At 43.9% G+C, this 72,089-nt stretch overlaps 2 protein-coding genes across 5 annotated transcripts in view; both read right to left on the bottom strand.

Moving 5' to 3' along the window:
- Positions 1 to 8,186, bottom strand: part of shisa4 (shisa family member 4) — an 18,404-nt gene extending 10,218 nt beyond the window's left edge. Inside the window, exons 1-2 of one of the 2 annotated variants that reach the window (XM_078420781.1) lie at positions 7,992 to 8,186; positions 4,495 to 4,672 (exon numbers count right to left, since the gene is read on the bottom strand). In XM_078420781.1, the coding sequence (XP_078276907.1) occupies positions 4,495 to 4,672; positions 7,992 to 8,049 (236 nt within the window). In that variant the 5' untranslated portion in view covers positions 8,050 to 8,186. Of the gene's footprint in view, positions 1 to 4,494; positions 4,673 to 7,957 lie in introns of both variants that reach the window. The other variant, XM_078420783.1, reaches the window with a different exon arrangement.
- A 19,976-nt stretch (positions 8,187 to 28,162) lies between these two features.
- On the bottom strand, positions 28,163 to 52,776 carry LOC144605475 (potassium voltage-gated channel subfamily A member 2-like). Of its 3 annotated transcripts, none has more exons than XM_078420778.1 (3): positions 52,381 to 52,776; positions 46,109 to 46,477; positions 28,163 to 31,686 (listed from the first exon to the last, which is right to left on the bottom strand). In XM_078420778.1, exon 3 carries the CDS (start codon positions 30,452 to 30,454, stop codon positions 28,949 to 28,951), a length of 1,506 nt encoding a protein of 501 aa, XP_078276904.1. In that variant the 5' UTR covers positions 30,455 to 31,686; positions 46,109 to 46,477; positions 52,381 to 52,776; the 3' UTR covers positions 28,163 to 28,948. The 3 variants fall into 3 exon arrangements, with proteins under 3 accessions (XP_078276904.1, XP_078276906.1, XP_078276905.1); XM_078420780.1 differs by having other exon boundaries at positions 46,109 to 46,170; XM_078420779.1 differs by having other exon boundaries at positions 52,361 to 52,407.
- Positions 52,777 to 72,089: the final 19,313 nt, after the last annotated feature.

The following is a 72,089-nucleotide window of genomic DNA, read 5'->3' as shown; positions in this document are numbered from 1 at the left end:
TAGCTTCCAATGTTTGTAGATAGCCCAGGTATGGCAAGACAAATCCATACACTTCATGCAAAACATCTTGTACAAGGAGAATGTGATGAGTAGCACATTGGTACCTGAAAGAACATAAATAGCCCATGTGGCCATTGGTGTTGCAGAATCGATACGCAGCCAGTGCAATCTACAGTGGACAAAGAGCCCACTAAAAGTCAGGCAATGTTGCTGCTTCACAGCTCTAGTGAACAGAATTAAAACTCAACCTTCTTGTGCTGTCTGTGTGGAGTTTGAGTATTCTCCCTGTGACCACAAAGGGAGAACTGTTTTCATGGGCACTTCAGTTTCTTCCCACACCACATAGAAATGTTGACTGGGGAATCAAACGGTTACTCTAAACAACCCCTAGTCCAACAGAGGATTGGTTTTGAAGGCATCACATTGAAAGATAGTGAGGATTAAATTAATGGCAAAGGACTTGGTGTGCATACCTCATATTGTAACTGTGTGGAGGATTGTGTGGTTGATATCTGGGATGGGCTGTTAAACATTTTCCAGGGTGGTCTGGGAATACAGATCCTCCCAACTTATGAACATCCAATTTCTGTACAGACCATACGTACAAACTAACATTTGGGAGATAAGCAGCAAGGATTTATTGATTGCTGCGGGGCTACAGCCTTGCATCACAGTTTATTTGTGATAGCTTTGTTCAAGAAGATATTTTGTGGTGCACACCCTTTAGGCCACAAGGTCATCGGCCAACATGATACCAAGTTAAAATAATCTCCTGCCTGCATGTGATCCATATCCCCCCATTCTTTGCATGTATCTGTCTTAAAACAACTTAAATATCACAATCGTATTTGCCTTCACCACCAGCCCTGGAAGCACGTTCTAGGCACTAATCACTCGTTATTAAAAAAAAATCCCTGCACATCTCCTTTAAACTTTGCCCCTCTCACCTTAAAGCAATGTCCTCTTGTTTTTGAAATTTCCACCCTGGGACAAACTTCTACAGATGTGCTATAAAAGGTGTTCTGATGGTATGGCAACAGCTCTGATCTTGACAACCTGAACCTGCATGCACAGAATGATGAACACAGCCCAGTCGATTGAGGGCTTGAAATTCTCCATGCGTGAATCAGAAGGCTGGAACTAATGTCAAGGATAACTGAATGAGGTAGAGTTAAGAGTAAGAGTTCATGGCAGCACCTCTGGGAATGGGGTGTGAAAGTGTTCAGGAAGTAGATAGCATTGGTGGAGAAGTTATTTTTAAGCTAAATGTCTGAGCTTCCAGCTCCTGGAAGTTTAAAATTTCAAGTAGCAAGAAGGGGGATGGGAATGTAAAATAGTGAGATCATGGGCCAAGAGATAAATGTGATAAAGGTGCACTGAGCGAGTGGACTGACAGTTTAATGAAGCAAAAGGAGCAAGTGTTTAAACCAGTGAGAGAGAATGGCTGAAACACTGATTGAGAAAATTATGTTTTCAGTTTAAAACCTCAAGAGAGTGAGCTGTTAACTGTTGGTGACAAGAATTTCGGTGAAGTAATTAATGCAAAGACACAATGGGGCTACGTCAAAAGCTGCAAGAGAGCAAGAGAGAGCAGGCTCAGAATTCTACAAAGCAAGAGCACGGGCGAAGTGTGGGTTGATATTTTGTTATTCGGGGCCTGGAATTTAAAACAGTGGGAACATGGTCTGAGATTTCAACACAAAGCAGACGAGCAGCAAAACAATTGGAATCAGCAGCGAGAAAGTGGGCAGAGAGCTGAAAGTAGTAAGGGAGTGGTCCAAGAGCTCAAAACAGTGAGAGCAGAAGCTAAGGGCACAACAAAGCAGATTATGACTAAATATTAAAAACAGCCAAAAACATTGAGAATTTTAATCAGATTGTACCCATGAATCCAAGACATCAAGAGAATCGGCTGAAAAAATACTATGAAATAGTTATAGAGAAGGCCGAGAATAAGAAAAGATGAGGGTGTGGGCCAATTACTTAAACCCTTTTGAGTGGACTATTAACTTAAAATAGAGGGGACAATAGTTTAGGAAACCCGAGAAAAATCCAAGAGAAAAAAAAAGCAAATGAGACACATAATGCAAGATTAAAGCAGCAAGACAATGGACTGAAAATTAAACCCTGCGAACAGGTTCACTGAGAATTTACAGCAAAACAAACCACCCAAAGAGCAAGTTTAAAGCAGCTGGAAAGCAGGTGTTGACTTAAAACTAAGAGAACATAAATTAGAGTTTAAAGCACACAGGACAAAATCAAGTGTTGAATGTAGCTCGACGGCAAATGCAAGAGTGGATGATTAATTTAATGAGTGATTAAGAGTTTGACATAGCAAGATAATGGGTATAGTATTTAAAGCATTGATAAAGCAAGACTGTGCCCAAGCAGCCTGGACTTTAGAGTAGCAAAACAAAAGTTAAGAGAAAGGATGAAAACGGCAAAAGAAATAGTGGAGAGCACAGAATAGCAATGCAGGAGTGCTGATAGTTTAATGCATCAAGAGAAAGAGAGAGGGCAAAAGTGAGAGATACAAACAAACAGACAGAAAACTGGGCTGTCTGTGGGCAAGTTGTTTTAGCCATGAGAGAGTTGTGGCTGACATCAAAGCAGACAGGGTGGGGTGGGGGGGGGGGGGTGCAAGAGAGTGTAATCCAAGAATGTAATACAGCTAATGTGGAAGGAACGGTATAATCACTCAAAAAAGTAATGAAGGATCAGACCACTTTTAGAGAATAAGGAAATTAGTTTAAAAAAAAATCATCTGACAAGAGATTTTGCAGCATTGGAAGATAAGTCAGGAATTTAACATTGCAGAAATTATGTGAGTAATTAGACCAAGAAAGCAAAAGGATTAGATCTCTCTAATTTCAAGGAACCCTTGCCCTCTCTGCCCCCACCCTAGTTGGCCTACTAGTTTCACTCAACCTGTTTAGTTTCACTGTTTATAACTGCTCGTTATCACCTTTTCCACAACCAACAATGGACCATTGAGGCTCCACCTTTCCTTGATCATCATTACTGGCTTTGTTTTACTCTTTTCATACCTTTCATTCATTTGTTCTTTGTACCTTTTCATACTTCAAGTTTCCCTTTCCCCTGACGCTCAGTCTGGAGAAGGGTGTTGACTCAAAACATAATTGATTCCTTTTCTCCAGAGATGCTGCCTGATCCACTGAGTTACTCCAACATTTTGTGTCCACCTATCAGTAGCCACTTTGTCCAGCCCCTACTGCTCTTTTAGGTTTCTACCCTGCTACAATCAGTCTGAAGAAGGGTCCCATCCAGATACAGCACCTATCCATGTTCTCCAGAGATCACCACCGTCGTTGCCACCACTGCCGAGTCTTACCTGCACTCCGGTTACCTGCAGGTCACGACCAATGGCTGCGTGGATCCTCACCATTCTCCCGACCATCAGCTCACTTGGATTCCAGGTCCAATTCCGGACCAAGAATCTGAAGAAAGGTCTGGACTTGAGACATCACCTATGGTGTGGAGAGAGTGTCCAGCTTCAAGTTTCTGGGCACTCACATTTCGGAGGATCTAACATGGTCCAATAACACTGCTGCGCTGGTCAAGAAGGCACAACAAAGACTGTTCTACTTAAGAACACTGAAAAAGTCTGGTCTACCCCAACAGCTGCTGACGACCTTCTACCGCTGCACCATAGAGAGCATCCTAACGCATGGAATCCCTGTGTGGTACCTCAGCTGCACGGAGGCAGAAAGGAAAGCTCTACAGCGGGTAGTCCATAGAGCTCAGAGGGCCATCGGAACACAGCTACCAGACTTGGAGGGCATCTACAACACACGATGCCTCAGAAAAGCCACCAGCATCCACAAAGACTCTTCACACCCCTGCAACAGTCTGTTCGAACTCCTTCCATCGGGCAGACGATACAAGGCCTTCTATGCCCGCACCTCCAGACTCAGGAACAGCTTCATCCCCAGGGCCATAGCTGCTATGAACCGGTCCTGCTGAGCCGGATGGCCACAACGCATAGATCAACTTGCACTTTACCCTGTCCAAAACTGTTACAACTGTTCGTTTCGTTGGGTTGCTGCTGTCTAAATTACCTAAATTATTGCATCGTATGGGAGGCGCATTCCCAATCTCGTTGTACCCCTGGGTACAATGACAATAAAGATATATTGTATTGTATTGTATTCATGTTCTTCAGAGATGCTGCCTGACCCACTGAGCTACTCCAGCGCCTTGTATCCTTTTGTGTGTTAACCAGCAACTGCAGTAGTTTGTTTCTATTTATAAAACACTAATCCCTTACTTGGTTATAGTGGACAATCGACAATAACGGACACCACCTCCCCCACCCCCATTGTCCATTATAATGAGCGTTTACTGTGTTTGCAAATTATTACAGCTAAAGCCAAAACATAGTTACTTATGACCATCTTCTATTAGCTGCAGCCAAACTTTCCAGGCACATGTTTCTTCGATATTAACAGGAATATAAAGAGCACATTGACTAACCTGAGGTTTGTGGTTGCACAATACTTTTGCTGCCTTTCAGTGATTCGGAGCATATGAACCTGGCAGCAATAACGGTATGTGCAGTTTCCACAGCAGAACTGGAAGAACGAGCAGTCAAAACCATAATGCCAGTTTCCTTCTATATCAGTGTACCACATGCAATCATTGTCTGCAGACACTGTTTAAAAAAGGACAGTATAAAGGAGATGGAAAGGGAAAGTATCAAATATATGCGTAGTCCTCATAACAGAGAATATTTGGGAATAGATACAAGGGTATTTCAAAAAATAATCAAAGCTTTTTTCAAAGAGTTGATTTTTATCTATTAATGAAAACAAATGTCTACTGATTCTTATGATATGGTTAATTCCCTCACAGATAAATATTGAACAAAATAACCACTCCGCTTTCAGTATAGATTGTTACCTCGTAGGAGACAGTGCACATTGAAGTCGATTAACGTTATACTTCATTCACATAACTGTTTTTTTAAATATTTGAGATGTGGGGGAAGTTATTGCAAGTGGAATCATTAAATCACAAAAAGAAAGGAGTAAACAAATAAAGGATGTTCAAAGAAATTTACCAACCGCAGAAAGCATTCTATCCAGATATATCAGACAGTGCCCTCCACAATGTTTGGGACAAAGACCCATCATTTATTTATTTGCCTCTGTATGCCACAATTTGAGATTTGTAATAGAAAAAGATCACATGTGGTTAAAGTGCACATTATCAGATTTTAATAAAGGCCATTTTTATACATTTTGGTTCCACCATGTAGAAATTACAGCAGTGCTTATACATAGTCCTCCTATTTCAGGGCATCATAATGTTTGGGACACAGCAATGTCATTTAAATGAAAATAGTCAAGTTTAGGATTTTATTGCATATCCTTTACATGCAATGACTGCTTGAAGTCTGCGATTCATGGACATCATCAGTTGCTGGGTGTCTTCTCTGGTGATGCTCTACCAAGCCTGTATTGCAGCCATCTTTAGCTTATGCTTGATTTGGGGGCTAGTCCTCCAGGTTTCTCTTCAGCATATAAAAGGCATGCTCAATTAGGTTCAGATTGGATGATTGACTTGGTCACTCAAGAATTGACCATTTTTAGCTTTGAAAAACTCTTTTGTTGCTTTAGCAGAATGTTTGGGATCATTGTCTTGCTACAGAATTGCCGTCCAATGAGTTTTGAGGTATTTCTTTGAACTTGAGCAGATAGGATGTGTCCATACACATTAGAATTAATTATGCTACTACCATCAGCAGTTGTATCATCAATGAAGATAAGTGAGCCAATACGTTCAGCAGTCATACATGCCCAGGCCATAACACCCCCACCACCGTGTTTCACAGATGAGGTGGTATGCTTTGGATCTTGGGCAGTTCCATCTCTCCTCCATACTTTCCTCTTGCCATCACTCTGATATATGTTGATCTTTGTCTCATCTGTCCACAAGATCTTTTTCCAGAACTGTGGTTGCTCTTTAAAGTACTTCTTGGTAAACTGTAACCTGGCCATCCTAATTTTGCAGCTAACCATTGGTTTGCACCTTGCAGTGTAGCAAGGTGCAAACCAGTGTTGTGAAGGTAGACGGGGTTGTGCATTGTTGCACAAGGTTATTTTCAGGAGATGTGTTGTGTGCTAAAGAAAATTAGAATGTAGGGAGGAAATGTGTTCTTTAGGGGGTGGGTAATGTTTGGAAAGCATAGTTATTGAGGGGAAGGATTTGGATTGAGTTGCGAGTAATTCCATATTGGGGGGAAAGCATTTGTACTATAGTGAGTTAATGAGGGGTTATAGTTTGGGCAAGAAGGTGAGGGAGGGGATGGGGTTCAGTGTAGGAAGGATGGTATTATGAGTTGATAGCATCTAGGGAATGTGGCATTACGAGGAATTAGCGAAGGAAAAAATAAAGGGGAGGCCATTTCAAACCGAGGTGAGAAGAAACTTTTTCACCCAGAGAGTTGTGAATTTGTGGAATTCTCTGCTACAGAAGGCAGTGGAGGCCAATTCACTGGATGGGTTTAAACGAGTTAGAGAGAGCTCTAGGGGCTAATGGAATCAAGGGATATGGGGAGAAAGCAGGCACAAGTTAGTGATTGTGGATGATCAGCCATGACCACATTGAATGGCAGTGCTGGCTCGAAGGGCCAAATGGCCTCCTCCTGCACCTATTTTCTATGTTTCTAGGATGGGGTTACAGTATAAGAAGGTGTGTTGTGTGAGAATGGGGTTACAGTGTACGGAGGAGATTCGTTGTGTGGAGATGGGGTTACAGTGCACGGAGGTGTAGTGAAAATAATGCTGTAGGGAATGGTATCACAAAAAGCTGGAGTAACTCAGCGGGTCAGGCAGCATCTCAGGAGAGAAGGAATGGGTGATGTTTTGCGTCGAGACCGTTCTTCAGACTGATGTCAGGGGAGGGACAAAGATAGGATGTAGTGGGAGACAGGAAGACAGTGGGAGAACTGGGAAGGGGGAAGGGAAAGGGAGGTTACAGAGGAACTATCTGAAGTTGGAGAAATCAACATTCATACCGCTGAGGTGTCAGCTGCCCAAGCGAAATATTAGATGCTGTTCCTCCAATTTGCAGTGGGCCTCACTATGACAATGGAGGAGGCCCATGACAAAAAGGTCAGACTGGGAGTGGGAGTTGAAGTGCTGAGCCATCGGGAGATCAGGTTGGTTAAGGCGGACTGAGCGATGGTATTGAGCGAAACGATCGCCGAGCCTGCGTTTGGTCTCACCGATGTAGAGAAGTTGACACCTGGAACAGCGGATACAATAGATGAGGTTGGAGGAGGTGCAGGTGCCTCACCTGGAAAGACTGTTTGGGTCCTTGGATGGAATCGAGGGTGGAGGCAAAGGACAGGTGTTGCATCTCCTGCAGTTTCAGGGGAAAGTATCTGGGGAGAGGGTGGTTTGGGTGGGAAGGGACGAGTGGACCAGGGAGTTACAGAGGGAACGGTCTCTGGGCAAAGCAGAAAGGGGAGGAGATGGGAAGACGTGGCCAGTAGTGAGATCCCATTGGAGGTGACGGAAATGTTGGAGGATAGTTTGTTGTATATGCTGGCTGATGTGGTGGAAGGTGAGGACAAGGGGGACTATGCTTGTTACGAATGGGGAGAGGGGGAACAAGAGCGGAGCTGAAGTATATAGAGGAGGCCCTCGTGAGAGCATCATCCATAATGGATGAGGGGAACCCCCGATTCCTAAAGAATTGGGAACTCCGTTTCCTAGGGAATGGTGGAGATGTGGGGATGGCGTTACGGTGCAGGGTGCAGTTATCCTATAATGAGGAATGTGTTGTTTTTTTTGAGGTGGGCTATTGATGTACGGAAACGTTGTTATGTGGGGGAGATGTTATAACTTATGGTATAGGGAGGGTTTACATAGGGCGAGGTGAGGGTTTGTTTACACTGTGGGTGGTGTTGTGTTGAGTGTTTTCAGATTACCTGCGATCCCTGGGCCTCTGCGGTCTTTCCTTACCTGTTCCGGCGACGAAGAGAACCGCTAGTAGCGGCCCGCCGCCCCGGACCAGCCCCATTGCTCAAGGAAGACGGAGATAGTAGGCGCGGGCAACAGAAACCGCGCCTCAAATCCAGGAGCGCGCGGCTGCGATCGTCGCGGTAGCCGCAGTCAGCGCGTGCCCAGCACAACAGCGCGTGCCCAGCACAGCCAGCGCGAGCCCAGCACAGCAGAGGGGCGTGCCCAGCACAGCAGAGGGCGTGCCCAGCACAGCAGAGGGGCGTGCCCAGCACAGCAGAGGGGCGTGCCCAGCACAGCAGAGGGCGTGCTGCCCGAGGACGGGCACTAGTTGAGCAGATGAGTGAAGTTGTGTGATTAAGTATGTTCTCTTGTAACCAAAGATAATAGAGCGGAGCAAAATGGACCACTCCGTGGAAATCTCGCATACTGAAGTGTGCGTAACGGAGCGGAACGTCCGCCATTTTAGTTAGCAAAACCCCGCCGTTTGTTGTGTAATTAGTGTTGTGGGGTAACAGTATGTGTGATGATACTATTAAAATACATAATATATCTCGTCTATCAATTCACAATTTTTTTTCTTTTAAAATGTTTCCCCCCTACTTAATTTCTCTGATTTTATTCTTTCTTACTGTTTCTGCCCATTTCCCTCCCATCCTTCTTCCACAGCCCCCTCTTTTGTGCAGTTTCCCTTGTATTGCTCTAACATTCATATACATATGAATACGTGTGTGTTTGTGAGAGGCAAGATAGAGATAAATAAATCTCAAAGTTCCTTCTCATGGTCATGGATCAGAAGTAACTTTCATTTAAAGCAACGCTCTATTCTCTCTTCATCTTATTTTTCACATGATGTACATAAAGCATACAGGCGATTCGACCTTTATGGTTTATGTATATGCATATATGTGTGATATATGTATGTGTGTACATGTGTATATAATCAGTCTTGCACACACTTCTCAGCACATGGTTCTCCCTATCATGACCACTGTTCTCTCACATACATTTCATTAGGGCCTACCAGACACATTTGCAATCAGTGACAACAAACTTATTTCCAGAAATCCTAATATTGTGAATAAAATAACTATGAACACATGTCAAGATATGTTTTCATTCTATATTAGTGTAATAAAATGTAATGCATACATACCTACACTGATACAGAAGTGCTAGCTTTAGACATGAATAATGTACATTGCTACCATAGTTTAGTTTTGAATTTAATATATAATTGAGGGGGTCGGTGCAATATAGTGCTCACCCTCACTTTTGTGAAAAATGAGTTACATGCATTAGCATGATCCTTACCCACTACCCTACAACCTGTAAAAATTTCACATTTAAATTCAACTGATAAGTTGGTCAAATAACATAGGCATTTTCTTGTTTTTTTTGTGATGTATGGATTATTCAAATATGAATATCTCATAACAACGTATTTGTGTGTTAGCAGCATATTGCACTAACCCCCTCAATTTTAAATAATTCAAAAATGAACTTCATAAACAACGATAACACTTTTTATTTCTGTCATTCATGGTAAGATTTACATCATTTTGTGTGCGAGATATACAGGGTTGCACTGTTTCACTTATCAACTAACCATTGAAAAGATCAGGTCCTAATTAATACCAGCTCTTCACCTTCCCCCCTTGTCTGAAGAAGGGTCCCAACCGGAAACATCACCCATCCTTTTTCTCCAGAAATGCTGCCTGACCCAGTGATTTACTCCATGACTGTGTCTATTTGAATTGGATTCATGCTTCTGTACCACGTCAGGCAGCATTGGTCATTTGAGTGGCTGTCAAGGGTTTTTAACTAATCAATTCACCAATTCAAATTTTTTTGGCTCAAAGTATAAAGTTAAATGTCTTTTCAATTATATTGTGGATACAGTAGAGTTCTATTGTTTGCAAATGCCTAATCTCTGCTTCCATGACTTTTTAAAATAAAACAAAAGGAGATACAGGTTGTGGAGGTGAAATTAAAATTAACAGAGAAAGCAAAGAACAGTTCTTTAAATATGATCAATTGGCCTGATACAGACAGTGGATCTCTAGTGCAAATATTCAGTCAGTAATATCCAAAGTTCAAAGATCACGAAGTAGCAACTCTTCAAGAAATAGTTATAAATGTCAACTGTCAACGTGTCCAAGAAGTTGAACAAAAGTAATTGTTTGCAAACATTTTATATACGAAGAAATCGCAGAGAGTTGTGAACATTGCCCAGTCTAACACACAGAATCTGCTTACTAAAATGGCGCTGAAATTTACCCATGACCACCTACGGTTTTTAGGGTCAGGCCGTCTATCTTGCTCCTCTACTATCTTTGCTTGTAACATAGGCGGAAGCGGTTCGGCCCATCAAGCTTATTGGTGCATTGGTCCAATTTTCCCTGCTCAATCCTCCTTTCCCCATTGGCCATTTTTTTTCCTCGGAGGCCCATCAAACTTGATGGGCCAATCATCTCCTGTTACCCACCTGCAGTAGAAGCAATTTACAGTGGTCATGTAACCTGTCTGCACGTATTTGAGATTTGCAAGGAAAATAAATCATTGGGTGGTGAGAGCTACTGTGTGTCTGGGGATAAACTTGGATGTGAGTCACTGACACCCGGTGAGCCTCGATTACTATACCAGATGACAATTGGCAAGAGATGCTAGGTGACACTGAATCGACATGCTGACTGACACTAGGTGAAAGTGGGTGACCTACTGGAACTGTCTGGGTGAATGATATTGGTGTCCCTGACCAGGTAAGATAAACTGTGGTACTAGGGAGTTGGGATGAGAGGTGCTGGGTGAAATTGCACTGAACTGGGTGCAAGATGCTCAATGGCACAGAGCGAGCCTGAGTAAGACACACTGGGTAATACTAGGTGAGATATCCTGGTTGTGTAGGGGAGAGAAGATGGTAAAATTAGGTGAGATTCTGGCTGAGAATAGGTGATTAAGGAACACTGTTGTCCCTTCATCTACATGTGACAACTTGATTATATGGGATCAGTTGTACCATGACAAAATGCTGGTGGGATTAGTTATATCATAACAAAATGCTTTCTTTTTTACTGTTGTCTAGGGGGCTTTCATTGGTGTTAAAGCAACAATATACCACAGTTTGAATATCAACATCAAAGCACCATTTTAGTTAATAATGAACCATCTAAACAATAACTACTACAAAAAAGAGATTCCTGCTTGATGATAAATTGTGCCCTCAACTCCAAATCAATGGAGCGCTTAATACCAAATCACCAATTAGTTTATGATGAAACTAGTCAAGGAAGCATTTTACTCTTTGTGTGACAGGAAGGAGCTTAGCAACTGTCTTATCACGAACTTCTTTGTTTGAGGGGAAATTCTTTCAGGCATTGATAATATTTTTTGACTGAAGTGGTTGGAATCATCACAATAACTGAAACTACGACATACCAAATTCACATTCAGAGCGACATCTGCATTGAGAAGGTTCCTCAAATTAAACAGTATCAGTGTTCACAAATCCATGTAGTGCAAAAACTACTTGTAGATTGGTTTCATGAAAGCAAATTAATATAAAGAAGAAATTCATTCTTGTTGACGTTTGATACTACTTTCATTGTCACAAAAAACTGCTGTGTTTTCTAAAGATCGGGACTAAAAAACAAAATCTTAAATTATAATGGATTGTTAAAGAGATGCAGTCATTATCTAATTTGAAAGGAAGCAGTTTAGAAATCCTGGCATCACAATCTGTTTCATTTTGGGAAAATGGATGAATAAATCGTGAATAAGCATTGATGTTGATAGTACAGACTCTATTCGTGTCCAACAAATAAAATAAACTATTTTTAACCAGCAAAATGATCAAGGCAATGTTTGACATTGTAATAACACATCTTGGATGAAGCGTGAGAATCAATCTAACCATTTCACAAATCTTCATTTGACTAATGGCTTTTATCTGATGTAAGAGTAATACCAAGGAGAAGTAATGATGAAACTTGAAAATTAATGCAGCATTGCTCTTTTTAAGAAAAGGAAATATGTTAGAAATCCCAAATTTCATGTTATGCAGCTGGTAGAGCTCCTGCCTTGCAGTGCCAGAGCCCGGGTTCGTTCCTGACTTCGGGTGCTGTCTGTGTGGGTTCTCCCTATGATAACGGGGTTTCCTTCAGGTGCTCTGGTTTCGTCCCACATCCCAAAGATGTGCAGGTTTGTTGTTAATTTGCCTCTGTATATTGCACCTAATGTGCAGGGAGTGGATGAGAAAGTAGGATAACAGAATTATTGTGTATGTGTGATCAATGGTTGATGTGGACCGAAGGGCCTGTTTGCATGCTGCATCTCTAAACTAAACTAAAGCAAAGTAATATAACTGCTTTAGTTGAGGGATATTCCACCTACCATTGAGAAAGACCTTTGGTGGTAATAGCGATCCTTTTATTCCACACCAATTAAGTTAGACTCCTGCATCCTAGATTTGAAATGACAACCAAAGGAGCACTTGGATTTTGACAAGGTCTATTAAACAAAGCAACAGTACTCTACAAATGAATCGAGTAGTTCACAGCACGATGTAGCACAAATTGATTTAATGGCAAGTAGGTGAAACAATGAGGAATTATTCTGTTCTTTATCAAAGCCACATTTGTGGATTATAATATCACTTCCAAGAGATGCAGTATTACTCTGTACTTAGAGAAAAAACTCCTGAGAACCCTTCATGTTGTAAACTGTTTCCTTGGAGGGAAATTCCATCAAATTGAGAACTGGTGACAGATATACCTTTATACACACCAAATATATCATATTATAATATGGTTTAGAGGAAGCTGTCTACGCCTATGTCTTTACTAGGAATGGGCTATTTTCTAAATAGGGAGATAATCCACAAATCCGAGGTGCTCAGGGACTTGGGAGTGTTGATGCAGGATTCTCAAAAAGTTAACTTGCAAGTCGAATCTGTAGTAAAGAAGGCAAACGCAATGCAAACATTTATTTCAAGCAGACTAGAATACAAAAACAAGGATGCAATGCTGAAGCTCTAAGATGCTGGTCAGGCTGCATTTGGTGTATTGTGAGCAATTTTGGGCCCTATATCCGAGGAAAGATGTGCTGGCATTGGAGAGGGTCCAGAGGAGGATTACTAGAATGATCCGAGGAATGAGTGGTTTAACATATGATGAGCGTTTGATGGCACTGGGCCTCTACTCGCTGGAGTTTAGAAGGATGAGAGGGGACCCCATTGAAATTTACCGACCAGTGAAAGGCCTGGATAGAATGGATGTGGAGAGGATATTTCCACTAAAGGGCGAGTCTAAGACCAGAGGTCATAGCTTCAGAATTAAAGGACATTCCTTTAGGAAGGAGATGAGGAGGAATTTCTTTAGTCAGAGGTTGGTGAATCTGTGGAATTCATAATTTAGAGATACAGCATGGAAACAGCATCTCTGGAGAGAAGGAATGGGTGACTTTTCGGGTCGAGACCCTTCTTCAGACTGGTGACTGAAGTCTGAAGAAGAATCTCGATCCGATCTATCGAAGAGGTCTATAAGAGGTGCTGCCACAGAAAGACAGCCAGCATCATCAACAACCCACACCACCTTGGCCACATTCACTGTAACATCCAAGTTCAAGAACGGCTTTTCCCCAATGTCCATCAGGGTATTGAAAACTACAAGCTCCAAACTACAACTGACTTGGTTGCACTAGGGACTTCAGACTTTGTTTTGTTGTTTGCACTTTTTTTTGTAGTAAATGCTTTGTAATGCTGTTCATTATACTCTCTATTGAGTATGGTGTTCAAGCGTTTACACGCTTGTGGTGCTGCAAGTAAGAATTTATTTGTTCTCTTTTGGTACATATAACAAAGAACTCTTAATTCTTGACTTTCCTTAAATTAACTGATGCTTAATGCAGTATTCTTTACTTGAAGATAAATGCTTATTATTATTAAAAGATTCACTCGATGGAAATTACACCTCACATTGAAGATGAGCTTTCCATTTGGTTGCTTCAGTTCCAGTTATGATTCAGTGCTTTATTTGCATCATTTGAGTAAACTGTTCTTATTTATGCAGTACAAAGCGAATTCGATTAAAATGTTTCTCGTAACAAATTGATTTGTTTGGTTATTACTGCTTCAGATATTGTGAATGTGATTTTTCTGATGATATTAAATTCCTCCTGGATCCAGTTCAGAGGAGTTTTCGGTGAAGTAAACAGACGTTTCCATTAAGGATAAACCCAGCCAACAGAACTTTGATCTCTTCTTAAATGTAGGTAGATTAGAATGCTTGCTATAATAATTTGATTTGCATGACGGAGCTTACTTCATACATTGGAAACATGATTAGCCAACCAAATTTAATTGGACCCAACCAAATAAAATAGGTTATTTCATGATATTGAGATTAACTTTTCTAATTGACACTATTTTGAGTGTTCCCCAAAGAGATTGAAATTAGAATACTTTGTATAGCAAATCAATTCACTTGATGGAAGTTACTTGAGAGAGAGAGCTTTGCTATACTAATATTGCCCCCTGCTGGACTAGTTGTGAACTGATCTACATTGTGAGAATTGCCACATCTACATTGTGAGAAACAGTTTAATGCCCTGGATTTGAGGGATATTACTTAATAATATTTGGAATATGTGTTGCCCTTGGTAGAAAAGATGACATTAGTTCCTGCTGAATTACTGGAACTTTAATATATCCAATTTGGATTGGTGATCAAAGCAACATCTTAGATTTTTTTTTCAAACCAATTTGTTTTCTAAAGTAGATGAATCTGAGGAGCTTGCGCATCTAAAACATACAAAATTAATTCGGGGGCAAATAAATAACATCCACGAATTAGATCTGGTCATCGATCACAGATTACACTTTCACCATGTTGAAATTGATGGTATGTTTTGTTCCACATTTTAAATGTCTTGACCTGAGCAATGTGGTAGATTATGATGAAACTTGTAAAAAGTGTAATATTGCACTTTGTGTAGAAGAAAGAGCGAAAACGCTTTCAAATTATAAATCGCATCATTGTAGAATTCCTTCAGACATTGAGGATAATGTTTGCATTTGGTGATAGTCCCTGTTAAATCATATCAAACAAATTAGACTCTAACATATCTGAAGAAGTCTGAAGAAAATCCTAAGCTGAAATGTTGTTTGTCCATTGCCTCTACTGCATGGCCTGCTGAGTTCCTCCAGCACTTTGATTTTTACTTGAGATTCCAACATCTGCAGTTTTTTGTGTCCACCACAGCAGTTTTGAAAAGTTGATCTAAGATGAATTTTGCATTGTGATAAGCTTTGTCAAACGAAGGACTATTAAGGTGCACAAGAACCAAAGTACCTCACAAACCCACAGATGACAAATTAACTGATTTGATGGAAACCAAGTGACACCTTGACAAAATCCTTTCTGGTTGATGTGTAAGAAGGATGCTGGTTTAAACCGAAGTTAGACACAAAAAGCTGGAGTAACTCAGTGGGACAGGCAACATCTCTGGAAAGAAGGAATGGGTGACGTTTCGGGTCGAGATCCTTCTTCAAATTAGACAATAGACAATTGGTGAGGTATAAGGGAAACAAGAGATATAGAACAAAGATATTGAGGAACAAGATAGACCACTCCACCCGATAAACCTTAGTAGATCATGGGTAAATTTCAGTGCCATTTTAGTAAGCAGATTCTAGACTGGGCATTGTTCACAACTCTCTGCGATTTCTTCGTATATAAAATGTTTGCAAACAGTTATTTTTGATCAACTTCTTGGATAAGTTGACAGTTGACATTTATAACTATTTCTTAAAAGGTTGCTGCTTCGTGATCTTTAAACTTTGGATGTTACTGACTGAATAGTTGCACTAGAGATCCACTCTGTATCAGGCCAATTGATCATATTTAATGAACTGTTCTTTGCTTTCTCTGTTAATTTTAATTTCACCTCCACAAGCTATATCTCTTTTTGTTTTATTTTAAAAAGTCATGGAAGCAGAGATTAGGCATTTGCAAACAATAGAACTCTATTGTATCCATAATATAATTGAAAAGACATTTAACTTTATACTTTGAGCCAAGAACATTTGAATTGGTGAATTGATTAGTTAAAAACCCTTGACAGCCACTGAAATGACCAATGCTCCCTGACATGGTACAGAAGCATGAATCCAATTCAAATGGACACAGTGGTGGAGTAAATCACTGGGTCAGGCAGCATCTCTGGAGAAAAAGGATGGGTGATGTTTCAGGTTGGGACCCTTCTTCAGACAAGTGGGGGAAGGTGAAGAGCTGGTATAAATCAGGATCTGATCTTTACATTGGTTAGCTGATATGCGAAACAGTGCAACCCTGTATATCTCGCACACAAAATGATGTAAATCTTACCATGAATAACAGAAATAAAAAGTGTTATCCTTGTTTATGAAGTTCATTTTTGAATGATTTAAACTTGAGGGGGTTGGTGCAATGTACTGCTAACCCACAAATGTGTTGTTACGAGATATTCATATTTGAATAATCCATAAATCACAAAAAAACAAGAAGGTGCCTATGTTATTTGACCAACTTATCAGTTGAATTTAAATATGAAATTTTTACAGGTTGTAGGTTAGTGGGTAAGATCGTGTTAATGCATGTAACTCATTTTTCACAAAAGTGAAGGTTAGCACTATATTGCACCGACCCCCTCAATTATATGTTAAATTCAAAATTAAACTATGGCAGCAATGTACATTATTCATGTCTAAAGCTAGCAGTTCTGTATTAGAGTAGGTCTGTATGCATTACATTTTATTACACTAGTATAGAATGAAAAAATATCTTGACATGTGTTCATAGTTATTTTATTCACAATATTAGGATTTCTGGAAATAAGTTTGATGTCACTGATTGCGAATGTGTGTGGGTAGGTCATAATGAAATGTATGTGAGAGAAAAGTGATCATGATAGGGAGAACCATGTGCTGAGAAGTGTGAGCATGATAGAGAGAGAGAGGGAATGCCGGGGCTACCTGAAGTGAGAGAATTCAAAACTCATACCACTGCCCAAGCGAAATATGAGATACTGTTCCTCCAATTTGTGTTTAGCCTCTGATAATGGAGGAGACCGAGGACAGAAAGGCTGTGTAGGAATGGGAAGGAGAATTAAAGTGTCCAGTAACCGTGTGATCAGGTGGTTCAGTCGGGCTGAGCGAAGGTGTTCCGCGAAACAATCGCCCAGTCTGCGTTGGTCTTGCCGATGTAAAAGAGTCCACATCTTGAACAATGGATAGTGTAGAGGAGGTTGGAGGAGGTGCAAGTGAATCTCTGCCTAACCTGAAAGGACTGTCCTGGTCCCCGGACAGAGTCGAGGGAGGCGGTATAGCGACAGGTGTACTGTCGGAGTCCCTGGACAGTTGGGAGAGGACTTATAGCGACAGGTGCACTGTCGGAATCCCTGGACAGGGTAAAGGGAGGAGGTATAACGACAGGTGTACTGTCGGGATCCCTGGACAGAGTCACTGTTGGGGTCCCTGGACAGAGTCATCCGAGATGTCCTCATTGTTTAGGGAACAGGGGTTCCCATCTCCCATCATAGATGAGGCCCCCACTTGTGTCTCCTCGGTACCCCGCAGCTCCGCCCTTGCTCCCCCACCCCCTAGTTGCAACCGAGACAGATTGCTCCTAATCCTTACCATCCATCCCATCAGCTGTTGCATACAATATACAATCCTCCAAAATTTCCGCCATCTCCAACGGGATCCCACCACTAGCCACATTTTTCCATCTCCACCCCTTTCCGGCTTCCGTTCCCTTCGCAGAGACCGTTCCCTCCGCAATTCCCTGGTTAACTCATTCCTTCCCACCCTAACCACCCCCTCCTCAAGTACCTTCTCCTGCAACCGCGGAAGATGCAACACCTGTTGCAATACCTCCTCCCTCGACTTTTTCCAAGGACCCCGACAGACTTTTCAGGTTAGGCAGAGGTTCACTTCCACCTCCTCCAACCTCAAAGAGTCCTAGGAAAACAGTGTGGAAACAGGTCCTTCAGCCCAACTCGCCCACACCGGCCAACAATGTCCCAGCTACACTCGTCCCACTTGCCTGCGTTTGGTCCATATCCCTTCAAACCATGCCACTGTCTAATTGTTTCTTAAATGATGGGATAGTCCCAGCCTCAACTACCTCCTCTGGCAACTTGTTCCATACACCCACCATTCTTTGTGTGAAAAAGTTATCCCTCGGATTCGTATTAAATCTTTTCCCCTTCACTTTGAACTGATGTCCTCTGGTTCTCGACACCCCTATTCTGGGCAAAAGATTGTACATCTACCCAATCTATTCCACTCATAACCTCGTATACCTCTATAACATCTCTCCTCATCCTCCTGTGCTCCATGGAATTGAGACACAGCCTACTCAATGTTTACACCCTCTAGAATGGGCAACATCGTCGTAAATCTTTTCTGAATCCTTTGAAGCTTGACAATATTTTTCCTATAACATGGTGCCCAGAACTGAACACAATATTATAAATGCGATCTCACCAACGTCTTATACAACTGCAACATGACCTCCCAACTTCTATACTCAATACTCTGAATGATGAAGGCCAAAGTGCCAAAAACGTTTTTGACCACCTTAAATACCTGCGACTCGACCTTCAAGGAACCATGCCCCATATACTCCTAGAACCCTCTGCTCTAAAACAATACCCAGGGGCCTGTGTAAGTCCTGCCCTTGTTCTAGCAACACCTCACACTTTTCTGTATTACATTCCATCAACCATTCCTCTGCCCACCTGTCCATTCTATCCAGATCCTGCTGCAATCTTTCAGAACCATCTGCATTATCTGCAAAACCACTAACTTTTGTATCATCTGCTAATCTTGCTTTGTATGTTCTCATCCAAATCATTGATGTAGATGACAAACAGTAACAGGCCCAGCACTGAACCCTGAGGCACACCATTAGTCACAGGCCTCCAGTCTGAGGAGCAACCTTCCACCACCACCATTTTTTCATATGAAGAAAGACTGGATAGACGCGGCTTGTACTCGCTGGAATTTAGAAGATTGAGGGGGGGGATCTTATAGAAACTTACAAAATTCTTAAGGGGTTGGACAGGCTAGATGCAGGAAGATTGTTCCCGATGTTGGGGAAGTCCAGAACAGTTTAAGGATAAGGGGGAAGTCTTTTAGGACCGAGGTGAGAACGTTTTTTTTTTCACACAGAGAGTGGTGAATCTGTGGAATTCTCTGCCACAGAAGATAGTTGAGGCCAGTTCATTGGCTATATTTAAGAGGGAGTTAGATGTGGCCCTTGTGGCTAAAGGGATCGGGGGTATGGAGAGAAGGCAGGTACGGGATACTGAGTTGGATGATCAGCCATGATCATATTGAATGGCAGTGCAGGCTCGAAGGGCCGAATGGCCTACTCCTGCACCCATTTTCTATGTTTCTATGTTTCTATCACCCTTTGCTTCCTTCCATGGAGCCAATTTCCTGTCTACTGAATCCGTTGTTCAAGATGTGGACTCTTGTACTTCGGCGAGTCCAAACACAGACTGGGCGATTGTTTGGCGGAACACCTTCGCTCAGCCCGCCTGAACCAACCTGAACTCCCGGTTGCCGAACACTTTATTTTTCCTTCCCATTCCTACACAGACCCCTTTCTGGCCTCGGTCTCCTCCATGGTCAGAGTGAGGCTAAATGCAAATTGGAAGAACAGCATCTCACTTGGACAGCTTGCATGTGATTTTTCTCACTTCAGGAAGCCCTGGCATTCCCCCTCTCTCTATCCCTCCCCCACCCAAGTTGCACTAGCTTCTCATTTTCACCCTACCAACAGCTTAAAATGGCCGTTTTCCTTCATCACGTTACTTTTTTGCATATCTTTCATTCATTTTTCTTTATCTCTCCACATCACCGTCTATATCTCTTGTTTCCCTTATCCCTAACCAGTCTGAAGAAGGGTCTCAACCCGAAACATCACCCATTCCTTCTTTCCAGAGATGCTGCCTGTCCCGCTGTGTGACTCTAGCTTTTTGTGTCTATCCTTTCTGGTTGATGGTATTCTATGTTTTATTTATGGCTAAAACTATGCAGCAATAATGTTGTGGGAGAACATTGCTAGTTATCAGGGAAAAATATCAATTGTTCCCTTGAAGCAATATAGCATCTCCACTGTCTTCTGGGAGCAATGACACTGAAAGTGGAAAAAGAGCACTAAAGGTAGTCTTGAGAACCTCAAGGTCATGAACTAGGGGGTGAGGTTTTGGGGCTGGACCTTTCTTCAGACTGATTGTAGTAGGAGGTGAGGGGGAAAAAAGTGGAAGCGAAAAGAGGCAGGACAAATCACAGCCGCCACAGATGACCTTAGGCAAGGGGGTTCCTCGATAGACTGATTGTTGAACAAATGCTGGAGATAGAAAAAGGTGGAAGCTACCTAAAATTGGAGAATTCAATGTTCATTCCATTGGATTGGAAGCTACCCAATCGGTATGAGGTGCCATTCCTCCAGTTTGCATGTTGCCTCACTCTGGCAATGGAGGAAGTCCGGGACAGAAAGCTCAGTATGGGAACGGAAAGGGAGTTAAAGCGGTTAGCAACCGGAAAATCCAGTCGGGTTTGGTGAACCGAGCAAGTGTTCGGCTAATCAGTTACCGAGTCTTTGACGAGTCCACATCGGGAACACCATATGCATGTAAATCCCTGTCCCACCTGGATGGAGTCGAGGGACCCTGGTAGATGCTCGGGTCCCTGGATGGAGTCGATGGACGAGGTAGAAGGACAGGTGTTGCATTTTCTATGGTTGCAGGGGACAGTATCTGAGGAGGGGGTGGTTCAGGTGGGAAGGAATGAGTGTCAAACGGAGCAGTCTCTGCAGAAGGCAGAAAGGGGTGGAGTTCGGATGATGTGATTTGTGCTGAGATCGCAGTGGAGGTGATGAAAATCAGTTGTTTAGTTCAATTTAGAAATAAAGCATGGAAAATGACCCTTCGGCCCACCGTTTGGGTCGACCAACGATCACCTATACACTAGTTCTATCCTACGTGCAAGGAACAATTTACAGAAGCCAATTAACCGACAAACCCGCGTGGCTTGGAATGTGGGAGGAAACCGGAGCAACCGGATAAAACCCATGAGGTCACAGGGAGAACGTACAAACTCCATACAGTCAGCACGCATAGTCAGGATGCGAATCTGGGTCTCTGGCACTGTAAGGCAGCAGCTCTACCACTAAACCACTTATTTGCACAGAGAAAAACTCTGTGATTCTTACCCTGTCTCAGTTATTTAGCTGCAGTCAACAGAGGCTGTTGGAGTTAATCTAGTGTGTGTTTGGGGATGCAGTGGGAAGGTGTTTACAAAATCATGAATTACGTCTCTCATCTGGGAGTGGGCCTCATTGAGACAAGTATTTTACTGGATCATGCTTAAGAGCATCTTGATTTTGGTCTTGTTCAATTCGTTGAGATGTCACACCAGAGATATGGTTAATATAAGGCGTGTCTGATGGCATGTTTTTTTTAATTTCAAAATTAAACTTTATTCTGAAGAGAACCGAGAAAATTTCCTCATACATTTTCAGTATCGATACATACAATAGTGCAATAGACGTCTTCGCATCTGTCTTAAACAAAACCGCCTTGGTACTCATGTGGCCCCCTCCGGTGATAACCCTCTCCTTGTTTGAGGGGTGGAATCGAAATCAGCGGGAGGTTGGCTGGACGCTTGTGTTGAATCAAAATGGCGGTCTGACATAGTGTTAGTTAATTCAACCAACGTTGTGTGTGTTCGTGGTGGTATTTAACGTCGGGAATTGAGGGGTGGCAGTGTGATTAACAGAGTGCTCGATCCAGGGGCTGTCTGACGGGTGTCCGGGTCGATCAGTCACACAATGATAAAAGTTAGCTCATTGATCATTTCTTTGTGATGACGGTTGATTGAGGACGAGTGCGACGTGCGGATGATCATGGCGATGTCTAAGTGGTTGTCTGCTGATTGAGGTGCAGAACCTCCGGGTGGGTGGGTTGATCGGAGGGGTGTTTAATCAAGTGTTGCCTAACTGTCGACCGCAGGATATTTGGGTCGTAGTGGCGTGGAACATGTCATTTAATGTATTGTTTTTTAAAATTATATATTGATTGTGTTTCCGTTGATATTCTTATAAAAACAATAGCAAGTTAAAAAAAATCGATGTTTCCTTCCCAGTGGATATGACAATTAAACAATCTTGGGTTTTAATGTGTCTGACCCCGAACTTTGTTGGAAACGTCACCCATTCCTTCTCTCCAGAGATGCTGCCTGTCCCGCTGAGTTACTCCAGCTCTTTGTGAGTTTGGTTTAGGAAGCAGTCCCGTCAGATTCTAAATGTAATTTCTGGGCGTGTCATATTGCCGGGAATTTTATTGTCAGTGTATCCCAGTTATCTGCCACATTCCCAGATTAAACACTCCCGTTATCAGACTGAATTAAAAAAAAGATGATCAAACAAGACTGGTGATGAATGGTGCTGCGCAGCAGGAGGGATGTTTCGTGTAGGGCGCCGTCTGATCGTGAGTGTGGTTAATGTGTTGAGTCTGTGCAGCAAAGGTAATAGAGCGGCAAAAATACTATCTTTGCTGTGCAGTGATGTTGTATTTAAACTAGGTCTGAGCGTTGGTGTTTCACGAAGGGACGTACGTGCCTGGTTGGAGTTTGGGGGAGAGGTGGGTGAGATCGAAGGGAGTGTCAGTCCATGGGAGTTTTTAGCGGCTGTCTGATAGTGGGCGTGTTTAACCAAGAGCGGTGTCTGTCCGGTCTTGACTAATGGCGTTGACGCTAGCAGATGGCTTGTCCTCGATTGTGTCTGTCAATGGGTTGCCTGGATGTGGACGTGGTCTTACCACGTGTGCATTTAATGGAGGGTGTGCGCCTCGGGGAGTTTAACCTCGGGCAGTCTGACCATGTGCACGTTCACCAGATGTTCCTTTGATAAGATCATAAGTGATAGGAAAGAATTAGGCCATTCGGCCCATCAAGGCTACACCGCCATTCAATCATGGCTGATCTATCCCACCTCACTCCGTTCTCCTGCCTTCTCCCCATAACCTCTGACACCCATAACTCAGCGGGAACGTTGCCAGTTCTAGCACCTAGACAACTCTACCCTCCATATATCGAAAGGTAATAAAAATAGATGCTGGAAAACTGAGGTAAAAACAGAAAATACTGGACACATTCAGCAGATCAAGCAGAATTAATGGGAGACGTATAGGAGTTTCTTTCTTCTGCCTCTTGTGTTCAAAACTGCATCTCACAGACTGGTACTGGACATAACTTAAAGGTTATAAGATAGATCTTCGCAATGAATTATTTAAAATGCTAGACTGGAAGAATTACCAGGTTGCACGTTAGTGAAGAACCAAGTCACCTGACAGATCTGGTGTAGTGTTATTAAACAGTCCTAATAGACAATAGGTGCAGGAGGAGGCCATTCGGCCCTTTGAGCCAGCACCACCATTCAATGTGATCATGGCTGATCATTCTCAATCAGTACCCCTTTCCTGCCTTCTCCCCATATCCCCTGACTCCGCTATCTTGAAGAAACATAGAAAATAGGTGCAGGAGTAGGCCATTCGGCCCTTCGAACCTGCACCGCCATTCAATATGATCATGGCTGATCATCCAACTCAGTATCCTGTACCTGCCTTCTCTCCATACCCCCTGATCCCTTTAGCCACAAGGGCCACATCTAACTCCCTCTTAAATATAGCCAATGAACTGGCCTCAACTACCCTCTGTGGCAGAGAATTCCACAGATTCACCACTCTGTGTGAAAAAAAAGTTCTTATCTCGGTCCTAAAAGACTTCCCCCTTATCCTTAAACTGTGACCCCTTGTTCTGGACTTCCCCAACATCGGGAACAATCATCCTGCATCTAGCCTGTCCAACCCCTTAAGAATTTTGTAAGTTCCTATAAGATCCCCCCTCAATCTTCTAAATCCCAGCGAGTACAAGCCGAGTCTATCCAGTCTTTCTTCAAATGAAAGTCCTGCCATCCCAGGAATCAATCTGGTGAACCTCCTCTGTACTCCCTCTATGGCAAGAATGTCTTTCCTCAGATTAGGAGACCAAAACTGTACACAAGCTCTATCTTGAATGCATTCAGAGAATTGGCCTCCACTGCCTTCTGAGGCAGAGAATTCCACAGATTCACAACTGTCTGACTGAAAATGTTTTTCCCCATCTCAGTTCTAAATGGCCTACCCCTTATTCTTAAACGGTGGCCCCTTGTTCTAGACCCCCCCCCAACATTGGGAACATGTTTCCTGCCTCTAACGTGTCCAACCCCTTAATAATCTTATACGTTTCGATAAGATCTCCTCTCATCCTTCTAAGAATCCTCGGAAGAAGGCTCTTTACATTATACTTCCAGATGAATTTCATCCTGTGAATTCTGGAGACATGAAGACTCGGAACCCACCTTTGTATGGATGGCAAGTAGCTTCCATTCTACTACTTGGATCTTCCTGTGAAATGGCGGAATGCTGCAGTGGAAGTTTAACTAGCTGACAAAGCAGATTGGGGTTTCTCAGTTAAAATGGGATTCAATGGTTCTTTATTGTCACATATGCACAGCACAGTGAAATACTTTTGCACAACCCACAAATGCACACTCGCAATATTCTGGTGCTGTTTAAAATGAAAACAAAAAAATACAAAATGTTCAAAGTCCGGTTCACATGTTGGAAGTACTGGAGTGCCCCCGATCCAGGTAAGCCCTCGGCTTCTGCATGCCCGCAATCCGATGACCCTCTCCTAGCCTGACCGCCTCTGTGTCCGGGGGAGCCTCCTGCAGCTGACCTTGAAGGTGCTGGAGGCAATACCCCAGTACCTCTCCTGCTCACCTACTCCTTGCGTCCGTCGTCGCCAGTGGTTCCCTCAACTCTCCAGTCTTCGGGGTTTTCTGAGCTCCCCCCTGCAGGGAGTATCCTGTCGGGACCTTCTCTGCAGCGACAAACCAGGCCTGCCGCCACACATGGCCATGGGCAGCCTACCGGGTCTTTGTTCTTGCAGGTCGTGGGGTCTGTCCTTGTTTTCGGCAGCCGGGTCTTGGTTCTTGTCGGCTGCCCATTCATCCTTGCTCTCAGTGGGCTGTCGGATGTTCTCGTTGGACGCCGGGTCTCCTCTTCCATGGCTCCCTGCTGGCTGCCGGGTCTGCTCTTGTACGGCGCTTCGGTGCTCCCTGGGTCTGTGTGGTGTGCAATCTGCCTTTCTGCTTATCTTTTAGGTGGGGATCGGGGAGCAGGAACTTGCAGGTCAGTTGACACTGACTCAGTACTCTAAGTGTGGTATCACTGATGTTTTACAACAGCTACTTTGTGAAGTCCCAACATTTGTACATAATACATTCTCAAAGGTCAAAGGCCTTCTTCACCACACTGTTTTTGACACCACTTTCAGGGAACCAAGCACCTATACCACAGAAAGAACACAAAGTACTGGAGTAACCATCCCTGGAGAGCATGACCTATCTTTGTTCTCCAAAGATGCTCCCTGATCTGTTGAGTTTCCCTAGCACTTTGTTTCCTTTTGTGTATTACCCAGCATCTGCAGTTCTTTGTTTTCACCTATACCCCAGATATCTGTCTCCAGAGCTCTACCATTTAGGACAAGTCCTGTCCTGGTTTGACATACCAAAGTGAAACACCTCACACCTGTCAAAGTTAAATTTCATTGCCATTCCTTGGCCTACCTTCCCAACTGATCTAGATCCTGTTGTAAACTTAGGTAGCATTCTTTACTGTTCTCTATACCACCAATTTGGTGTAATCTGCCCAATTTACTAAAAATCTTAACTACAATGTTAACTACATCATCATCCAAATTGTTAATGTAGATAACAAATAATAATGGACCCAACACCAACTGTGCACTCACTTGGTCACAGGCTTCAAATCAGAAAAATAACCTTCCACATCTACCCTTTGACTCCTCCTCCAAACCAATTTTGAATCTAGTTGACTAGCTCACCTTCGACTCCAAGTGGTCTAACCTGCAGACTAGGCTACCATGTGGGGCTTTGTCAAAGGCATTGCTAAAGTCCATATAGACAACGTCCACAGCCCTGCATTCATCAATCGTTTTGGTGACCTCCTCAAAAAACTCTTATCAGATTTGTGAGACACTATTTCCAACTCACATAACCATGCTGACTATCCTTAATCAGTCCATACCTATCCAAATGTTGATAGATCCTGTCCCTAAAAATTCCCTCCGCAACTTTCTCGCAGCTGATGTTGGTCTCAGCGATTTGTAGTTCCCTGGCTTGTCCTTGCTACCTTTCTTAAAGAACGGGTCAACATTAGCCACCTTCCAGTCTTCTGGATCTTCACCTAGGGCTAAAGATAATGCAAATATCTTTGGATGAGCCTCCACAATTTCCTCCCTAGCTACCATAGGGTCTGAGGATGCACTTGATCAGGTGGGGATTTATCCACCTTAATGTGTTTTAAAACTGCCAATACCTCCTCTTTGGTAATTTGTATCAGATTAAAGACATGCTTCAGTTCCTTAGCTTCCATGATGTTCTCAGTAAAAGATTGAAGAGAAGTATTCACAGCACTAGAGAGCCGGGTTCAATTCTGACTTCAAGTGCTGTCTGTGTGGACTTTCAACATTCTCCATACAACTACATGGGTTTCCTCTGGGTGCTCTGGTTTCCTCCCACATCCCAAAGACGTATGAGTTTGCAGGTTAATTGGGTGCGGTAAATTGCCTTCATGTGTAGAGAATGGATGCGAATGTGGAGTAACATTGAACAGGTGATCGATAATTGTTGTGGATTTGGTTGGCTATTTTCCTGTTGTATCTTTTGATCAATTTAATCAATCAAATTTAAATCTCTCCTATCTCTTGTTGCTATACACAAAGATGCCATGCTGATCTTTAAGGGGACCTATTTTTTCCCTTTTACTCACAATATACCTGTAAAATCTCTTTGGATTTTACTTTACTTTGGCTGCAAACTCCATTTCATGTTCTCTTTTTGCCCTTTTGATTGCCTTCTTTAATTCTTATTCTGTACACTTCTTATTCTCACAAAGTCGCATGATCCTGACTGCCATTTATCTGACGTATACCTCCAATTTCCTGTCCAGAGCCTCAAAATCTCTCCTCAACTAGGGTTCCCTTTACTTACCAGCTTTGCTCTTCATCCTAACAGGAACATTTCACCCCTGCAATCTTGCTATCTTACTTTCCTGGAGACATTAAATTCCATCCAAGCTCTTTAGATTATCGGAGACCCAGTCAAGATTAGGAAAGTTGAAATCTCCCACTAATACTACCCTATTATTTTTACAACTATCTGCAATCTCCCTGCACATCTGCTCCACCAATTCACCCTGGTAAGTCTATAATACAGTCCCATCAAAGTGACCATTCCCTTCCCGTTTCTAAGTTCTACCATAAAGACCAATAAAGTTGTCTTCAGTAGGCAAACCATTCTACTGCTTGCATTTTCATTGTTTAGTTTGTGTTCAGACTTACAAAATAGAAATAGCTCTTTGGGCCACTGAGTCCATGCTGACCACTATGTCTCAGTGAATGTCTACGGCATTGCCTTTTCTATCTCTTTCCTAGAAACCTGAAAATCTTCTCTTTGGCTTCTTAGTGATGCTCTTGGTGGCTACATTGGTTTCATCATTTGATTGCTCCGTCAATTGCGAGGCATGTTATCAGAGAGTACTTTAAATATCTAAAATGTTTCTATTGACAATTCTTGACAAGAAGCTGCTTAAAGGCAAACCTATGCAACAAACTTTTCCCAGTCTAGACAGAGTAAAGCTGCCAGAAATACCAGGAGCAGAGGATCCTTGCACATCAACTACATGGACGATGACACGTTGGCCTGGCTTGCCTCAACGGAGCTGCAGGTCTAAAAGACATAAGAACTACATGCTTCCGTTCAAACCTGGTCACTGACAGCAACATGGACAGCAACATGGCTTCAACGAAGGTCGAAATACCCATCATGTCACACTCAGAACAGCAACCTCACTAAAGAAGTGTAGGAAAATAACTGCAGATGCTGGTACAAATCAAAGGTATCACAAAATGCTGGAGTAACTCAGCAGGACGGGCAGCATCTAGGAGAGAGGGAATGGGTGACGTTTCGGGTCTCGGAAACGTCACCCATTCCCTCTCTCCTAGATGCTGCCCGTCCTGCTGAGTTACTCCAGCATTTTGTGATACCTCACTAAAGGAAATCACTTTTATGAGTCACAAACCTGTTTCTCACTCTATGCATCTACATTCCATGTATCAATGAGGATTCATCCAATCTGTTGTGAACAGGCAAACTGAATTATACTGATAAGCATGAACTCTGCAAGATGCTACTAATGTATACAGATATAACGGTGACAGAAAGCAGTAAGGGTATGGAGAGTTGGACTTCTTGGGTGAGTTAAGGGTTAAATCTTTCACCTCATCTGCTTAACTCTAACTGGCCATGGAAGAAAGATATTCTGAGGTAAACATGAGACAACAGAATATCTGGGCAAATAAATAAATAACTGAGACTACATTGATTATGTGTAACTTATGTTTAACTTTAGTGATGGGATGTAATAAACAAGCAGACTGATTAATTATTCATACTTTAGATGTGATATTTAGATAAATAATATCAATTAGGTGATTCCAGTGAAGGATTCAATGTGTTGTCTCTAATTCCAGTTACTCATTATAATTGTCACATGCAGGATTCTTCTATTTATTTAGGTTTTCCCTAAAATTAATAGTACATTTCCCGAGTGAATTGTGATGGGAATGTAGGGAAGGGTGAACAGGACATAGTTATTGTGTGAATACTTAATATTCTGAAACGAATACTAGAAGCTACACCATCAGACACAAAGCAGGCCATGAACTAAATAACAGTGAGATGCTAAGAAGGGTGCCTCTGGGCTGAGTCCAGTGTCTGAGGCGCTCACACATCACTCCGCATCTTGGTGATGTTCACATAGTTGGGATTTGATAAAGTGCAATTGTCATTGTGAAGGTTGTGATCAGGGGGATGGCGAGTGCCGCCCATTCCTTCCTGGGTATATTCTGACTTGCAGATGCTAGATGTGCTGTTACTTTTCTTCAGATCGGTGACGGATGGAATGGTGGCACAGCTTCTAGTGTGCAGGTACTGGGCCTGCTCCTCATTCTCCGTCTCTCGATGGTAGAAATAGTTAAAGTTGGAGACTATGACTGGGACAGGGAGGGCGATGGTCAGTACCCCAGCGATGGCACAAAGGGAGCCCACCATCTTGCCCCCAATGGTTATGGGGTACATATCTCCATACCCCACTGTTGTCATGGACACCACTGCCCACCAAAAGGCATCGGGGATACTGTCAAAGTAGGAGGCAGCCTCATCGGCTTCAGCAAAGTAGACAGCGCTGGAGAAGAGGATGACTCCGATGAAGAGGAAAAAGATGAGGAGCCCCAGCTCCCTCATGCTCGCCTTCAAAGTCTGCCCCAGGATCTGTAGGCCCTTGGAGTGCCTGGAGAGCTTGAATATTCTGAAGACTCTGACCAGTCGGATGACCCTTAGGATGGCCAGGGACATGGCCTGCTGTCCTTGCTGCTGCTCATTGCCTGCCTGCTGCTGCTGGTGCTGCTGCTGCTGCTCAGCCAATCCAGTGCCCAGGGTGATGAAATAGGGAATTATGGCCACAATGTCAATAATGTTCATGATATTTCTAAAGAAGTTGGGCTTGCTGGGACAAGCAAATAATCTGACCAGGAACTCAAAGGAGAACCAAATGATGCAGAGGGTCTCAACGATGAAGAAGGGATCAGCGAAGGTTGGCGTGTGATAGGGAGCCGTTTCATTGTTATACTGTGGTCTCCCTCCAGCAGGATTCTCTTTGTCATCTCTAAAGACGGGGAGTGTTTCCAGACAGAAGCTGACAATGGAGATGAGGATGACCATAACGGACATGATGGCAATAACACGGGCTGGACCTGAACTCTCAGGGTACTCGAAGAGTAGCCAGATCTGTCGCTGAAACTCGTTCTCTGGTAACGGTCGTTCCTCTTCCTTGATAAAACCTTCATCTTCTCTGAACATGTCCATGGCCTCCTCTCCAAGTTCATAGAAATGTATTTCCTCTGTAAAAATGTCCAGGGGCACATTAATGGGCCTGCGCAGCCTCCCTCCCGACTGGTAGTAATATAGGATGGCATCAAAACTCGGCCGGTTCCTGTCAAAGAAATATTCATTCCTCAGGGGATCAAAGTAGCCCATTCTCTTCTTGGGGTCCCCCAGCAGAGTGTCGGGGAACTGTGCCAAGGTCCTCAGCTGAGTCTCAAATCGAAGGCCTGAGATGTTGATAACCACCCGTTCACAGCACTCATGATTTTGCTCCAGACCATACAGGTCCTGATTCTGGACAGGGAGAGCAGCTAACTCATCAACATTGTCCCCATGAGCCACTGTCATTTTGCTTGAGGGAAGCTACTGACAAGTGTTGAATTAGAAAGCAGAGGGGTTTGTGTATTGATTGTCCTAAAACCGGAGAGCACGAATACCAGGATATTTTGAATCTCAGGATGGTGGAATAATTGATTCCATAAAATGGAATTAGTGGATAGTAAGTTTGTGGATTTTACAGTCAATCTTTATTTTATATTACTGCTACTGGATTGGGGAGTTTGTGGATTGTAGACTTAATGATCCTGACTTTTCAAGAAATAGTAGATCTTGGTTGTTTGTGCAAGTGGATCCTGAAATTAATCCATTCTGCAGCTAATAGATGAAACAGTCATATATCCCAGTGAATGGATTGTTAATGTTAGTGAATCCTGGAATTATGAAACGTTGCTGTTTATAGGATTTAGAGATAGTGATTCTGTGATTAGTAGATCCTGTGCTTGGTAAGTTCTTCAGTTAGCGGAACTTGTAGCTTTTTATTCCAGTTGTTTCTGGCTCCTGGATCCTAATTTTAGAATGTCTTGAAGCTCTTTGTTCTTGAAGCTGGAGATGATAGATTCTGATGTTAGTATTTTGTGGAATTATGTAACCTACAGAAGACAGAAATAGATTATAGAATTAATGGCTGCTGGAATTGCTGAATTCTGGTTATTTTAGTGGATCCTGGTTTCTCCAACCCAAATTTAGTAAATCTTGTATAATTTATGGATATTAGTATATTCTAGATCACTGATTCATTCATTGTTCCTGGAATTTTGTTGGTCCTAGAGATTTGGTTTCTGGATTTGGTGGCTCAAGGAACTTTTGAATCCTGTAGCTATGAATGCTGGATTTAATGACTAATGAAGTTTGAGGTTGCTTGTCATATGTGGATCTATTGTTAATAGATCCCAGGATTCATTAATTCTAGAATTAATGAATCTAGTGTCAGTGAATTTTGTAGTTTGTAGATCCTGGAGATTGTGGATCCTAGAATTTGTAGATCCTCAGGTTTTTGGGAATTGGCAAATCTGGATCTCAATGGTTCCTGAAAAATTCCAGCAGATCCTGGAGATAATGGCGTCTGTAGTAAGCAGATCTCATAGTTTGTGGACCATGGAGTATGTGGATCTTGAAGTTTGTCGAAACTGGAGTTAGAGAGTTTTGTATCCTGGGATTAGTGAATATTGTACTTAGTGGTCAATAGCATTGGTGAACTGTGGAGTTACTAATTTCTGAAGTTCATGGATTCTTGATGAAACCTAAATGAAAACATTAAAAAAAAATGTTATTTACCCCATCAGCCAGGCAGGAAGGATATATATTTATATATGACAGTGAAGCACAGTGGAATTGGCAGAGAGGAGAAGGAAATGCAAGTGAAAGTTGAGGAGAGAAAGATGGGTAACAGGTGGATTGGGAGCAAGGTGGAAAATGGAACATAGAAGATTTTTTTAAAAACAACACCGGAACAAGCCCTTCAGCCCACAATGTATGTACTGAACATTATGCCAAGCCAAACTCTTATCTGCCTGCACATGATCTATCACCCCCCCCCCATTCCTGCATATCCATGTGCCTATTCAAAAGCTACTTAAACACCATTATCATATTTGTCTCCACTACCATCCTTGGCAGTGCCTTTTAAGCACCCACCACAAAAAAAAAACTTGCCCTGGAAATCTCCTTTAAAATTTGCGCCTCTCACAACGCAATGCCCTCTATTATTTGGTATTTCCATTCTGCAGGAAAAAGGTTCAGACTATCTATCCTTTCTATGCAGCTCATAATTGTAGATAGTCTTTTTTTTCTGGACCCTGCCTAACACCCACATACTCTTCCAATAATGAAGTGACAGCAGTAATGCAGTTCAAGATGAACCAATATTATGCAAAGATTCATCATGAATTCCCTGCTTTCACACCTCTATGCGTGCAGTCCCCTTCAAAACGTTTGGGACAAAGACCCATCATTTATTTATTTGCCTCTGTACTCCACAATTTGAGATTTGTAATAGAAAAAATCACATGTGGTTAAACTGCACATTGTCAGATTTTAATAAAGGTTTTTTTTAACACATTTTCATTATGTAGAAATTACAGCTGTGTTTTATACATAGTCCCCCCATTTCAGGGCACCATTATGTTTGGGACACATGGCTTCACAGGTGTTTGTAATTGCTCAGGTGTGTTTAAATGCCTCCATAATGCAAGTGTAAGAGAGCTCTCAGCACCTAGTCTTTCCTCCAGTCTTTCCATCACCTTTGGAAACTTTTATTGCTGTTTATCAACATGAGGACCAACGTTGTGCCAATGAAAGTCAAAGAAACCATTATGAGACTGAGAAACAAGAATAAAACTGTTATAGAGACATTAGCCAAACCTTAGGCTTACCAAAATCAACTGTTTGGAACACCATTAAGAAGAAAGAGAGTACTGGTGAGCTTACTAATCGCAAAGCAACTGGCAGGCCAAAGAAGACCTCCACAGCTGCTGACAGAAGAATAAAGAAACATCCCCAAACACCTGTCTGGCAGATAAGAAACACTCTTCAGGAGTCAGGTGTGGATTTGTCAATGACCACTGTCCACAGAAGACTTCATGAGCAGAAATAGAGAGGCTACACTGCAAGATGCAAACCATTGGTTAGCTGCAAAAATGGGATGGCCACGTTACAGTTTGCCAAGAGGTACTTAAAAGCGCAACCACAGTTCCGGAAAAAGGTCTTGTGGACAGATGCGATGAAGATTAACTTATATCAGAGTGATGGCAAGAGCAAAGTATGGAGGAGAGAAGGAACTGCTCAAGATCCAAAGCATACCACCTCATCTGTGAAACACAGTGGTGGGATATTATGGCCTGGGCATGTATGGCTGCTGAAGGTACTAGCTCACTTATCTTCATTGATGATACAACTACTGATGATAGTCGCATAATGAATTCTGAAGTGTATAGCCACATCCTATCTGCTCAACTTCAAACAAATGCCTCAAAACCTATTGGATGGTGGTTCATTCTCCAGCAAGACAATGATCCCAAACATACTGCTAAAGCAACAAAGGAGTTTTTCAAAGTTAAAAAATTGTAAATTCTTGAGTGGCCAAGTCAATCACTCAATCTGAACCCAATTGAGCATGCCTTTTATATGCTGAAGAGAAAACTGAAGGGGACTAGCCCCCAAAACAAACATAAGCTAAAGATGGCTGCAATACAGGCCTGGCAGAGCATCACCAGAGAAGACACCCAGCAACTGGTGATGTCTATGAATCGCAGACTTCAAGCAGTCATTGCATGCAAAGGATATGCAACAAAATAATAAACATGACAATTTTCATTTAAATGGCATTGCCGTGTCCCAAACATTATGATGCCCTGAAATGGGGGGGGGGGGAGGGGACCAGGGGGGGCGACGACTATGTATAAACACAGCTTTAATTTCTACACGGTGAAACCAAAATGTATAAAAATGGCCTTTATTAAAATCTGACAATGTGCACTTTAACCACATGTGAATTTTTCTATTACAAATCTCAAATTGTGGAGTACAGAGGCAAATAATTAAATGATGGGTCTTAGGCCCAAACATTATGGAGGGCATTGTATATGCCTTATAAACTGTTTTCTCTAGCTGTCTTACTACCTGTCTAGCTGAGTTTAAAGAATTATACAGAGAGCAGGGACATTTTGTTGTGGGACGACAGGGTGTAGAGTTTTGTTAGGCATGGAAATAAGAGGTTGGGAAGTGCAGAGGATGAGGGAAGGCCACAGAGAATGGAGATAATTACTGACAACAGAGAGCAAGAGCATACAGGGAGCACAGGTTTGCACCGGAGACATAGAATGCAGAGTTCATGGAAATTCCATGTTTGAAAGTGAGTAAACAGAACAGTGTGACACAGCAGGTTCAGAGAATCCAGTGAAGCCCAGAGGGTGCAAGAGCTACAGAGATGCAAGGGAGATATTAGTTGTTCTAGCGGGAAATGGTGTTGGGTAGACTGATGGGACTGAAGGCTGATAAATCCCCGGGGCCGGATGGTCTGCATCCCAGGGTATTTAAGGAAGTGGCTCTAGAAATCGTGGATGCATTGGTGATTATTTTCCAATGTTCTGTAGATTCAGGATCAGTTCCTGTGGATTGGAGGGTAGCTAATGTTATCCCACATTTTAAGAAAGGAGGGAGAGACAAAACAGGAAATTATAGACCAGTTAGCCTGACATCGGCGGTGGGAAAGCTGCTGGAATCAATTATAAAAGAAGAAATTGCGGAACATTTGGATAGCAGTAACAGGATCGTCCTCTGCCCCAGATGCGAAGGGGAAATCATGCTTGACTAATCTTCTGGAAATTTCTGAGGATGTAACTAGGAAAATGGACAAGGGAGAGCCAGTGGATGTAGTGTAGCTGGACTTTCAGAAAGCCTCCGATAAGGTCCCACATAGGAGATTAGTGGGCAAAATTAGAGCACATGGTATTGGGGGTAGGGTACTGACATGGGTAGAAAATTGGTTGGCAGACAGGAAACAAAGAGTAGGGATAAATGGTCCCCTTTCAGAATGGCAGGCAGTGACTAATGGGGTACCGCAAGGCTCGGTGCTGGGACCACAGCTATTTACAATATACATTAATGACTTAGATGAAGGGATTAAAAGTAACATTAGCAAATTTGCAGATGACACAAAGCTGGATGGCAGTGTGAACTGTGAGGTTGATGCTATGAGGATGCAGGGTGACAATAGACAATAGGTGCAGGAGGAGGCCATTCGGCCCTTCGAGCCAGCACCGCCATTCAATGTGATCATGGCTGATCATTCTCAATCAGTACCCCGTTCCTGCCTTCTCCCCATACCCCCTGACTCCGCTATCCTTAAGAGCTCTATCTAGCTCTCTCTTGAATGTATTCAGAGAATTGGCCTCCACTGCCTTCTGAGACAGAGAATTCCACAGATTCACAACTCTCTGACTGTAAAACTTTTTCCTCATCTCAGTTCTAAATGGCCTACCCCTTATTCTTAAACTGGCCCCTTGTTCTGGACTCCCCCAACATTGGGAACATGTTTCCTGCCTCTAACGTGTCCAACCCCTTAATAATCTTATATGTTTCGATAAGATCTCCTCTCATCCTTCTAAATTCCAGTGTATACAAGCCTAGTCGCTCCAGTCTTTCAACATATGACAGTTCCGCCATTCCGGGAATTAACCTAGTAAACCTACGCTGCACGCCCTCAATAGCAAGAATATCCTTCCTCAAATTTGGAGACCAAAACTGCACACAGTACTCCAGGTGCGGTCTCACTAGGGCCCTGTACAACTGCAGAAGGACCTCTTTGCTCCTATACTCAACTTCTCTTGTTATGAAGGCCAACATTCCATTGGCTTTCTTCACTGCCTACTGTACCTGCATGCATCCTTTCAGTGACTGATGCACTAGGACACCCAGATCTCGTTGTACGTCCCCTGTTCCTAACTTGACACCATTCAGATAATACTCTGCCTTCCTATTCTTACCACCAAAGTGGATAACCTCACACTTATCCACATTAAACTCCATCTGCCATGCATCTGCCCACTCACACAACCTGTCCAAGTCACCCTGCAACCTCATAGCATCTTCCTCACAGTTCACACTACCACCCAGCTTTGTATCATCTGCAAATTTGCTAATGGTACTTTTAATCCCTTCATCCAAGTCATTAATGTATATTGTAAATAGCTACGGTCCCAGCACCGAGCCTTGCGGTACCCCACTAGTTACTGCCTGCCATTCTGAAAGGGACCCATTTATCCCCACTCTTTGCTTTCTGTCTGTCAACCAATTTTCTATCCATGTCAGTACCCTACCTCCAATACCATTTGCTCTAATTTTGCCCACTAATCTCCTATGTGGAACCTTGTCAAAGGCTTTCTAAAAGTCAAGGTACACCACATCCACAGGCTCTCACCTGTCAATTTTCCTAGTTACATCGTCAAGTGACTTAGACAGGTTGTGTGAGTGGGCAGATGCAATTTAATGTGGATAAATATGAGGCTATCCAGTTTGGTGGTAAGAACAGGAAGGCAGATTATCATCTGAATGGTGTCAAGTTAGGAAAAAGGGAAGTATAATGAGATCTGGGTGTCCTAGTTCATCAGTCACTGAAAGTAAGCATGTAGGTAGGTACAGCAGGCAGTGAAGAAAGCTAATGGAATGTTAGCCTTCATAACAAGAGGAGTTGAGTATAGGAGCAAAGAGGTCCTTCTGCAGTTGTGGAGGGCCCTAGTGAAACCACACCTGGAGTATTGTGTGAAGTTCTGGTTTCCAAATTTGAGGAAGGACATTCTTACTATTCAGGGAGTGCAGCGTAGGTTCACGTTAATTCCTAGAATGGCGGGACTGTCATATGTTGAAAAACTGGAGCGACTGGGATTGTATACACTGGAATTTAGAAGGAGGAGAGGGGATCTTATTGAAACATATAAGATTATTAAGGGATTGGACACGTTAGAGGCAGGAAACATGTTCCCGATGTTGGGAGAGTCCCGAACCAGGGCCCACAGTTTAGGAATAAGGGGTCGGCCATTTAGAATGGACATGAGGAAAAACTTTTTCACTCAGAGAGTTTGAAGCTGTGGAACTCTCTGCCTCAGAAGGCAGTGGAGGCCAATTCCCTGGAAGCTTTCAAGAGAGTTAGAGCTCTTAATGATAGCGGAGTCAAGTGATATGGGGAGAAGGCAGGAACGGGGTACTGATTGTGATCACGGTGAATGGCGGTGCTGACTCGAAGGGCCGAATGGCCTACTGAAATCAGAGAAAGGTTCAGAATGTCATAGAGAGCTGGAAGAGTGACAGAGAATTACATAAAGAGAGGCAGTTGGATTCAATGATATGGGGAGTTGCAGAGAGGGGGGAAGAGGGTCACAGAGAGGGATGGAGAGACTACAGGGAAGGAGGGAGGGGGGGTGTGTGTTAGAGAGAGGGACAGAGAAGGGAGTGGGCCATGAGGGAGATGGAGAGGACAGAGGGTCACAGAGAAGAAGGCAGAGAAGAGAGATTCATAGAGATGGTGGCAGAAGAGTGAGTGTAACAGAGAAAGGAAAAGGAGAGTGGGTTACATAGAGGGAGAGAAAGGGGAGAGGACAATGATATCCAAAAGAAGCTGCGACAACAAGGGCCAGGATTAGTGAGTATTAGATACATGGAGTGGTTAGACAAAATTGGATTGCTTTCTCCAGAACACTGGAGGTTGTCAGAAGAGAGAGAGAGGCATGAACAGTGCAGAGAGTGGCAGAGGGTATACAAAGAAAGAACCGGGAGGACAAAGTACAGTGAGGGACAAAGAACTGTGGAAGTCACAAAGAGAGAGTGAGAGGCACAGAGTGCTGATTGAATGCGAGGCACTGAAATCGAAGAGGCGCAGAGAGTGATAGGCAGACACATAGATTAGAGAGTGCGAGAGGCAAAATGAGCAGAGCATTGAAGGAGGTGCTGAGAGAGGCTTGGGGCAAGTAGAGTGTGAAAGAGATGCAGAGAAAGCAGAGAGCGGGCAGAGTGGCAGAGAGGCATATAGGTCAAAGCAAGGAGCAAAGAAGTCAGGCAAAGTCAGAGGCACAGATAAACAAGAGAAAGAGCGGGGAGGGTGGCAGTGAGGAACTGATTGTACTGAGGGGTATGAAAACATTGTTTTAGGAAGTGTTGGGGGAGACTGACAATACAGATGGTGAAGGAGTTGTTGGGGGGGAATAGGCAATGCAGAGAGGCAAGGAAGATGGGAACGGCAGGGAACAAAGAGGGGAAGACAACACAGGAGTTGGAAACCAACAAGTTGGAAACCAACAAATTTGTGAAGGGGGGGAGTGGGGGAGTAAAGAGCCCAGAGAGGAGTCCAAGAGCAGGAATTAGCACAGAGCGCGACAGGGATTTGGTTGAGGCGCTTGGGTGGAAATGGCTGCGGTGTAAGTTGAGATAAAGTGTGCAATGGTGGGGGTTGGGGTGAGATGATTGGGCCTGGAATATACTGGGAGGGATAGAATAGAGCGCGTAGAGGGGGTCAGGAATAGTGGGTTAACAGGGAGTTCTAGAGGTGACAGAGGACACATCTCTGCTCGGGTGTGGGAGACAGAGCGTGTGGGGTCAACAATGAGTGCCATGAGGTGTAGAAAGTGTAGAGCGAGACAGATTATTAAAGGTTGATTGCAGAGAGGGTAATGGTTGGGGATGTAGCTGCAGATAGTGCCGCACTTTAACAAAGAGTTCAAGGTTTGATGGCATAGAATATAGAGAGTGTCAAAAAGAGTACAGAGAGGAACAGAGGGTGTGGAAGGGGATCAAGAGTGAAGGGGAGTTATGATAAGGTGAGGATGGGCAGAGTGCAATGAGGGGCAGAAAGCCATGGGGGAGCAGAGAAAGTGAGAGTGGCGTGAAGAGTGCAAAGTGACAGGGAGACAGACAGTATGCAGAGGGTGACTGAGAGGCACAGAGAATAAAGAGAGCCACATTTAGGAGGGAGAACAAGTGAGGCACATGGGGTGTAGGGAGATTGACAAAATGTGAGAGGCTACGGAGTGGGTGGAGAAGGAAGAAGGATACACAAAAATCACAGCAGGGGCAGGGAGTCGGAACAGACAGAAAACCTGAGAAGGCAAAGTCCATACAATGGTGGCAGAGAGTGTTCAGGGAGCACAGATAATACAGAGAGAAAAGAGAAGTACGGTGGGGGAAGGGTGACACAGATTGACAAAGAGTGCGAGAAGCACAGAGAGTGCTGATTCAATGTGCTCCACCAAGATCAAAGTGATGCACACAGCGTAGAGACTGACATGCAGCCACACAGAATTCAGAGAGTGAAAGATGCAGAGTGAGGCATGGACAGTGAAAGAAATGCAGAATGCAATGAGAGAGCAAGAGAGGCAGAGAGATGCAGAGATCAAAGAGAGATGCAAAAAGGGGAGGGCAGACAAGAATGCAAATGAAAGAGATGACAGAGGAACAAGCATAGTGGAGAGGGTTGCAGAAGTGAATTTGTGTAAAAAAAGAATAGGCGAGTAAAAGAGTGCATAGCAAAAAGAGTGCATATGGGCAGACATCTAGATGAAGCAGAGAACACAGGGGTCAAAGGATGCAGAGATGCACAGAGGGGGAACAGTGGGTGAAATACTGGGATAAAGAGCCTGAGTGGAGGTGAAGATTGGTCAGGGGTGCATATCTGGCAGGGGTGGGGGTTGGAAAGAGAGTATGGATGTGTCAAGAATGTCAGGAGGGTCACAGAGCACAAAGGGGGCACAAAGGGATCACAGAGAGAGAGCGGGAGAGAGGAGAATGGTGGGGGTTGGGGTTGAGGCTGGCGATTGAAGTGGGCAAGGAATGGCGAGCACAGACAGAAAACAGCAAGGGAAAAAGGGAGTGAGGGAACGGGTTACAGAGCAGAGAGTGGCAGAGGGTGGGTTGGAGACAGAATGCTGGAGGGGGGTGACAGAGAACTTGGTATGGGGGAGAGAATGAGGGGGTGGTGAGGTAGAATTCAGAGTAGAGATAGAGAGCCAGGGGAGAGGGTTGGGGAGAGAAGGAATGCAGAGGGGAGATGAGAGTGTAGATGGACTAGACTGTGCAGAGGGATGAAAGAGGGTGTGCAGGGGATATATTTTGCTGGGGTTTGCTTCTGTGAATGGGGAGGGTTTAAGCAGAGTTGGCAAATGGATCAGAATGATACGGCGGCATAGTGGTGCAGCTGTATAGTTGCTGCCTTCCAGCACCAGAGACCCCAGTTTGACCCTGACTATGGGCGCTGTCTGTCCAGAGTTTGTATGTTCTCCCTGTGACCACATGGGTTTTCTCCAGGTTCTCCGGTTTTCTCCCACATTCTAAAGACATGCAGGTTTGTAGGTTAATCGGCTTCTGTAAATTGTCCCTGGTGTCTAGGATAGAACTAGTGCATGGGTGATCGCTGGTTGGCTGTGACTCGATGGGCTGAAGGGCTTGTTTCCATGCTGCATCTCTAAACTAAATTAAACTAATTTAAACTAATGTCAATGAAAATTCAGGAAGGGGAGAAACAAATTGCAAAGGGGAATTTCGGAGGATAGTAAGTGAGTTAAATAGATGGGAAAAAAACTTATCAGGTAGCCAAGGGGAAAATTAAAATTATTAAAAGAAAATTATTAAAAGTACAAGGTGCAGAGCATGTTTCAGAATACTCAGAACATTCTGAATGCTTTGTGACACAAGTGGTATATGGCTTCAAGTTATGCATAGCAGAGAACAAATTATCCCAGGGAGTTCAACATTCAGGAAAGCAGTGGTACAGGAAATGAGGGTGAAGTAACACTACTAATAAGGAAGGAGATGAGTACAGCGGGGCGAAATGATCTTGGCTTTACAGACATTATGAAGAATTAATTTCATTTTGAGCTTAGAACAGCAAATTCATAAAGCATTGGTGTGAATTATTTATAAGCCATCAGATAATAGTTGTAACATTAGGCGTGGCTTAGTGAGGAATTAGGAGTCATTTAACAGGGGCTCACTGTGGCACTGGAGGAGGCCCATGACAGAAAGGTCAGACTGGGAATGGGAGGGGGAGTTGAAGTGCTCAGCCACCGGGAGATCCGATTGGTTAATGCGGACTGAGCGCAGGTATTCAGCAAAGCGATCGCTGAGCCTGCGTTTGGTTTCGCCGATGTAAATAAGTTGACATCTGGAGCAGCGGATGCAATAGATGAGGTTGGAGGAGGTGCAGGTGAACCTCTGTCTCACCTGGAAAGACTGTTTGGGTCCTTGGCTGGAGTTGAGGGGGGGAGGTAAAGGGACAGGTGTTGCATCTCGTGCAGTTGCAGGGGAAAGTGTCCCGGGATGGGGTGGTTTGGGTAGGAAGGGATGAGTGGACCAGGGAGTTACGGAGGGAACGGTCTCTGCGGAAGGCAGAAAGGGGAGGGGATGGGAAGATATGGCCAGTGGTGGGGTCCCGTTGTAGGTGATGAAAATGTTGGCGGATGATTTGTTGGATCCGCTGGCTGGTGGGGTGGAAGGTGAGAACGAGGGGGATTCTGTCCTTGTTACGAGTGGGGGGGAGGGGGAGCAAGAGCGGAGCTGCGGGATGTAGAAGAAACCCTAGTGAGAGCCTCATCTATAATGGAAGAGGGGAAGCCCCGTTTCCTGAAGAATGAGGACATCTCTGATGCCCTTGTGTGAAACACCTCATCCCGGGTGCAGATGCGGCGTAGACGGAGGAATTGGGAGTAGGGGATAGACTTTTTGCAGGGAACCGGGTGGGAAGAAGTGTAGTCCAGATAGCTGTGCGAGTCAGTGGGTTTATAGTAGATGTCAGTCACTAGTCTGTCTCCTGTGATGGAGATGGTGAGGTCCAGAAACGGGAGGGAGATGTCGGAGATAGTCCAGGTATATTTAAGGGCAGGATGGAAATTGGAAGTGAAGTGTATGAAGTCAGTGAGTTCTGCATGGGTACAAGAGGTAGCACCAATGCAGTCGTCAATGTAGCGGAGGAAGAGTTCGGGGATGGGGCCGGTGTACGCCCGGAACAGGGATTGTTCGACGTACCCGACAAAGAGGCAGGCATAGCTAGGGCCCATGCGAGTGCCCATAGCTACGCCTCTGGTTTGGAGGAAGTGGGAGGAGTCAAAGGAGAAGTTGTTAAGGGTAAGAACCAGCTCTGCTAGGCGGAGGAGAGTGTTAGTAGATGGGGATTGGCTGGTTCTACGGTCGAGGAACAAACGGAGGGCTTCGAGACCATCCTTGTGGGTGACGGAAGTGTAGAGTGACTGGACATACATTGGTAAAGATGAGGGAGTGGGGGCCTGGGAACCGGACGTTATCGAGGAGTTGGAGAGCGTGTGAGGTGTGAGGCTCAACACCTGCGCTCAGTCCACATTAACCAATCGGATCCCCCAGTGGCTGAGCACTTCAACTCCCCCTCCCATTACCAGTCTGACCTTTCTGTCATGGGCCTCCTCCAGTGCCACAGTGAGTCCCACCGGAAATTGGAGGAACAGCACCTCATATTTCGCCTAGGCAGCTTGCAGCCCAATGGTATGAACATTGACTTCTCCAACTTTAGATAGTTCCTCTGTCCCTCTCTTCCCCTCCCCCTTCCCAGATCTCCCACTGTCTTCCTGTCTCCACCTATATCCTTCCTTTGTCCCGCCCCCTGACATCAGTCTGAAGAAGGGTCTCGACCCGAAACGTTGCCCATTCCTTCTCTCCTGAGATGCTGCCTGACCTGCTGAGTTACTCCAGCGTTTCGTGAATTCATTATTAGTTAACTGGGGTAGTGATAGACAGATTGATACATTGGTGGTGTGCACCAGATCATCATCTCACACTATTAAAGTGTTAGTCATAAGAAATAGGAGCAGAATCAGGTTAATTCATCAATTATTTAAGCATTAAGGTCATAGTTGATCCAGATTCCCTCATCTGATTTCCTGCCCCTATTGAGTAAAATTCCATCCATCTCAGCTTTGAATATATTCAATGATTCAGTCTCCACAGCTTTCAGGGCAATGAATTCTAAAGACTCACAAGTCTGATAGTATAAATAATTCCTCATCTCTGAATATCTCCTTCTCCCTCCCCCTCAAAGCTCATACTAGAACCTCATACTTCTGCTCAAACGTCATACTAGAACCTTATCCTTCTTTCTCAATCCCTTCTCATGCAATACCTTCGGATCGAGGATGACTTCCTTCAGTCAGTAGGGGCAGGTCGGGAGAGCAGGAGCAAGGACGACCGTTGGCTGAAAGCAAGTAAGTGTTAATTACAGGTAAAAAGTCCGTTTAAAAAGAGCGCCAAAGGGACGCTAGCAGTCAGTCAGTAAAGGTCGGGAGAGCAGGAGAGCAAGGACAACCATTGGCTGAAAGCAAGTAAGTGTTCATTGCAGGTAAAAAGTCCGTTTAGAAAGAGCGCCAAAGGGATGCTAGCAGTCAGTTAGTAAAGCTCACTCCAAACCTTGGGTGGTGTCTATTGGGTGGTAGGCCATTTAGAACGGAGATGAGGAAAAACTTTTTCAGTCAGAGAGTTGTAAATCTGTGGAATTCACTGCCTCAGAAGGCAGTGGAGGCCAATTCTCTCAATGCATTCAAGAGAGAGCTAGATAGAGCTCTTAAGGATAGCAGAGTCAGGGGGTATGGGGAGAAGGCAGGAACGGGGTACTGATTGAGAATGATCAACCATGATCACATTGAATGGTCGTGCTGGCTCAAAGGGCCGAATGGCCTACTCCTGCACCTATTGTCTATTGTCTATTGATTCTGTTTCTTGTGGGTTCTGATGTGTCAGATGAGACCAATATGAGAACCACAGACTCGTCCATGGATGGGGAAGGTGGCTGATGAGATGCTCTTTCTGAGGAAGGGTCTCAACCCAAACCTCACCCATTCCTTCTCTCCAGAGATGCTGCCTGTCCCACTGTTACTCGAGCTTTTTGTGTCTATCATCTCTTTAAGTCACATCTAGAGGGCTTTCCTGCTTTCCTGTGATTCATCTAAAGGCTTTCTATATTATTCTAAATGCCCCTTCTCTACTTTGTGGTCATGAGCCAGCAATGCCTAAGAGTCGGTGGAGGTGTTGCATTCGTTCAATGAGGTTTAGCGTATATCTTTGAATTTTTTCCTTTGTCCACGTGATAATACTTTCCCATGGCAGAACTTGTATTCTCGTCAGAAATCTGGTGAACACAAGACAGTGATGTGACCTTGCCCTGGTGCTGGCAATGTTTACCAGGGAGCACACACTAATGTTGCTTCCATTAGCCCTCCGGTGAATTTGGAGGATTTTGCAGAGACAGTGTTTATGGCCATTTCCCAACTATTCCAGGTTTCAGAAACATATAGGTCATGGATCATTGCTACCCATTAGACCATGCATTTTATGCCATGTTCAGAGGTCTTCAAATACTCTTTTCTTCAATTGACAAGACTATGCTTATATTTCGAACGTGGTGGTGAAGTTCATTATCAATGTCTTCAATGAAAAGTAACTTCCAGATATAATTCCTGCCATGGACTATGGAAGCAAAATCTTCCCCTCCCAAAGCCGACCTTCTCTTTGCACTGGGCAGGCAACAATCTAACTGATCTTCCAGTCAAGGCCCCAGAGACTACAGCTTCTGATTATATTGTCTTCAAACACAAAGACATTTTATTTTAATATCTCTCACTTGAATGGCCTCTGGTACCAAGCCGCTTGCTGTCTTCGTTCTCACTGTCAGAGGCACCAAGAACTGTTTAACTGATGGGCAATGTCAAAAGCTGAAGCTCCTGTGTTATTGGTTCCACACCCATTACCTGAGTAGAATCACATGCTCCTGCCCATGACCATGAAACAATTCCAGTCATATCTGATCCAACGAATTTGACTACCTCTCAAATCAGACTTTAGCAGTAACACCCCCTCTGATGCATTCCGTTGCAGCTGGAAGATCAGGATGATAAAGGAGGAACACCAAACTCGAGAGTGAATGTTCCTGGGAAATAGCATGGAGAACGTGAAGAATTCTTGCAAGAGTGGGAATGCAGTGAAGGTTCAGTACATTGATTCCTCGATGGGAAGTTTGCTGTGCAAGGAGGGATCAGACAGGTGGGGCCTGTGCACTCCTAAGTTTTGAAAAATGGAAGCTGATTTCAATAAAGCCTTCCAAATTACCTTGGACCTGATAGTTTAATGTAGCAATGTTCTTTTCTCTGGTGGGGTATCCAAAACCGGGAGTCACATTTTCAATATAAGGGGGCATCCATTCCTTTACCTAGGGAGACTTCAGAATTCTATTCCCCAGAGAGCTTTGGCAACTCAGACAATCTATATTAAAGATAGATATTGGTAGATTAATGTAATCAAGGGATGTGGGGTTAGCGTATAAATGTGCTTCCAGAATTTTGTCATATTGAGATATTTAGCACTTGCAATGTTTTGTTCCAATCAATATCCTTTCCTAGTGCCTTCCTCAAAACTTACTATCCTACCCATCTTTGTGCGATCAATAATTTTAACAGGCATATCTTTGCCTATGTTCTAAATGGAGAGGAATGGAATGCCAGGAAGAGCAGACAAAATGTGGTAAATGGATGCTGTGATAGAAAGTTGGGTATGTTAAAAGACAGAGATAGATAATTCAGAGAAAAATAGAGGGCAGTACAATTGTGATAAAGAGAGATGGAGAGTAGAAATCCATGCAGAGGCGAAAAAGGAATATTAAGAGCTAAAGAAGAGGATGTTTATGGAGACGGGAATAGCTGCAATATTTAATTTCTTTTTACAGAGCAAGGGACAGCAGGAATCTTGAATGAAGCAGATTCACCAGCCTAATTCCTAAGATTCGACGGTTGTCCTGCTCAGAGGCTACATTCCTTGGAGTATAGAAGAATGAGAGGTGACCTTATTCCAACACAGAAGATCCTGAGGATGCTTGGCAAAATGTTGTAATGTTTTGGCCTATCTACGACTCCAGATCAAACCCTTCAGTGTCCTCAGAAATGATCAAGCAACTGACTCAGTTATATAATCTAAAGAAGGAATAAAAGTGGATGGACTGCATGGCATCAACTTAGGCACCAGAAATGGATGCAACCAAGTAGCTCCCAGCCCAGTCAGCATTGCAAAATTGTCTCCATAAACATGTGACATCTGATAACCAAATTGGGAGACTCATCCGACAGACAAGTAAAGCAACAGCCTGACATAGTTTTACTCACAGAAACATACCTCACAGATTGTGCCACGTGCTTTCATCATAATCCCTGGATGCGCCCTTTCCTGTTGGCAGACTGAACAGGATGGAGACAACAGAAGGTCACAGTGGGGTGATTGAAGGGTGGATGAATAAGTGAATGAAAGAAAGTGGGAGGTGTGAATAAATGAGGATAGAAAAGAGTTCGTGAGGATGAAAGGCACAAAAAGTAAAGGATAGAAGAATTGAGAGAAATGTGGTTGAAGGAGAAAAGTATAGATATAAGGAAGGCTGGTATAGAGAGGGATGGCAATTTGGAGGTGAAGGGGTGGGGAATGGAGGAAGCTGAAAGAACAGGGCAAGGGCAAGAGAAAACAGCAGGTGTGTGAGAGAGAGGGAGAGAGCTGTGGCAGATAGAGAGGAAAAGATGAAAAAGAGTGAGAATCAGCGCGAATCAAGAAACAAATAAAGATAGGGAGTTAAGACAATGAATGCAAAGTTTGTCAAATCACACAGCATTAAACCATGGCCTTTGTCCACACCAAACATCAAGCACCCATTGATACTAATCCCGTTTTCTTCTCCTCATATTCCCATCCTTTCCCTCCCACATTCCACCATTCACTTACACAAAGGGACAATTAACCTTACACAGGGGACAATTAACTTAAAATATGCATATCTTTGTGATGTGGGAGAAACTGAAGGCCCCAGGGGAAACCCTTGTGGTCACAGAGAAAATAAGCAAACTGCACAGACAGCACCCGAGTACAGCACCTAGTTATCTGGAGTTGCGAGGCAGCAGCTTTGTCAGCTGTGTCACTGTGCCACCTAGTGCTTTTAGTGCATGTCAATGTTCCCATGCAGTTCCTGCTACTGACTCATTGAAGATATTTGGCAGGGCAACCAAAATGAATAGGAGCACTTTAAAAGAAAAAAAGTTATATAAACACTGGTAGGGAACTTCAGATGTTAGATCCTTGGCAGCTGAAGGCACATTTCAAGAATAATGGATGTCCATGAGGCAGAGAAAGAATGGAAACAGGTCCTTCAGTCCATTGAAACACTGACAACCATCAACGACCCATTTACACTAATGCTACATTAAATCAATATTTATACTTCCCATTTTCTCATCAGCTCCCCCGGACCAGATGTTAATACTCACCTAAATATTCAGGGCAGTTGCCAGTTACCCTACCAAGCAGCATGTCTTTGGGATGCAGGAAGAAACTGGAGCATGTGGTGATCAGAGGGAGAACATCAAAATCTGCACACTCAGTACCTAACAGTACCTTCAGGATTGAAGCTGGTTTACTGGAGGTGTGAGGCAGCAACTCTACCATCTGAACCATTGTGCCACCATAAGAGGCCAGAGATTGAGGGTTCAAATATTTCAGAGGGCTGGGAGGAATTACAGAGATAGGGAGATGTGACAACAGGGAGGAACTGAAAAGGATGAGAAATTCTAAAGCTGCATAACCAGGAGGCAATTAGGGCCACCGGGGCCAAGGATAAGCATTGAGCAGGACATAGGTGGCAGTTGGGACACTGTAGGTAAGGTAACTTCATGTTTATGGAGAGTTTAATGATGAGAAGAATGTCTGAAAAGCCAAGGGGTATATTGGAATAGGTGAGCTGAGGCTTGGATGTAATGGGCGGTGATAATGTTGAAAAAAAATGGTTTCAACTATTGCTATGTAGAAAAGGAGCATGGAATTTAGTTTAGTTTAGAGAGACAGCACGAAAATAGGTCCTTCGGCCCACTGAGTTCACGCAGACCAATGACCCCTGCACATTAACACTATCCTGTACACTGGGGACAATTTACAATTTCACCAAGCCAATTAAACTGCAAACCTGCACGTCTTTGGAATGTGTGAGGAACAAAATCGGAGCTCCTGGGGAAAACCCAGGTCACGGGGAGAACGTACAAACTCCGTACAGACAAGCACGTGTAGTCAGGATAGAATCCGGGTCTCTAAGGAGCCATAAGGCAGCAACTCTACCACTGCGCCACCATCCTGCCCACTGAATTGATTGGCGTTGAATGGCATTTGTGCCTGGGTTTAAACACAATGGTTTTAAATTTTATAGGATTCAACTAGAAGAGATTTCTGTTCAGCCAGTCCCAAATGTGGGAAAACCAGTTTGCTGATTTAGAGGCAGTGAAGGGGTTAAGAATTAATGTGAAAGAAGAAAACATTACAGAAGATCAAATGAAAGCCATAAGGGCAGAAGCCAGGGTGTGAAGGAGCAAGGGACAGATACAATGGCACAGTGGTCCAACAGTTAATGTTTCTGTCACTCAGCTCCAGAGACCTGGGTTCCATCCTAACCTTGGGTGCTGTTTGTGTCAACTTTCCATGTTCTTCCACTGACCATGTGGATTTCCTCTGTGTGCTGTCATTTTGGACCCACATGTCAGGGGTTAATTGGCCGCTGTAAATAGCCCCAAGCTTGTTGGTGGGCACTATGAAAATCGGGTGGGGTTGGAATGGTGGTAAATTGTTGAGGATATGTAAAAACTGTTTTGTATGTCTCTCTGACCAGGGATGATAATGTATAGACGGGTTGGTGCTCAAGTAATTGAAGAAGTAAATGGGGTATTCCACCAAGTTCATTGCAGTGTTTGTTTATGATGTTGGAAAATTATATCATGTGGATGAGAAAGAGCAAGGTGACAAGAACTGACCTTGATGTCACCAAAGTTAACGGCCATGTGCCAGAGATGAAGCCATTGGTGATGAATTATTAGTTAAAATTTGATTGGTCTGAGTGGAGCAAATAAAATGTAGGCAGAGCCAAAGTAAGGTTTAAGGGGGGGGGGGGGGGGGGGGGGGGGAGAGGTGTATGATACAATTTCCTACATCAAAGACTGTAAATAGGTGAAACGATGGAGCACTTCAACTCCCCCTGGGCAGCTTGCAGCCCAGCGGTATGAACATTGACTTCTCCAACTTTAGCTAGTTCCTCTGTCCCTCTCTTCCCCTCCCCCTTCCCGTCATCAGTCTGAAGAAAGGTCTCGACCCGAAACGTCACCCATTCCATCTCTCCTGAGATGCTGCCTGACCTGCTGAGTTACTCCAGCATTTTGTGAATAAATACCTTCGATTTGTACCAGCATCTGCAGTTATTTTCTTACACTGAGTTACGTCATGTAAAATGTTATCAGTTGCTTTAGTCAGAGTCATTTTGTGGCTGTGGCAGGGGTTGGAGAGATTCAGACAGGGCAGATAGGCATGGATTGGGAGGCAACAACAGATTCCTTCAATTTTTCCAACCAGTTATTCTTGGGACATGGACACCAATGGCAAGCCATTCATTTAAAATCCCATCCTTAATTGTTCCCTGAGGCTTTCGGAGGTCAGGAATGTCAATGACTTTAATGGGTCTGGAGGCACACAAAGACCAGATTGGGTAAGGATGAAAGACACTGGGAATGTACAAAGTAAAAGTGTTTCGTTGGTTCATTCAGCAGTTATATGTTGAATTTAAAATAAGTTTGTGGAAGAAACATCCTGGTTTCAGCCTGCTATTTTTTAGCTTATTGGAAGATTTCCTACATTCACTGGAGAAAATACCGCTGTAAAAGTGAACCAGCTCTTATGCAACAAGTTCAGTCTCAGGCAATGCCAACTTCTGTGAAAACAATTTGTTCTGCAGGCTATAGACCACAACGGGATACAAACCTAGAGTGGAGTGATAACATAGCAACCAACACGGCAACCAGTGGTTATATATTACTGACATTAATATTCTTCAGAAAGAATAAAGGGAGAAAAGGATGGTTGAAGGTGGGATGCTTTAAGCAATGATGGAGTCAAGAGGTATTTTGTTCAGGAGAATGTAGAGGGAAATGTGAAGTTGAGGTGCTTAGAAAGCCATCCATAATATCAACGGGAGCCAGGAATGGAATCAGTGATTTAAAGTGTATTAGGTCAAAAGGAAGAGGTCATGAAACACTTGGAAATGGCAAAAGGTGAAATAGATACGGAGGTTTATTGATTCAGAATGTGAAGAATGGGAAAGAAAGCAGGGGGGCAAAGGACAACAACTTGTTAAGCAATGCGACGAAGGAGGGAGGACAGGACCTTGAAAATGAAGGATAGATGACTAGGAAGGGAGATTCAGAGAGAAATTTGAGGAGATAGTGAAGAAGCATGGTGGTTGAAAGAAGAGGGGAATGTGAGAGTCCTGAGGAGGGTTGGGAAAGGGATTGAGGGAAGATTCTGTGGAGGGGTAGAAACAGGGCATGGAAGTTGAAGGGGAGAGGAATGGAGTGGAGGAACAGGGCAGGGGGGTTGGAGGGGGAAGGAGAGGGGACAGGAGGATGGAGGGCAGAAGTTTAGACAAGGCATGAAAGAAGCACAGGAGAGGTGGCAAGAAGGGTGGATGGGGAGGAAGAGAGTGTAGGAAGGTGGATATGGAGAGGGAGGGCAGAGATAGTGGATGGGGAGAGGGGAGAACCAGTGGAGAAGAGGCTTCGGGGCAAGGACAAAGAAGGAGGAGGGTAGTGAGGGGGGAGGGATAGAGCACAAAATGGTGGTGGAGAGAGGTTTAGAGCAGGGATATGAACATCAGTTAGAAAGTTACAGAAGAATGGTTACAGTGCAAGGATGGGAAGAGCAGGAGGGGACTAGATGTTGTGGGAAAGTTAAATTTAAAAAGATAGATTGTGGTGTTGATGAAATAGAGATGGTCAGGTGGTGAGGAGCTTGAAGGAGGGCAGTATGGAGAGAGGAGAATACAGACAAAGCTAGTAAGGGGATGAAAGCAATTGTGCGTTGAAGTGCATGATGACTGAAGAAGAGATGAGAGGAGGGGTGAGGAAGGAATTAGACTTTATCAGACAGAATGCAGCCATTCAACAAGCAGTCAGCGATCCACTTCTCACCTGCAATCCAGGTCTGTAAAATGAATGAATAAAGAAATGTACAGAGCAGGGATGTCACAGCAGGTACATATAGAGACGAGAGAAAGAAGGAGAATGGGTAAGTGAGAGCTGGGAGGTTGAAAGGGAGGGGGAAGGTGAGAGAGAGCTGGGAGGCGATGAGGAATGCAACAGGGCAAGGATTTTATTACATTGAGGTAGAGCTGGGTTGAATAGAGATGGCACTCTAGGGTCGGGACAATAGAAAAGTGCAATAAGCAAGTAAAGATCAGAATGTGTGTTTGAGAGTAAAGAGTGAGAGAGATGGTGGGAAGGCTTGAAGATGGGGGATAGAGAGCATATAAAGTAAAGGGGGAGTGGTGATAGAAAGCAAGGAAGTTATACGAGAGAATTAGAAAGCATGGAGGTTTGAGAGGAGAGGGGCAAATGCTGAAGATAAAGAGGGGGTGGGGCAGGATGGATTCAGCTGAGGTGAAGAGGTGATGTTAAAGGAACTGGAAATTCATAGTTAGGGTAGCAAAACTGGGAAGATACCAGGGAACAAGAAGATTGAAGGAGAACGTGATGGAGCGGAGGGTGAAAATAGAAGCGAAGCTCGTCAAGGAGGTTCGGAAATTGATAGAGATGGTGAAAAGAAGATGAATGAATATAAGTCGAGAAAGCAGAGCGTACAAGGAAAATGGAGGGTGCAACAGCATTGAGATCTGGGGAGGGTGGAGGAACGGGGAGAGGAGGGAAAGCTAATGCGGAGCAAAGAACGGATAAGGGACGGTAGGAGGGTGGAGGGGAGACGGGAGGAAGGTAGAGGAGGGATGCGAGGACGGCAGATGAGCGCAAACGGAGGGTGCTGGAGGGATGGAAGGTCACCTCGAAACGAGAGGAATGTGGAGGGAGGACGCGAGCGGGGACGGGAGGAGAATGGAGGGGAGACAGGAGGACGGACTGAAGGGGTAACGGAAGATAGGTGGAGGGCAGACGGGAGGAGGCTGAAAAGATGTGACTCCGTGACAGAGGTGGAGGTTGGGATGATGGTGAAGAGAGCGGGGACAAGAGAAGAACACAGCTGCGATTATGAAGGAGGTGGTGAAAGTGAGCGGAAAGGATGGGCGTGGGGAGGAGGGGTAGAAGAGAGTGAGAGCACAGTGTCGTTCCCCACTCTCCCCCTTTCGCCTTTCTCAACCCAACCTTTTTATCAATTTCTCTCTCCACACCTGTCCCCCCGCTCCTCGCCGATGTCCACACCTCCTCTCTCCCCTCCTTGACGATCTTTCTTGCACCGATCTCCCATTGCTACCCCTTCCCACTTCCACGCAGCCCTCTTCAGACCCTCCCCCTCTCTAACAACAGCAGCTGTTGAATAAACGACTGAAGGAAAAGCCAAACACTTGTTTACCTCGGCTGGAACAGACTGACCTTGGGAAGCTGCTGCACTCCTTGCGATTAACGGCACCCCAAAATCCTGGAGCCGGATTCGGGAGTCGGAATCTGGAAAAAGATGTTACAAAGATGTCGATTCCCGCTTCTCCAAGCTCGCCATTCCAGACAGAAGGCAGTATTGGGAATATCTGGGAGATCCCATGTTAGAGCCTTGTCCAATCATTCAGCTGCTGCTAGCCCTCACCAGGAACTGGACAGAGTATCGCAGGTTAACGAGGGGCACAGCCCTTTACCTGCACACAGCTCTGGCGCCAAGGGCAAATGCAGCTACCGCACCGCCTTCCGGCACCCAGACACAGCTATCAGACAAAACAAGGGAACAGGGAGCGAAGAGTCTGTTAACTCCAGGGACATCTCACTCATTTTTGTGTCCCTGTCGCCCATTTATTCACTGTCGCTGCCACTCTCCAATTTCAATATCTTTTCCCGTTTCCCTTTATTTTATATTTCAGCCCGCGCATCTTGCCTAACTTGTTCTCTTGAAAAGTGGCTCATTCCGCCTACTGGACCACACCTGCATTGTACAAACCTCGAACATTCTGTTCACGCCGATGCTACAGTTAACCCTAACAAACTTGCTCAGCACAGATCAGACAGTGCCATTTCCACGTAACTCTTGTTATAAACCAAGCAGGAGGAGGCCAATCGGCCCCTCGAGCACGCTCCGCCTTTCACTGAAATTGGGAAATCCATGGCTTCACTTTTTTCCCCCTCTAACCCCTTGTTTCGTTTGCTTTTTAAATGTCTGACAGTCTCCACCTTGAACATTTTCAGTAACTCCCGTTCCACAGTTCTCTGGAGAAGAGAATGCCAAAGATTCACCAGGCTTTGGCAGCAAAAATCCTCTTCGCAGTCTGAAATAGGTGATCCCTCAATCTGAAACTGCCCCAGAATCTAAAAATACAAGTCATCCTCAGTATTCACAATATCCACCCCTTCCAAATTCATCTGTTTTAATAAGATCATATCTTCTATGCACCAAGGAGTGTAGGCCCAACCTGCACAATCTTCCTTCACGCATTAACCCTTTAATCTGGAATAAATTTAGTAAACCTCTGCACATTTTCAATGCAAGCACTTATGAAGATAGGACCATGCAGTAAGTCAGGTGTGGACTTGTCAGCACCCTATTAGAGCAGCACAATGGCACAGCTAGTAAAGCTGCTGCCTCAGATTATTAGCAATTTACATTCAACCCCGACCTCAGGCGCTGTTCTGTGTGGAGTTTGCAAGTTCTCTCTCTGACTGTATGGGTTACCCATCAGGTGGTCCGGTTTGTGACCATATCACAAGGACGTGTGGAATGGCATGTTAATTGGCAACTCTGAATTGCCTCTAATGTGGAGCTGAGTGGTAGAACTAGGTGGTGAACGTGGGGGTGGGGGGGGGGGGAGGGGGTATGATTGTCATGGACTCGGTGGTTTGAAGGGCCTGTTTATATGCTATATGGCTCGGACCATGTCGTTGCATCAAAAGTTCCTGACTTTTCTAAAGTCGTATATAAATATAGCACAGAATCAGGGCCTTTAGCCCATTAAACCTGCGGTGATTATCAACCGTTGATTTTATACTAATCCTGTAGTAAACCCATTAAAAAAAAATCTCCCCATAGCTTGGAGCACAGGAGGCTGAGGGTAATCTTTTAGAGGTGTATCAGATCATGAGGAGACTAGATTGGGTGAATGCACAGTTTTTTCCCAGGGGAGGGGAATCAAGAACTGGAGGGCATAGGTTTAAGGTGAGAGGGGAAAGATTTCAGGAAACTGCTGGGCAACTTTATCACGCAGAGGGTGGCAGGTACATGTAAGGATCTGCCAGAGGAAGTAGTTGAGGCATGTACAATAACAACATTTAAAAGACATTTAGATGGGTACCATGGATAGGAAAGGTTTAAAGTGAAATGGGCCAAACACAGGTAAATAGGATAAGCTTAGATGTCTTGGACCAGTTTTCCATACTGTGTGACTCCATGTTCCATGCTGGATCTCAGCAGAGGTGTCTTTTCAGTCCCATTCCTCTAATTTTCCCTTTAGCCCTGGTACTTATTCTCTCTCAAGAGTCCAGCAACTCCTCTTTTATTTTTTTCCTCCTTACCTACACAAAGGGCCAATTACAGTTGAGTAGTAAATCATCAGCAAATCTTTATATTGTGGTCGCAGTGAGAAAGTGCAAACTACATAAAGACAGCACCTGAAGTCAGGATGCTTGGAGCTGTGAGGAAGCAGCACTCACTTTTCACCAAAATATTTGCTGTGCTTACATGCTAACGTTTTGTTTTTTATTCCTATGACTCCCTGTTCCCTTTGAACCATAATTTTTACATAATATATTACTTTGTAATTATTTCTTCCAATGAAGATCATCGTAATGTCTCACATTACTTTCCATTTCCCAATTTTGTCCACACTCGCTTAGATTGCAAGCTCTTTGTGTCCTCTCCCATGGCTTGCCAACCCTCCTACCTCTCTATCATGGACATTTGGCTGCAATAGATTCAGCCCTGGTATGAAGATATCAACAGATTGCATATAACTAAGGCCTCAGTCACTGATCATTGTGACATTCCATTGGTTACCAATTCCCAATCTGAAAATAATCCATTTATCCTAACTCTCCATTTTCTGATGGTTAGCCACTCTATTTATGCCAATATATTACCCTCAACTCTCTGCCCTTTGAGCTTTTATGTGACTCCTTAACAAATGCTTTCTAGAAATTCAAATATATAACATCTGTTGATTTCCCATTGTGAAATCTGTTTGTTACTTCCTCAAGGAAATCCAGCAAATTTGTCAAATTGTCAAAACTATGTTGATTTTCTCAACGTCATGCTATTATTATCATATGGAGAAATATTTAGCTGATTAACTCATAGTTTTATGTTTACTGTCTTCTTTTTATTTTCATCCCATTTGAACACAGTATCACATTTGAAGTTTCCAATAATCTGGACCTCCCTAGAGTCCAAAGACTTTTGGTGGAGTACAACCAACCAACGATACTCTTGGCAGTCACTTCCATTCAGACCACAGCTTGCAAGACTACAGGTTCAAGAGACTTGTTCGTCTTTACTCTCTGTGGCTTGTCTTCCTTTGTATTTTCTTCATAGGGGTAGAGATTGTTTTTTACTATCTTCCTTCCCTGTAGTCCATTCACTACTGACAGTGTTTAAAACATTTCTAACATGAAGATTGATCCAAAATAATTATTCTGTATTTTTTCCCTTTCTCTTTTTCCCATCATTAATTCCCCAGTTTCATCCTCCAAGGGACTAACAGTTAATTTCTTCATTTTTATGTACCTCGGAAGCATTTACTGTTTTTCCGTTATAGATTATGTTCCTCTTATACTCACTTATCTCCCCATTACCAACCTTTTTTAGTCATCTGTTGCTGATTTCTAAAAATGTTTCAAAAGTCCTCTGGGCTACCATTAATCTCTGCAATATTACATGTATTCTCATTCATTATGGTATCATCCTTAACTTCCATAATCAGCCACGATTTTCCTCTCACTTTTACTGATATTTATGAGGTAATTATTTTATTATCCACCACTGGTAAGCTGCCAGCTGATTGCGATCATTTTTCCTAGGGTCTGATTTGGTCAACTCTCCTTAATGTAATTGGAGTTTTTTAAACTGAGGTCCAGCCTCAAATGTTTCACTCACAAACTGAATTTGAAATTATGCCATGGTGTGATTAGTCTTTCTTCAGGGATACTTCATAATGTGACTATTAAATTATGTCTTAATACATAATACCAGATCTGAAATTGCTTTCTCTCAGGTATTGGTCGATTAAACCATCCCAAATGCACTCTTTAAACTTGCCCTCAAGGTTACCTTTGTCAATTTGATTTGTCCAATGTGTATGATCAAAAAAATCTCTTAAGATTTTTGAAATATCTTTCTGATGTCCCAGTTAGTTGTTGAGCTATATTGTAGCTTCTGTTAGAGAGCCACATTCAATTCCTATCAGTTGCTTTGTATCCTTACTATATCTTATCTCTACCAACACTAATTCCATGTCGTTATCATACCTCAAAATTACTGTGATCTCATTCTTTGTTAACATTTTAACCACCTTCTTTTCATTTTTACCTTTCCAGAAATCAAATGCCCCACAATATTTACTTTCAGCTTTCATCAACCTGAAACCACACTCCTTTAATGGCTGACTGATCCTACCCATTTATTTCTATTTGTACCATCAACTTCTTTGTCTTATTACAAATGGTGCATGCACACATAGAAACAACCTTTAACATTTATCTTTTTTTTTCTTTTCCTGATGCTAGTGCATTCATATGCTTGAAACCTCCGGCCCTAATATTGATTATTGCAATCCCTGCTATTTTACTGTACTATTGTCTTTTCCTTTCTTCATTCCTTCCAAAATGCTTCCTATTCTCAACCCCCCCCCATCTATTTTTCTCCCTTTTTTGTTCTAGTGCCAGGCTCCTACTCTCCTGCCAAATTATATTTTATCTACCGAAACCACCCATCCTCTTCAAGGATATTAGTTTTGTTCCTATAGAGATACGAGTCAAGTCAAGTCAAGTCAAATTTATTTGTCACATGCACATACACGATGTGCAGTGAAATGAAAGTGGCAATGCCTGCGGGTTGTGCACAAAAAGAATTACAGTTACAGCATATAAATAAAGTTAATAAGTTACTATTAGTGTCGACAAAAATTTAGTCTCTGGGGTTATAAAAGTTGACAGTCCTGATGGCCGGTGGGAAGAAGCTCCGTCTCATCCTCTCCGTTTTCACAGCGTGACAGCGGAGGCGTTTGCCTGATCGTAGCATCTGGAACAGTCCGTTACTGGGGTGGCAGGGGTCCCTCATGATCTTGCTTGCTCTGGATCTGCACCTCCTGATGTATAGGTCCTGCAGGGGGACGAGTGTAGTTCCCATGGTGCGTTCTGCCGAACGCATTACTCTCTGCAGGGCCATCCTGTCCTGGGCAGAGCTGTTCCCAAACCAGACTGTAATGTTGCCGGACAGGATGCTCTCTACAGCCCCAGAGTAGAAGCAATGAAGGATCCTCAGAGACACTCTGAATTTCCTCAGTTGTCTAAGGTGGTAAAGGCGCTGCTTAGCCTTACCCACCAGTGCGGCAATGTGCGTTGCCCACGTCAGATCCTCTGCGATGCGGACTCCCAAGTATTTAAAACTGCTCACCCTATCCACAATAGACCCATTTATCTCCAGTGACGTGTACGTCCTTGGATGTCTAGCCCTTCTGAAGTCCACAATCAGCTCCTTTGTTTTAGTGACATTCAAGAGGAGGCTATTGTCCTGACACCAGAGTGCCAGATCAGCCACCTCCTCCCTGTAGGCCTTCTCATCGTTGTTGGAGATCCGGCCCACCATCACAGTGTCATCAGCAAACTTGATGATGGAGTTTGAGCTGAACCTGGCCCCACAGTCATGTGTGTACAGGGAGTACAGTAGGGGGCTAAGGACGCAGCCCTGGGGGGATCCTATGTTCAGGGTGAGGGAGCTAGATGTGTGTTCCCCCATCCTGACCACTTGGGGCCTGGCAGTGAGAAAGTCCAGGACCCAGGCACACAGAGGGGTGCTAAGTCCCAGTTCCAGCAGCTTCTCAACCAGTCTGCTGGGGACTATTGTGTTGAATGCTGAACTAAAGTCAATGAACAGCATCCTCACATAGCCCCCCTGGCTGTCCAGATGAGAGAGAGCGGTGTGTAGAACCTGGGAGACCGCATCATCCGTGGACCTGTTCGGACGGTATGCGAACTGTAGTGGGTCCATGTTGCGAGGAAGGAGGGCGCAGATGTGCTTCTTGACTAGCCTCTCAAAGCATTTCATGACAACCAAGGTGAGGGCCACCGGTCGGTAGTCATTTAAACACGCTGGAGAGGCATTCTTTGGCACCGGTACAATGATGGATCTTTTGAAGCATGCAGGGACCACGGACTTTGCCAAGGAGAGGTTGAATATTGTGGTGAGCACTGGAGCAAGCTGAGTAGCACAAGACTTTAGTACTCGCCCAGATATACCATCTGGGCCTCCAGCTTTCCTCGTGTTCACACGCGTCAGAGCCCACCTCACCTCATGCTCGGACACCGAGAATGTGTGCACATCCCCGGCGGTGGATCCCCCTCCAGCCTCGCTAGCCAGCGCCCCTTCGGTGTTGTTTTTAGACGGCGAGCTGGTGGTGTTACCCGTCTCAAACCGTGCATAAAAAGAGTTCAGGTCATCAGCTAAGGAGGAGCCGGCACTTCCGGTTGAGGGGGTGCTGGACCTGTAGCTAGTTATAGTCCATAGCCCCTGCCAAAGGCGCCTGGTGTCCTGCTGCTCCATCTGTGACTCCATCTTGTCCCGGTACCTCCTTTTTGCATCCTTCACTGCCCTTCGCAGTCGGTAGGACTCTCCCTTGTAGTCGATATAATAAGATAGAACTTTATTTATCCCAGGAAGGAAATTGATCTACCAACAGTCATAAAACACAAGACACATGAAACATGATGATGAGGGAAAGGATTGGGGATGTGCAAAGATTTGGGGAGTGTTGGGGGGGGGGGGGGGGGGCTCAGTCTACCCCATGACAGAAGGGGGAGGAGTTGTAAAGTTTGATAGCCACAGGGAAAAAGGATGTCCTGTGGAGTTCTGCATTGCATCTTGTTGGAAACAGTCTGTTAGGTTGACTAGTGTGTCATGGAGGGGGTGAGCTGTATTGTCCTGCTGTATTGAGCTGTAGAAGGAGCCATTGAAGGAGTGGAGCCTTCTCAAAAAGTACTGCTGGTTCTGTCCCTTCTTGTACAGAGCCTCAGCGTTCCTGGACCAGTCAAGTTTACTGTCCAGATACACCAAGGTATTTGTACAGGGTAGATGTAACTTGCCTGGGTTTTTCGAGGGCCCACCAGCTTCAGAAATGATCCCAATTCCTCAGGAATCTAAGGATTCCTTTGTGTACCGTCTCAAAGAGGAGAAGGAATATTTGGAATGTTATTGAGATCCCAAAGTCATGCAGGAGATAAGCTAAAAAACCCTGCATAAGCAGCAGAAAGAGCGAATCGCCTCGTAAACAATGCATCTGCCTGTCCTGCCAACCACTTTCTGTGCCATGTGGAAGTATCTGTGGTTCTCATATTGGCCTCAAAAACGATCTCTGAACGCAAAAACTAGAATGGATGCAAGTCACCCTTAACCGTGAGCAATTGCCCAAGGGATGGCATGTTAGTCTAGCTGGCGAGCTGCAACACAAAGCTCCAGCAACCCAAGCTCACTCCTAACCTTGGGTGGTGTCTATTGGGTGGTAGGCCATTTAGAACGGAGATGAGGAAAAACTTTTTCAGTCAGAGAGTTGTAAATCTGTGGAATTCTCTGCCTCAGAAGGCAGTGGAGGCCAGTTCTCTGAATGCATTCAAGAGAGAGCTAGATAGCGCTCTTAAGGATAGCGGAGTCAGGGGGTATGGGGAGAAGGCAGGAACGGGGTACTGATTGGGAATGATCAGCCATGATCACATTGAATGGTGGTGCTGGCTCGAAGGGCCAAATGGCCTACTCCTGCACCTATTATCTATTGTCTATTCACGTTTCACCTTGTGAGGGCATGGGTTACCTCCTTGTTTTCTGGTTGCTTCCCACTTCCAAAACATACACTGGGTGATACATTAATTGGCCACTATAAATTGCCCCCAGTGTGTAAATGTGTGAAAGATTCTGGGAGGAAGTCAATGAGAATGCAGGAAGAATCAAATGGATTTGTGTAGGATTAGTATAAAAAATGGATGGTTAAACATTGGGTTGATAGATCTGTTTTTGTTATATCTCTCAAAGTCCAGAACAAGGGGTCACAGTTTAAGGATAAGGGGGAAGTCTTTTAGGACCGAGATGAGAAAGTTTTTTTTCACACAGAGAGTGGTGAATCTGTGGAATTCTCTGCCACAGAAGGTAGTTGAGGCCAGTTCATTGGCTATATTTAAGAGGGAGTTAGATGTGGCCCTTGTGGCTAAAGGGATCAGGGGGTATGGAGAGAAGGCAGGTACGGGATACTGAGTTGGATGATCAGCCATGATCATATTGAATGGCGGTGCAGGCTCGAAGGGCCGAATGGCCTACTCCTGCACCTATTTTCTATGTTTCTACGTGACTCTTTGCTCGAGAAAGAAAGAGGCTCATTTGTAACCAGAGTCCCAAGGTCGATCCTGATCCTCGTCTATGTGGAGTTTGCACGTTCTCACTGTGGCTGTGCTGGTTTCCTCCAGTTTTCTCTCACATCCCAAAGATGTGCGCGTTTGTAGATTAATTGGCTTCTGTAAAATGTCCCCCTAATGTGTAGGGAGTGGACGAGAAAGTGGGATAACATAGGTCAGTATGGATTTATTGGGCTGAAGGCCTGTTATCATGCTGTATCTCAACTAAACTAAGCCATTCACTGATGACCTCTTTTTATTCTGTTAGAAACATAAAAACAGAAAATAGGTGCAGGAGGAGGCCATTAGGCCCTTCGAGCCAGCACCGCCATTCATTGTGATCATGACTGATCATCCACAATCAGTAACCTGTGCCTACCTTCTCTCCATATCCCTTGATTCCACTAGCCCCTAGAGCTCTACCTAACTCTTTTTTAAATTCATACAGTGAATTGGCCTCCACTGCCTTCTGTGGCAGAAAATTCCACAAATTCACAACTCTCTGGGTGAAAAAGTTTCTTCCCACCACAGTTTTAAATGGCCTCCCCTTTATGCTTAGACTGTGGCCCCTGGTTCTGGACTCCCCCAAATTAGGAACATTTTTCCTGCATTTAGCTTGTAGTTCTTTTATAATTTTATATGTCTCTATAAGCTCCCCTCTCATCTAAACTCCAGTGAATACATGCCCAGTCTTTCCAATCTTTCCTCGTATGACAGTCCTGCTATCCCAGGGATTAACCTCATGAACCTATGCTGCACTGCCTCAATAGCAAGGATGTCCTTCCTCAAATTAGGAGACCAAAACTGCACATAATACTCCAGATGTGGTCTCACCAGGGCCCTATACAACTGCAGAAGGACCTCTTTGCTCCTATTCTCAAATCCTCTCATTATGTTGGCCAACATGCCATTAGCTTTCTTCTTCACTGCCTGCTGTACCTGCACGCTTACTTTCAGTGACTGATGTACAAGGACACCCAGGTCTCGTTGCAATTTCCCTTTACCTAATCTGACACCATTAAGATAATAATCTGCCTTTTTGATTTTGCTGCCAAAGTGGATAACCTCACATTTATCTACATTATACTGCATCTGCCATACATTTGCCCACTCACTCAACCTGTCCAAGTCACCCTGCAACCTCCTAACATCCTCTTCGCAGTTCACACTGCCACCCAGCTTTGTGTCATCTGCAAACTTGCTAGTGTTACTTCTTATTACATCATCCAAATCATTAATATATATTGTAAATAGTTGTGGCCCCAGCAGCGAGCCTTGTGGCACTCCACTCGCCACTGCCTGTCATTCTGAAAAGCACCCGTTTAATCCTACTCTTTGCTTCCTGTCTGCCAACCAATTCTCTATCCATGTCAACACCCTACCATGTGCTCTAATTTTGCTCACCAATCTCCCATGTGGTGGGACCTTATCAAAGGTTTTCTGAAAGTCTAGATACACTACATCCACTGGCTCCCCTTCATCCATTTTACTTGTTACATCCTCAAAAAATTCCAGAAGATTTGTCAAGCATGATTGCCCTTTCATAAACCCATGCTGACTTGGACCAATCCTTTTACCGCTATCCAAATGCGCCGTTATTACCTCTTTAATAATTGACTCCAGCATCTTCCCCACCACCGATGTCAGGCTAACTGGTCTATAATTCCCCGTTTTCTCTCTCGCTACTTTCTTGAAAATTGAGATAACATTAGCTACCTTCCAACCCACAGGAACTGATCCTGAATCAATTGAACATTGGAAAATGATCACCAACGCATCCACGATTTCTGGAACCACCTCCTTGAGTACCCTGGGATGCAGCCCATCAGGCCCTGGGGATTTATCATCCTTCAGTCCTATCAGTCTATTCTCGCCTAATGCAATTTTTTTTCAGTTCCTCTCTCTCCCTAGATCCTCCGTCCTCTAGTACATCTGGGAGATTGTTTGTGTCTTCCTTAGTGAAGACAGATTTGAAGTACCTGTTCACCTCTTCTGCCATTTCCTTGTTACCCATGATAATTTCACCCGTTTCTGCCTTCAAGGGACCCATATTTGTCTTTACTAATCTTTTTCTCTTAACATACCAAAATAAGCTTTTACTGGTCTTCTTTATATTCTTGGCCAGCTTCCTCTCGTACTTCATCTTTTCAGCTCGTATTGCCCGTTTTGTTACCTTCTGTTGTCCTTTGAAAGTTACCCAATCCTCTGGCTTCCCACTACTCTTTGCTATGTTATACATCTTTTCTTTTAGTTTTATTCCATCCCTAACTTTCCTTGTCAGCCACGATTGCCTCTTACTCCCCTTAGAATCTTTCTTCCTCTTTGGAATGAAATGATCCTGCATCTTCTGGATTATGTTCAGAAATTCCTGCCTTTGCTGTTCCACTGTCATTCCTGCTAGGATCCTTTTCCAGTCGACCTTGGCCAGCTTCTCTCTCATGCCTTCATAGTCCCCTTTGTTCAACTGCAACACTGACACTTCTGATTTAACCTTCTCCCTCTCAAATTGCAGATTAAAACTGATCATATTATGGTCACTACCACCAAGCGGTTCCTTTACCTTGAGTTCCCTTATTAAATCTGGTTCATTGGACAATACTAAATCCAGAATTGCCTTCTCTCTGGTAGGCTCCAGTACAAGCTGCTCTCAGAATCCATCTCGGAGGCACTCGACAAACTCCCTTTCTTGGGGTCCAGAACGAACCTGATTTTCCCAGTCTACCTGCATATTGAAATCCCCCATAACCATAGTGGTATTACCTTTGTTACTTGCCAGTTTTAACTCCTGCTGTAACTTACACCCTTTTTCCGGGTTACTGTTTGGGGGTCTGTAGATAATTCCCATTAGTGTCTTCTTACCTTTACAATTCCTCAACTCTATCCACAGTTACTCTACATCGTCAGTCCCTATGTCACCACTCGCAAGGGACTGAATTTCACCCCTCACCAACAGAGCTACCCCACCACCTCTGCCCACCTGCCTGTCCTTTCTATAGGACGTATAACCCTGAATATCTCCAGGAGGAGTACCGATCCTCCTGCAGCAACGTCTTTATAATCCCCACAATGCCATATCTACCAATCTCTAACTGAACCTCAAGCTCATCCACTCTACTTCTTATACTTCGCGCATTCATATATAATACTTTTAATCCATTGCTCAACTCAACTTTCACATTGATTCCTATTACACTTGGCCATTCAAGATTCAAGATTCAAGATTCAAGATAGCTTTATTTGTCATCCAATATTGGACGAAATTCAGTCACCCACAGTCCAACAATAAAAGCATTAAATAGGCATCAAAATTACACAACCCCCAAAACACACAAAAAAAGAAACATCCATCAAAGAAACATCCATCACAGTGAGTCTCCTCCAGTCCTCTCCTCACTGTGATGGAAGGCCACAATGTCTTTCCCTTCTCCTGCCGTCCTCTCCCGCTGTCAGGTTGTTGTGGTTGCAGGCCGCACCGGACGGTCCGCAGCGGGCCGAGCCCAAGGCGAGTCCCAGCCGCTCCCGCAGCCTCCGAAGACGGCCGGCTCCGCTGATGATAAGTCCGATCCGGGCGGGTGAACACGCTGCCGCTGTTGCTGCACGTCGGGGCGGTCGTAGCTCCCGACATTGAAGCCCCCGCCCAGCAGAGAAAATCCCGCGGCATATTTTAGGCCGCGCCGGACGGTGAAATGTCCGCGACCTAAGCCCCGCGATCCGGGGCGGGCGAACCCGCTGCCGCTGCCGGAGCTCCCGATGTCGGCATCCACGCGGCCCGAGCCTAATGCGAGTCGCAGCCGCTCCCGCAGCCTCCGAGGACGGCCGGCTCCGGTGATGGTGAGTCCGGTCTGCGGACTCTGCGAACCAGAGCCCTGGAGGCCGCCAGCTCCAGGAGTTGGGCCGATGGTGGGCCACAGCAGGAACGGAGACACGACCCAGAACACAAAGGTCGGGTCTCCGTTCGGAAGGGACATATATTTACAATTTTACAGTTCCCCCCCTCCCCCCCACATACACACATAGTACACAAACACAAAAACACCACATCACAACTACAATTAAGACAAAAAAACAACAAAAACACAAAGACAAATGGACCGCAGGTAAGCTGCAGCTGCTATGGCAGCGCCGCCATTTTGGCTCCTATCCCTTCGTGAGCTTTCTGTCCTGTTAATTCTGGGGTCTCTCTTAACTTTTCCTATACTCTCTTTCCTTTTAACTCCATCCTTGTCTATCCCATTTGACACCCCCCCCACTATGGGGTGGGGGGGGGGGGGGGGGGGGTGAACTGCTCTTATCCAAAATCTGGATTCCAAAGGATAGGTGACTGTTTGAGACACCAAGGCAGCTTTTGATTAGTGAAGCAACAAATCATCCTGGCAAGGTTAGTCATTATGAATCAAGGAGAAAGTTTTACACTGGCTTCAGGTCAATCATCCCAGCACCAAGCCATCCCCGCAAGAGTTTCTCAGATCCCGACCATCCTCAGCTGCTTATCAATGACCTTCCTTCCACAGGAGATCAGAAATCCGAAAACTTGCTGACGTACAATGTTCAATTCCTTTTGTTACTACTGAGATATTAAATAGACTGTGTCTGCAAAGCCGCAAATTGTTCAGGGCAATGAGTGGCTCGTAAATTTGCACCATACAGCTAGCAGGCAATGACCTCCAAGAAGATAGAATCTAATTGCAATCAATATCATTATCATCACTATTCCCCACCACCTAAGTCCTGGCAGTTACTGTACAAGCAGTGGAATTGCTGAATTGGCCACCCACACCTCCACCATTTCTTAAAATTATGTCTGATCTACTTGTACCGAACACAGCATTTGTCCATTTATTCACAAAATGCTGGAGTAACTCAGCAGGTCAGGCAGCATCTCGGGAGAGAAGGAATGGGTGACGTTTCGGGTCGAGACCCTTCTTCAGACTGAAGCATTTGTCCATCTCAGATGACTTTATACATGGATGCTTTTTAAGCATCCATTTACCTCAGGTTTAAGAATATGCAAAGACTTTACTTCCAACACCGTTTAATTAGATATTCCAAATACACCAGATCCTCTGAGGGGAAATAAATCACCTTATCTTTGTTTTAAATGGATAAATTCTTACTTTGACACATTAACCCGTTCTATATTTTCTAGAAGAGGAAATACCCCCTCCCCACCTACCCTGTCAAAATCCCCCAGGATCTTATTTCATTAACACGTTGCTTCATATTCTAAACTCCAGCAGATGCAAGTTTAGCCTAAGCAATATTTTTCAGACAACTTTCCCATTCGGGGTATTAGGGTAGTGTTTCTTCTCCAAATTGCTTACGATGCATTTACATTCTTTGTTAGATAGGGAGCCCGATACAAGTACACATCATTTAGATGTGATCCTACATATGCCCTAATGGAAGAAAGCTCCCCAACGTTTGCATTAATTAATATTAGGAATCGTGCACCAGGACTTCCTACCATTGACTAATCAGTTAGATCTGACATATTTTTGGGGGTTTCAAGAACAGGAACTGGAGGCTGGGTATCCCACATTAGGTGATTCATCATGTGACTTTGCAGAATCTCCGACCGTGGGACATGTGTAGTATGTCACTGGAGCAGGAACTTAGAGACAAATTCAAGTTTCACAGCAGTTAGCAACGTTAAATTCATAGAGTCACAGCCTGGAAAAAAAGCCTTTGGTCCACTGAGTCCATGTTGACCATCAAGCACTGATTTACACTAATCCCATTTTTATTCTACGCACACTCTCATCAATTTCCTCCAGATTGTATCACTGATATATGCACCAGGTCCAACGTAGAACAGCAATTAACCTGCCAATTCACACATCTTTGGGATGTGGAAGGAAACTCGAGAACCTGGAGAAAACTCATGAAGACACAGATTGAACATCAAAATTCCAGACATTCAGCACCAGACACTGGGATTGAACCCAGGTTACTGTAACTGTGAGACATCAGCGCTACTAGCTGAGCTGCTCTGACTCTTGAGTCATGTTAACCCTTCCCTTACTACTGCTTAAAAATAACTGATCTCAAGATTTTTTAATTTTCATAGACACCAGGAATAGAACTATGATTTTCTTACCTGCTGCAGTTTTACAGGCAATGACACAAACAAATAAATATAGAATAATCAACAATACAATAAATTATCAGTAACCAGATCTTAACAGTGCAGGCTGATGTATGTCGTGCAACCAAACCAAAGTTGATAATAGTTTGTTGCTGAGGTAGGGTTGCGGTTAGGATTTGGATTTAAGATCCTGATGGTTGATGGAAAGAAGCTATTCTTCAACCTGGAGGTCATGGCTCAGGCTCCTGCACTTCCCGATTAGATGGGAGCTTGGCCAGGGTGGTGTGGGTCAGCTGACTTTTTGAAGCAGTGCTTCCTGTAGATGGAGCACTGGTGTGGTGGTCAAGACCAATGGTGGACCAAGCAATGTCCGCCACATTCTTGGGTGCTCGAGTTACTGAACTAGGCTCTGATGTAACCAGTCAGTATGGTGTCTACCATAAGCATGTGGAAGTTCGATAGCGTATTTGGCGACATGCCGAATCTCCTCAATCTTCTGTGGAAGTAGAGATGTTGATGATCTTGCTTTGTGAGTACATTAATGTGCTTGGCCCAGGGCAGATTTTCATAAGTATGCATCCTCAGGAGCTTGAAGGTGTTGGCTCTCTCCAATGCTGTCATGTTGATGAAAACAGGTTCATGGATCCTTGGCTTTTCCAATCTGAAGTTAACAATGAGCTTGCAGGTCTTGCTATTGTTGAGAAGAAGTTATCAGTCTTCCTCTTTAATCTGACTCATTATTACCAGTTATTCTTCCAACACGGTGGTATCTAAAAATAGATGTACAAGGAACTGCAGATTCTAATTTATAGTTCTTCAAACTGAAGAAGGGCCCTAACCCGAAATGGCACCTATCCATGTTCTCCAGAGATGCTGTCCACTGAGTTACTCCAGCACTTTGTGATTTAAAAATAGAACTGGAGCTAAGTCTGGTTCCACAGTCATGGGTAAAGACAGAATAGAACAGGGGACTGACTGGGCCATGTCCTTCAGTGTAATTTATTATGCATTCCCATATGCTCCGTTCCTCACAGATAGCCAATTCTATTTGTGCACACACCAGTATCTAATTTTAAGGACATGTGTGTCACCCAGAACAATCGTCTCCTCTATTTCTGGGAGATGTTACCAAAAGTTCAGAGTGAGTCTGGAGAACTTAGCCTACCTTGAGCTCTTTGAAAAGTGGGAGGAAGTAAATGGTTATAAGTTTCCCCGTAGCAGACGGCAGGGAGACCTCTTTGTAGTTACGATAGCTAGACCTGTCTCCTATCTTGGAAGGTAGTAATGATTAAAGCATCTCTGTGATCCTCTGGTGTATATTCTGCTAATCACAATCATATAACATTTCTACTTTCCCTTTGTTCCCCCCATTACCTTCCTCTGCCATCTCTACTACTTAGACCAACTTGATTGTTTCTTTCACCCTTCTGATGAAGGGTCTTCGACCTTTAGTTTAGTTTGGTATAGTTTATTATCATGTGTACAGAGGTATAATGAAAAACTTTTGTTGCATGCTAATCAGTCAGCGGAAAGACAATACATGATTACAATCGAGCCAACTTCTGATTGCTTCAGATATTTGTTGGGTTTTATTTTAGAATTCTAGCATTTGCAGTTGTTTTTGACTATCAATGTAAAATTGGTCTTGGGTAGATATTGAATTCCAGCCTTTAAGGTTAAAAATCTCAACCTTAATTGTAGAAAAACAGAAAGTGTTGGAAAAACTCAGCTGGTCAGGTTGCATATGTGGAATGAAAACCTGTTCTGATGTAGTTTAACTGGTACTGGGCTTCTAAGCAGTCACACTCCAAGTATCAAGTTATGGTAAGATTTCCTTTTGGTGAGAAAGTTTCAGTTCTGCCTTCACTCTGTCCCAAGCAGTGCGTGCTGCACAGGTTCTTTGATATGATAATATTAAGATTTCCAGGAGAAAAATAATTCATTAGTAAAATAGCTGGAAAATCAACAAGCCCACATTTCTAGACATCTGCCCCATTAACTCATCTAGTTATTGAGAAAAGCACCACAGAATGGGCCCATCAGCCCATTGAGCCCACACAACCATAAAGCATATTTTCTCTCTGCATTCTTGTTAATTTCTCAGATTCTACCACTCGTCTGCACACCTGGTGCAATTTATAGCAGCTAATTAACCTTCCAACCTGCATGTCTTTTAGGATATGGAGGGAAACCAGAGCACCTAGAGGAAGCCGAAAACAAGGATAATGCACAAACTCAGCACAGGCAGTGCCTAAATTCAGGATTGAAGCAGAAGCTCCATCAGCTCTGTCATTGTGTTGCTCTTTTGCATGTCAATAAGACAGACATTGAACAGCATCAAGCCATGCATTTTTCCATGAGGTATCAATCGGCTTTTCAATGTGTCATGGGGATTAACCTGTTTCTTTCTTGTAGTTGTGACAGTTACATCTCCCTCCCCTCACTTAACGAGCTTTGTCCCACTCGCACCTCTCTTCCATCTTTCTCCAACCTGCTACAATCAGTCTGAAGAAGGGACCCAACCTGAAACGCCACCTAACTATGTTTCCCAGGGATCCTGCCTGACCCGCTTATCACCTCCAGCATTTTGTATCTGTTTTTCATGATTCTTCACTTACTGTTCAATGTGCTGAAATATTCAGCATTTACCCTCCTTTTCGATGGTGAGTTGCAGTTCCCTTTAGTGAATATATTTGCCTTATCTCCCTTCTAATTACTCCACTATACACTTTAATTTGATACCCCTTATTTTTACCTTCGTGCCAAGAGAAGTATTTCTTATTTACTCTATGTGGTTTCTCCATTATTTTAAGTCTCAGTGAAGTCTCCCATGACCTCCTCCGTTCTAAAAAAAACCTCCCTTAATGCAATCTTTCCTCATAGCCACACATTTCAGGTCCTGGCGATATCTTCATAAATTTCTACTACAAATTCTCCAGTGCAATCACATAATTCCTGTAACTTGGTGACCTGCATAAAGCTTCAGCATAATTTTCTGGCTCATATGCCCTACGCATAGGCTAACAAAGGATAGCATCCCATATGCCTCTTCAACCATCATATTAACCTACCCATGCCAAGCTGGGAATCTGAGATGGAAGGAAATACTGGTAATGGTCAGCATGTCACCGTTGCATTTGTGCAGAGTGATACAGCTCCAATGTTTCAGGTCAATGACCTTTCATCAGAACTAGGAAAATTCAGAAATTAAGTAATTTGGAATACAAATTGTTTATTGTTGGAAATTGAATACGAAAGTAAGGAGGTTATGCTTCAGTTATAAAGGGCAAGGGTAAAACCACATCTGTGTACAGTATTGGTGTCTTCATTTATTTGGGAAGCCATTCACTTGATATGTGGAATGGATAGGTTGTCTGATGATGAAAAGAAAAGTTAGGCGTGTCTGCTGGAGTTTAAAAGCTTGATAAGGGACTTGATTGAAACATGTAAGCCCAGAAGGTTCTTAACAGGGCGGATGCAGAAAGGCTTCATTTTGTGAGAGAAGTGAGAAAAGGGCTCACTCTTTAATATATGGATGCCGTACATCAATGAAGAAGATTACAAAAAGTGGTGAAGACTGCCCGGTCCATCATGGGCACAGACCTTTCCACCATCGAAAGGATTTATAGGATGCGCTGCCTTAAAAAGGCAGCCAATGGGACCCACACCACCCTGGCCATGTCTTCACTTCACACATGCCATTGGGAAGAAGGTACAGGAGTCCTGAAAACTGTAACATCTGGATTTGGGAACTGCTTCGTCCCAATGATCACCAGGCTATTGAACACAACGAATTCCAATTAAACTCCAAACTATGAACTGCCTTTGTTGCACGAGGGACTTTGGGCTTTGTTTTGTTTTTGCATTATGTTGAGTTTTTAATTTGCTGGACTATTTTTATGTTTTTGTGTTTACAAACTTCTTGTGCTGCTGCAAATAATAATTTCAATGTTCCGTTTTGGTACATCTGACAATAAAACACTCTTGACTCTTGTTTCTTTTGACAAATCGTTTATTGTGGTTAAGCATTCCACAGGTAGATCATTCTCTGGGTGAAGACATTTCTCAGGTCCGTTGCTACATGATTTACCCTCTATCCTTAAATGGGGCTCCTGGCTCTAGATTCTCCAGCTTTTGGGAATCTCCTTTCTGCAACAGGTTTGTCCAGTCCTGGCAGAATTTTGTTGATTTCTGAGAGATTCCCTCTGATTTGACTCTGAATATAAGCCTAATCGATACATTTGTCCTGCCATCCCAGGAATGAGATTTGTGAATCTTTGCCAAACTCCCTTCATCACATGAATACCCTTGGATTAGGAGATTACAATTGTGCACAATACTCAAAATGTAGTCTCACCCAGATCCCATGTCAAGATATCCCTATTCATATACTCAAGTCCTCTTGCTTTGAAGGCAAACATACAATTATCTTTCTTAAATGCCTGCTACACCTGCATGCTTACTATGAGGAACAGGTACACGAGGGCACCAGATCTTGTTGCACTTACTTTTTTTCCCAATCCATTGCAATTCAGAATTCCTGTTATTGCCACTAATAACCAGATATCTTGATAACTTAAGAAAATAACTGCAGATGCTGGTACAAATCGATTTATTCACAAATAAATTGATATTTATCCTTATCCTTAACTGCCATACATTTGCTGCACTCAAATTACACTGGAGCTCCCTACATCCTACCCACGGCACCCAGTTTTGTGTCACCTCTGAATCTGAATAAACTGCACTAATTCTCTCATTGGTGAATAGCTTAGGTCAGAACATTGAGTGTTGTGATTACTGCTTCCTACTTGGAAAGAAAACTGGTTTGTTCCTGGGGTTTGTTTGACGCATGGCAAACAGACTTCTGCCCAGGTCAAGTCAAGTCAAGTCAAGTCAATTTTATTTGTATAGCACATTTAAAAACAACCCACGTTGACCAAAGTGCTGTACATTTGATTAGGTTCCAATAGAAAAAAAATGAAAACATACAGTAGCACGCAAACAGTTCACAGCGCCTCCTCAATGAGCCTCAAACGCTAGGGAGTAGAAATATGTTTTGAGCCTGGACTTAAAGGAGTCGATGGAGGGGGCAGTTCTGATGGGGAGAGGGATGCTGTTCCACAGTCTAGGAGCTGCAACCGCAAAAGCGCGGTCACCCCTGAGTTTAAGCCTAGCCCGCGGGATAGTGAATAGTACAGTACACTACCTCTAACAATACAACAATACAATACAATACAATATATCTTTATTGTCATTGTACCCAGGGGTACAACGAGATTGGGAATGCGCCTCCCATACGATGCAATAATTTAAGTAATTTAGACAACAGCAATCCAACGAAACGAAACAATTGTAACAGTTTTAGACAGGGTAAAGTGCAAGTTGATCTATGCGTTGTGGCCATCCGGCTCAGCAGGACCGGGTCATA

The sequence above is a fragment of the Rhinoraja longicauda genome, chromosome 24, assembly GCF_053455715.1.
Source record: "Rhinoraja longicauda isolate Sanriku21f chromosome 24, sRhiLon1.1, whole genome shotgun sequence".
Lineage (NCBI taxonomy): Eukaryota > Metazoa > Chordata > Chondrichthyes > Rajiformes > Arhynchobatidae > Rhinoraja > Rhinoraja longicauda.
Note: the sequence above shows the minus strand (reverse complement) of the source record. Positions and strands in the feature narration are given on the sequence as shown.

Excerpts from the sequence above, each read along its gene's own strand:
- LOC144605475 (XM_078420778.1), bottom strand. The coding sequence starts at position 30,454 with ATGACAGTGGCTCATGGGGACAATGTTGATGAGTTAGCTGCTCTCCCT.